General features: G+C 37.6%; 3 protein-coding genes and 2 long non-coding RNA genes across 10 annotated transcripts in view; 2 read left to right on the forward strand and 3 right to left on the reverse strand.

Annotated features, from left to right (window-relative positions):
* LOC148693182 (uncharacterized) overlaps positions 1–178 on the forward strand; it is a 6,779-nt gene extending 6,601 nt beyond the window's left edge. Inside the window, exon 7 of the long non-coding RNA XR_015953438.1 lies at positions 1–178. This exon is cut by the window's left edge and continues 232 nt beyond it. This is a non-coding gene — a long non-coding RNA (uncharacterized LOC148693182).
* A 3,810-nt stretch (positions 179–3,988) lies between these two features.
* Positions 3,989–8,026, reverse strand: LOC137741694 (G-type lectin S-receptor-like serine/threonine-protein kinase At4g27290). 4 transcript variants are annotated; one of them, XM_068481401.2, is made up of 7 exons: positions 6,449–8,026; positions 6,213–6,329; positions 5,620–5,768; positions 5,316–5,526; positions 4,975–5,215; positions 4,727–4,877; positions 3,989–4,652 (listed from the first exon to the last, which is right to left on the reverse strand). In XM_068481401.2, the coding sequence occupies exons 1-7, from the start codon at positions 7,728–7,730 to the stop codon at positions 4,362–4,364; spliced, it is 2,442 nt and encodes an 813-aa protein (XP_068337502.2). In that variant the 5' UTR covers positions 7,731–8,026; the 3' UTR covers positions 3,989–4,361. The 4 variants fall into 4 exon arrangements, with proteins under 4 accessions (XP_068337502.2, XP_088535281.1, XP_068337503.2 ...); XM_088679155.1 differs by having other exon boundaries at positions 5,620–5,804; positions 6,449–7,986; XM_068481402.2 differs by having other exon boundaries at positions 6,213–6,326; positions 6,449–7,977.
* Positions 8,027–14,736: 6,710 nt separating this feature from the next.
* LOC137735760 (uncharacterized) lies at positions 14,737–16,600 on the reverse strand. The gene is made up of 2 exons (XM_068475204.2): positions 15,353–16,600; positions 14,737–15,041 (listed from the first exon to the last, which is right to left on the reverse strand). Exons 1-2 carry the CDS (start codon positions 16,413–16,415, stop codon positions 15,004–15,006), a joined length of 1,101 nt encoding a protein of 366 aa, XP_068331305.2. The 5' UTR covers positions 16,416–16,600; the 3' UTR covers positions 14,737–15,003.
* A 1,688-nt stretch (positions 16,601–18,288) lies between these two features.
* Positions 18,289–19,505, forward strand: LOC148693183 (uncharacterized). 2 transcript variants are annotated; one of them, XR_015953046.1, is made up of 3 exons: positions 18,289–18,513; positions 18,672–18,784; positions 19,077–19,505. It is a non-coding gene; the product is annotated as an uncharacterized LOC148693183 (long non-coding RNA). The 2 variants fall into 2 exon arrangements; XR_015953045.1 differs by having other exon boundaries at positions 18,682–18,784.
* Positions 19,506–20,382: 877 nt separating this feature from the next.
* On the reverse strand, positions 20,383–25,801 carry LOC137741695 (G-type lectin S-receptor-like serine/threonine-protein kinase At4g27290). Of its 2 annotated transcripts, none has more exons than XM_088679153.1 (7): positions 24,283–25,801; positions 24,054–24,170; positions 23,758–23,906; positions 21,715–21,925; positions 21,359–21,629; positions 21,124–21,271; positions 20,383–21,043 (listed from the first exon to the last, which is right to left on the reverse strand). In XM_088679153.1, exons 1-7 carry the CDS (start codon positions 25,577–25,579, stop codon positions 20,759–20,761), a joined length of 2,478 nt encoding a protein of 825 aa, XP_088535279.1. In that variant the 5' UTR covers positions 25,580–25,801; the 3' UTR covers positions 20,383–20,758. The 2 variants fall into 2 exon arrangements, with proteins under 2 accessions (XP_088535279.1, XP_088535280.1); XM_088679154.1 differs by having other exon boundaries at positions 21,359–21,602; positions 24,283–25,794.
* Positions 25,802–72,089: the final 46,288 nt, after the last annotated feature.

Raw genomic sequence — 72,089 nt, forward strand, 5'->3', positions numbered from 1 at the left:
ATGCCTATAGTTGGGATATTATGTCCAATGAGCTTATAATTCGAAAGTTCCCAATATTTGGTGTCTGGATAATTGAATCTGGAAGCATTATACATGTTTGTATTTGAATAAAATTGTAGCAATTGTGAGTGACATAATTCATGTCCTTGGAAGAGATCTTATTATAGATTTTACAAAACTTTGGGACAGATTCACTTTTTCATATCATGTGGGGTATTTGGAAAACCTGTACTTGGAAGTGACCATTTTATGGTTTTTCACAAAGATTTGGGACATTAATATCACTTTCTCATATGGTTCTTTACTAATAAGAATCTGTAGTGTAGGGTATTTGATAAGCATCACAATGGATTCATTTGACATCTAATCTCTCATCTTTTGTTTCTTATTGAACATAAATATGTAAATAAATTTTGATATGGATGTAAATAGATTTTAATATATTTCACACATTTAACATAATTTTAAAACCTGCGGCATTGCGCGTGCTCAATTGCTAGTGTGCTCTAAACCCAATAATATGATGATACTTTACAAACATTTCACATGTATTTTTAAGCAAACGATATTATCTACACTGAGGGGTAGGGGTGGGCTTAGTCTCATAATGAGCTAGCAATAATGTGGTTGAAATTTGTTTTTGGTGAGTATCGAACCTATACCTCTCATTTACAACTGAAGAGGAATAGTACTAAACCGTAACATCCGCGTCTCGTCAACTAGACTCCCACACCCCCCAATCTTCCTCGATAGCCCTTACCTTCCTTCTCCATCGATCTAAGGAATATGTAATTAGGAGAATGTGATCTATAGAAGTTAGATTCATGAGACCATTCATGATCATAAGATTGCCAATTGGGCATTAACTATCCATTAAGATCAGTATATGCTATGTCTTCTCTCTAGAAGAGTGACTGGTCTTGAGTCATTGGTGTAATTGACATCAATACAAATATATAGGTGCTTAATAGAGAATGAGCCTATTGAATGCAATCAACAAGAAGTTCTCATACTCATGTCACATGAGAACACATGGTTGGGATAATGCAAAGTAGTCATTTCACTTGACGCATCATAGTTAGGGGTGGGCACGGGCCGTGCTGAGCCCAATTTTGAAGGAACCAAACCTTACCCATTTTAAATTGTAACGAGGCGAGCCAGGCTAGGTACAAAGATTTTTAGTTTTGGAACCAGACCTTACTTAACATGTTTCAAACGCGCCGGTTTACGGGTCCAACTCTATTTTTTTTTTCCAATTTTTTTAATTATTTTAAAATGGGGCAGCAGCTGCTACACTGCAGTGCATAACAGCAGCATCACATATTACACATTAGGAGTAATGAAACACAGATTGTGCACATCAACATATAAATATAATCCCAAATCATTGAAATTAGAGTTCTCAAAGATACCATGATCCCATTTTAACTTTGGTTAAATTCCTAAACTGATACCAGCTGATGCTTAATCCTAATTTCGACCCCATCCACGCAAATCATTTGAATAAAAGATTTGAAATTGGAACATAACAGAGGTCAAGATTCCCAACCCAACAAAATCCCTAAATCTAGAAAACCCTAATTTAATTTTCAATCCTAAATCCCAAAAACATAATACCTTAAAAAACTATGAATCTGAGTCATATAGAGGGGATGGATAATTAGTTCTTCGACTTCATTGTTCGTCCCTTCGAGTTCGAAAGAGGGATTGATTTCGAGAGAGTGAGTGAGAGAGAGACATAGTAGAGGTTTAGGGTTACATTATAAATCAAGGAGTACCAGATCATCCATCACAATTGCATTTCCCATATGAATTCCTTGCATGTATTCAAAAATTAAACCTACAAAAAAGGAAAAAATTCGCCATAAATTGACAGAAAAAAGAGGAGAGCGGCTTTCAATTACCTTGGATCGAGGTCTGATGATGATGGCGGCAAACGGAACTGGGATGGTGAGAGCAATTCAAGAGGAGAGATCAAAGTGTGAAGTAATGGAAGAAAGGAAAACCAAGTAACTTTGTCTGAGACTGTGTATTTGAGAAGATTAGGATGAGGATAAAACTCTAATCCAATTAATTGTATGCTAGAAATGTGTCGGGTCGGGGTCCGTTCCCTTCTATTTTTAGAACCACCTCGCCCTACTAATTTCGTATACCGCCCCGCCCCAATCCGTTTTTTGTTTTGTGTTTAGAATCGCGGGTACGAGGCCTGACCTGTAGGTCTAGAACCCGTTTTCCCACCCCTAATCATAGTTATCTTGTGATTAGGTCCTTGATCTTTGACTGTGTCAAAGACACTCTATCAGAGGGTGTGCACGACATAGATGGGGTTAAGCTACTTAACCGTGGAGGCAGGTGAATGCGCAATAAGGGATCTCTAATGTTCAAACCATTGAGAGAGAATACTCTATGATACAATTAAGAATCTTCGGCCAAGTATGAATGAGATTTAGGAAGTCGTTCCAAATCACATTTAAGGTAATCATATAAGTAAGAGAATCATATTGGATAGTAGACATGAATAAACTATCAAACCAAACAATTGTTCAAGAGTATTGTATTAGAGAAAGACAATATTGCATTTGTAATCCCAAACTGAATAGGTTCTCCAGCATCTTCTGATTAGCTTGGGTAGCCATGACATATTGCTAGGTGTCACTCATGGCTTGTAGAAACCCTAAAGGTGTATAATCACTAAAGGGAGGATTGAAAGTAAGTTTCAATTCACAATCAATTAGAAAACGTTTTGATCGCTTACTGCCTCGCTAAAAGGAGCCTAATGGATCACACACCGTGTAACGTAAAGGTTGTTGGATTTAATGAAAATGAGTAAGAATAAGTAAATAGTTCAATTATTTGTGGTTAGAATTAAGTTAATTAATTAAACGAATAAGTTCGTTTTAGACCTTGGGTTAGTTTTGAGCCTTGCTAAAAGGAGCCTCATGCCCATAATCTTAAGTTGTATGACAACTTAAACACAAAAGGGCACAAGCCCCTCTAACATAGTGAGGCTGGCCATAGAGAGGGTTGCCTTTATTTTCAAGTTTACCACTCAATTGTTGGATGGTATATAAGTGAAGTTATAAGGCTTAACCTCATTAGGGTTTTCCAAGATGGAAAGAGAGAAAAACACAAAGCGCTCTTCTTCCTCTAGGAGGCTAGCTACCATGGGAGTTTTATTAGTACTCTTTACTCCCATGGTTTCTCATCTTCTTCCTTCACCATCTTTGGTGTCGGAACTCAGAGGTCTCCAACTTTAGGGACTTCTGGAAAATCATTCAAGCATCCAAATTGAAGAATCCAAGGAGGCTACAAGATGAAGATGAAGGCCATGAAGTCCTAACTCAAGGAGAGGAATGAAGACCCTCTCATTGGTGATTAGCCTTTGCTCATGCAAAGAGGAACTCTAAAGGTATAAAGAAATCTCAACTCTATCTCTTTGATTTGAGTTGAGTCTTGGTTCATCACAACTACTAGGTTTTGAATTTCATAGTTAAAGTTTTATTTCAAAGTGCATACAAACATACTTCTGCCATTTAATTGTTAAATGCATGCAATAAGTAGCTTAATGAACTTAGTTTTTTACGAATTTTCCTTCAATGGTTAAACTTGGAGAAGGAAGAAAAGTGGGGGAATACATATATTTAAACGTGCATACTGTGGTTCTTCCGCTTCTTAACAAACTAGTTTGAATCTCCCCGATATTCTTTTTTTTCTTCATATTAATCATTAACTCCAACAAGAAGTTCGTAAAAAGTATCAAGCAGTTTTGACCCCAAAACAATTCTGTATGAGTTGAAGTGTCTGACCACCACCACACTTAGCTTATTTTTAGGTGTTTTCTGCTTATAGTTTGTACAAGCCCCTAAAATCTTAGGGCCGCCTTGATGCTAACCTTGAGCAACATACAATTTAACATCTGACCATAAAGTCGCAAATATGCACTGTCCCCTAGGTTAAAATTCACTACCAATCTGGAATTTATCAGCAATTGAGAAAACCTCCAAATTTATTGACTGAATAATATGAAAATTTCAACCCAAAGGTCAAGTCCGACAGTAAAATGCTAAGCGCTTCTATTGGGCCTGTTGGAAAGAACATACGAATCACTCGTAGCCTCATTCAAAAATTGTTCAACAAGGCACTGTGCATATACAAAGACTTTGGTAAAGAAAGATGTATATCAATGTAGTATAGAAGAATAACCAAATTTTCTTTTATCATTTTCGCCTGCTTCGAACCATCTATAAAGAGCCCCATCTATTGGTCAATAACAGACAGACCACCTGGATCTGTATATCAAACTGCTTGTTTCCTGACCACGCACGCGTTAGGTGTTTAACCTATACACAACTAAACGACCCTTATCGAGGCACCAAAAGCGTAATTGATATTTCATTGGTTGAAGACGATTGGTTACCTGCTTCGTGTGATTCCATTTTTGTAAAGAAACCAGGTTGTTTGGGGTGAGCCAATGGAATCTCACTTCCTAACATTATAACCACAGACGCCATGTTTGGCCTGTCCTCAGGATGATGTTGCACACATAGGAGACTAACGTGGATGCAACGTAACGCTTCTGATAGCATACATGAGCTTGCTAAACATGTATCAATCAGTTCTAAAGGCCGGCCTTCGTTCCATAATTTCCATGCCTGAAACATGTCAAAAAACTCCGTCAATTGTTATCCATTGGTCTCTATGTATGAAGTTTAGTCTTGCTACTTACATGTCCAACAAGGTTTTGGCTGTGGTTTGGATGGTAGAATCCCTTGTTTTTTATTCCACTTATGACCTCCAAGACCAAAATACCAAAGCTAAAGACATCTGATTTGACAGAAAATAGCCCATCAAGAGCATATTCCGGTGCCATGTAACCGCTGTAAAACACAGAAACATCATAGAGCAGTGAGAACATAATAATCCACCGATGAGAATGAAAAGTAGATCGTGGCAATAATTTCAAGAGAAACGTACTATGTTCCAACCACTCTGTTTGTATTTCCGCCAGTCTGATCACCTCCAACTAATATTCTAGCCAAACCAAAGTCTGAAATTTTCGGATTCATTTCATTATCAAGTAAAACATTACTTGCTTTCAGATCTCTATGAATAATTCTTAGCCTGGAATCTTGATGCAGATAGAGGAGACCCCGAGCAATTCCACAAATAATGTCGAAACGTTTAGGCCAATCCAACAGCAATTCTCCTGTTTGATCTGGCAAGTTCAATCGAAATCCAACTTCAGTTCTGTATACAAACCTATATATGAAATTATTTTAAAGCAACCATATTTTATAAGGTACAATGTTTCAAACCGAAAAGAAAGGAATCCAGGCTTTTGTTGGGCAGGTATTCATAAATCAGCATTTTCTCCTCTCCTTGAACACAACATCCAAGAAGCTTTACGAGATTTCGGTGCTGAAGCTTGGCAATCATTATAACTTCATTCATGAACTCATTAAATCCTTGGCCAGAACTTCTTGAAAGCCTCTTCACAGCAATTTCTTGTCCATCTACTAGCGTCCCCTGAAAATTTACAGTATTTCAATATAACGAAACACAGGATGAAGTGACTGTTTGTTAGTTTGGCCTGTATTATGAAGCAGATTACAACTTTACCTTGTAAACAGATCCAAAACCACCTTCTCCGAGCTTGTTATCGCTTGAAAAGTTATCTGTAGCAGTAGCTATTGTGGTCACGTCAAAGAGAGGAAGCTCCAGGTCCTCCTTTGGTTCCGCTTCATTGTTCTGATTTGTTTCTCTTACTTCTGTTTTCTCATGTATTCGAATGGACTTCACGTTAGCTATGTAAGATTAAGCAAATTAAAATTTGTATACGCAGATGGAATATGTACTAGGTTAACCATATCTCTCAACCAAATTATATTCGATAAAATCTTAAATACTTTTCTTTCAAATACTCATCCATCTCATCCAAATAAAATAAAAAACATCCGGGACCAGAATATTTAGCTATAGCCTTCAAGTAAGAGTAAGCCAACTAAAACCTATATATGCAGATGGAACATGTGCTAGTTTAAGCCAACTAAAACCTATATATGCAGATGGAACATGTGCTAGTTTAAGCATATCTCTTCTAACCAAATTAAACACAACAGAACTTCAAATCCTTTCTCTCAAATATCTATTCAAATACAATCAAAGAACATCCACGGATAATGTGCAAAGATGGCTCATTCCACTTCATCTACCTTTTAATTTTGTCCTCCTTCGGTGAATGTAATATCCAGCTAACAGAAGACCAGAAATTATTGCTGCTACGGTAATTGCAACTATCATTGCTGTCTTCAATCGACGATCATTGTCTTCTTCATGATTGTAGACAAAATAAAATTGCAACGAAAACAGAGAACAGGGAAAAATTAAGGTCAATTAGTTAATTTTGATAGAAGCAGAATGGACTTTGTTTCAGAGCAAATTTCCATACCTAACTCAGAAGCTGACATTCGAATATATAGCTCCTGCCCACCAACCAGAAACTGCCTGATATCTATTAGGTCACCGAACCAGATGACACAACCAGTGCCTCCTCCTCTGATATCCGAGCTTGTATAAGCCATACATGAACAGTTGTTCAAGCATTTGATTCTGCATTCCTGGAGATTTATAGTTTTGTTCACCCAAGAATGTGTAGTATCTGGTAATTTCAATCCAGAAAATTTAATAAACCCATCTTTATCTCTTCCCTGGCAGCTCAGTGGTTTCTTCCGCACACATCCTAAAGACCAGTCGGTTAAATTCCATTTTTCTTGGGACATAGGCTTGAATCCTTTCAGGCATTGGCAGACTGGATTCTCACCTATGATACATTTTCCATTGGCTCCACAGAAGCCATAATGATCACACAAGTCCCTAGGTACCGATGAATAGGCCCTCCAAGTTTGATCCGCTTCAATCCATGTATATCGATCACGCGACCTGGTGGTTTGGTTCAAAACTATTCTTGAGATTACAGACTTATCTTCAAGGTTGTACATGTAGTACACTTCATCTTCATTATACACAAATTTGTAACTATAAAGTGGATTAGGCTTTAATTCTGGTGAACCACTGAATCTCAGGCCGTTCCATGGGCCAGTACGATAGAATTTTGCAGTACCTATACGCACATATGCCTCAGGATAAGTATGAAGTTGCATTTGGATCCCGTAAGTGAAATCTCCCGGACAAGGGTCTTCTGCATTTTTCCATGCTGATAAACTCCGTTTTAGACCAGTCCTCAAGTCCCATCCCATCTTCATTCCTGGTAACAACGTATCAGAAGGATAATCGAAGCTTTGCCACAAATAGGTTCCTGCGACGACATCTCTTAGGACTAAATTACCAGAATCCAAAAGCTCTACCCTTGCACTTTGGACATTTTTAACTGAGCTTGTCCACCAAACGACGCTCTTATTCTGACCCAACAGCACAAGATTACCTGTGCCGTTTATCACCAACATGCCGGAAGAATCATTGATGGGTTTGCATCGGTTTGCAACCCAAACAACAGTTCTAACTGGAATGTTCTTGTACCAAATCCCCAAGTAACGGTTCGTGGAACTACCTGAATTGAAGAAACCAAGCTCAAAGCTTCCATCTTTCGAAACCAAGGTCGTGCCATCAGGAACAGACTGGGAGGGACTAATGCTGTTAACTGCAAAGCAAATTGTGGATAACATGAAGAGCAAATTAGTACCGATCACCAACGAAAATAAAAGATGAACCATTGAACTTTTGGTTTTTATCTCCCTTCCTACTGGGTTTGATCCAAGTTAAGGATAGAACTAAAAAAGACCCCAGTGATCGTTAATTCAGAAGATAGGAGATGTATGTCGTGCAGGATTGGTCATTGACCGGCAACTACGTATAAGCAAAACTTGGACACGTGTGGGTAAGCAGGAGTGGCTGCCGAATTGTTCAGCGGCTAAGTTTTGTTCTTTCCGTAAAGCAGTCAAGAATATGCATTTTCTCGTTCAAGCATCAACAGTGGTGGAAAATGAATGGTTTTCAAGCAAAAAAAAATAAAAACAAAACTGAGAGTCTTTTATTACCTGCTGCCTCGACCCATCGCGTAACCGTATTTAGCTCGGGCCATTTGTGCTCATATTCACTACCGTCTTCACCAACGTTATTCTATTACACAAATTATAAAATTGAAACTCATTTAATAATAATAATTATAATGATGAACATGTTAATCAATATTTTAATAATAATTCAATTATCAATAAATATTTACAAATTTTAATTTAAAAAATTAATCTGACTAACATTACTCTAGCAAGATATTTCCGTACAATCGATTCATACCCTGGTAGGTCAAAAGAGTGCATCAATGATCGGGCCCCATCAATGAATGAAAGACCAACTCCTTGGAGTCCTTTCAAGTTTGTACAGGCTGGGTATATCTTGGTCGTTGTTTTCTGCCATGTGAATATGGCAACCTGTCAATGTCACTATCAGTCGCCGTGAAGGTTGAATATTAACAGAGGAGCAGGGGAGTAAGATTCTTCTCCATCTTCTTCATTTATATTTGAATGATCACATTTAAGTGATATTAACATTTCATAATATTTGTTGTAGAAAGTAAAAATAAAATGAAATGTGTGAGAGGATGAGAGAAAATGAAAGAGAAATAGGAAGGAAGAAAATCTTATTTTGAAGTTCAGAGTTCATGAGAAACTAAAAGGTCTAAAACAAGTTTTGGGTTTTTTTTTTTTTTTACAGATGACATAGCATATATAAGAAAGGAAGCTCGAACGTTATTCCTTGGCCACAAAACAACAAGCAAACCCCTAGAATTCTCTAGGAAGGAAGAAAGAATAAAGTCCAATTTGACTAATAATAGGAATAAGATTACAAACCTAAGGCCAGGATGACCTATTTATAATGTTCTTAACCTAGAAACCCTAGCAAAACCAAATAAGAAAGGAATTAAACAAATAATAAAATATTAAAAAATCTTAAAATATTAAAATCCCGTTTTTGGTAATTAAAAGGTAGAATTAGGCCAAATTTTGACTCCGGCCAATTGTGAATCAACAAATATACATTTTCGGAATATGATAGCAGCAAATAAACTTTTAACACGCGAATTACCAATTCTCCAATTACTTTTCTTGATTGCTCGCTGCTTCATTCTTTTACTTTCATTGCATGTGAAATAACCTTATTTCTATCCAACATCATCAGATTTTGAGGTCTGTCTTCAATGCTATGTAACACCAAGTACAAATGTTTTAGCTATTCCATGGTAGCAATATGTTCACAACAATGTATTTTCCATGATAGCGATGCTAGAGTGGAAGTGACATTGTTGTTTTAATTTTTTTTTTTAAATAATGCTAGGAAGATTAAATTTTTACACCAAATTTTGTAAACCAAATGATGTAGTTGTTGATAGTTGATTATTATTTAAATATTGATTAACGTGCTTATTTCATATTAATGATATATTACTTAATTTGCAAATTTAATTTAAAATTTTAATCTATCTAGCACTACTCTTAAAAAATATGTTACATGTCAATGAACAAAATTTAATCTACCTAGCAGTACTTTTAAAAAATATGTTACATGTCAATGAAGAAAAATTGCAGATTTTTTAGACGAATTTAAAATTTCGAAAGAGGATTGAAAGCAGAAAATTGGGTATTGGGTACTCGAGTGATGGTTGGCAGTCGCACGCCAGCAAAGAGGATGATACAGCAGGGCTGCAGATGTGGCTTTTCTTCTTCTGGCAGCGACAACGAAAGTGATCTCACTCTGATTTGTTACCTCTCTTTGCGTTTTTATTGTTGGTTTATTTTGTTATTGAAGTTTTGTGTAAAATAAACAAGAAAATGATTTGGCTGCTGAAAGATTCAACAACATCTTCTGTTGTCAATCAATCACGGTTGGACACGTGTCCAAGTTTGATTAAAAAATTTACAACTTGGACACGTGTCTAGCCATGATTGGTTGGCAGCAGGAGGTGCTGCTGAATATTCAGCAGTCAAGTCTTGTTCAATAAACAATGTGGTCCCGATTTTGTTTGGTAAAAAGGGAAAAGGATCCTCGTCAGATCCTTTTTCCATGATCGTGGTCGTTCATTGTACATCATACGGTCGGTTTTCGTTAGATACTATTTATATTTAATTTAAATTTTAAATTTTGAAATAATTTCTGACCTCACGATGTATGATGAACGGTCACGATCACGGGATTTCCAGGAAAAGAATCCGGCAATGATCCTTTTCCGGTAAAAGGGATTCTCACACATCCTTTGTCTATTTTATTTATGTCTAACATGGATGTGCACATGTAGAAAAAGACTAACAAGGGTGCATGCGTGTTGCTGTGAGATTGAAAATTGTATAACACATGTAGAAGTTCTAAATTATATATATATATATATATGTATATATATATATATATGTATATATATATATATGTATATATATATATGTATATACATTTGACAATACTATTCTCATGCATGTGCAAATTTATATACAACTCTATCAACAATAAGGAACAAAATAGGTGTCCATGGGCAAAATGAAGTTTATGGTTATAAATTGTCAAATTCCATACATGTCATACTTCATTTAGGAAGCTGGAATCGTAAAGAATAAAGTGATAAACATTCAAAGACAATTCACAATATGAAACCGTTGCTTCACTAAATAAGCAGTACCAACAAAATCATGCTTGTTTTGCTGCAAAAGAACAAAGTAGAAAAAGGGAAACAAATATTTATTTCTTTTTTTATATTCTGTGGAAAAAACTTGGAAGAAGAAGCAATAGTGAAAAGATCATATTTATTTCAATTTTTTAGGCAGAGAAAAATAGTACATAAACCAACAATGAAGGCACATTCTGAGAAAGAACTGATGAAAACACATAGTACACATACTTGCTTAAACATTTCCTCCTTTTGCTCAGCCTGTCTTTGGAGTAGATTAGACTTAGGCATAAATTCAAATTCAGTCAAGGATGAAACCCAAAAGTAAATTGCAGTTTCTTATTAAGACGAACAAAATTGTTTCTTAAAATAACAATATGTATATAAGCAGGATTGTGCTTAATTTTCTCTAAGTAAAGAAATGGTTTGCACAAATTAGAACCTGATATAACAAAAGCATAACAAAAAAAATTTCCAGAACTTGAAGTGCCTTTTGAAATCTCGGTCTTACTTCGAAAATCCACAAGGGGAAAAATTGTAAACCCAAATTAAAGCTTCGTCTCTCGCTCAAAAGAAAAATGGAAACTTTATATGAAAAAAAAATTGAAATTCTGAATAATCAAAAGTGGATCAAAACTCTAAATAAATTATCTTAACGCGTAGGAGTTCGTTGTTAGAATTTGAAAACAATTGAAACTTCATTTTAAACACACACTTAATCAATTGATTTATATTTAAATGGAAAAAAAAGTAATGGTCAGTTTTACCTATCTTTTGTTTAGCGTTGCTTCATTTCTAATTTGTATTAAAAGCTTGAATTTTTACTTTCCTTCCATTCCCGTGTTGTTGTGCATAACGATATAGTAGCTCTCATTTACCTACAACAAATTGAAAACCATTTGGGGTAAATAACTAAGCCTTTGGTTATTAGATTCTTGGTAGCTAGGCAAAGCAAGAAATTTACACACAACAAAACTATTAAAACTTTAAAACCCACTTCCCAAATTAAGTTCTCTGACTGGCTAATGATCATATTGGATACAAATTATCATCATGAACACTGCAATGCTTGATCTTTTTTTTTTCTTCAGGACATTCTAATTATCATTATTTATCCCCAATACAATTCTGTCAAATACCAGATAGCAACACCATTTAAAAAGTCATATTGGGTGTCCACTATTGAAATTTGATGTATATTACTTGATGTAAACAATTACAAGATGAAACATATATATAGGGAAGAAAAAGAACATAAGCCTAATTTTGCCTAACTTACCTAACTTGCTTGACTAACCTAACTTGCCTAACTTTGAACAAGAAAATTGACTAGCCTACCATTATTCCAACATGTTTATTTCAAGCATTTTAACACTCCCCCTCAAGTTGGAGTGTGAATGTTGATGACACCCAACTTGCTAATTAAGACCTCAAATTGTGCCAAGCTTAGTGGTTTGGTGAACAAGTCTGCAGGTTGATTCGAGGTCCGTATGTAAGCTGTTTGCACCATTCCCATTTGAATCTTCTCACGTATTAAGTGACAGTCTATCTCTATATGCTTCGTTCGTTCATGAAACACTGGGTTCGAAGCAATGTGCATGGCAGCTTGATTATCACAAAACATTGTGACTGGTTGTGCATGATTTACTTGCAAGTCCTTCAAAATGTTTCTTAGCCATATAACTTCACAACAAGTAGTAGCCATAGAACGGTATTCTGCCTCTGCACTGGAACGAGATATTGTGTTTTGTTTCTTCGTTTTCCAGATATCGGTGCTTGTCCAAGGAAGATACAATAACCGGTTATTGACCTTCTAGTGTCTTTACATCGAGCCCAATCAGCATCACAAAAGGCTTGTAGTTGTAGTGAACCTGTAGAAGGCAAAAGAATTCCCTGTCCAGGAGATTGTTTGATGTACCTGAGAACCTTATGCACCGCTTCAAGGTGTGGTTGTCGTGGCTTGTCCATGAATTGGCTCAACATATTAACCACATAAGTCAGGTCAGGTCGCGTGATGGTTAAGTAAATCAGCCTCCCTACGAGTCGCCTGTATGAGGGAAGGATCATGTAGGAGCGTCCCATCAGTTTGTGTAAGGGACAGGTTTGGTTCCATTGGTAATCGTAAGGGCTTCGCACCAAGGAACCCAGCATCTTCTAGTATTTCCAACGCATATTTGCGTTGGCACAAGGCAATCCCTTGTTTAGATCTTGCAACTTCTATCCCCAAAAACTATTTGAGTTTTCCCAAATCCTTTAGTTCAAAATGTTGGGAAAGGAAGAGTTTAGTCTCTTCAATTTCTCTCAAATTGTTACCTGCAAGTATCACGTCATCAACATACACAAGTAATGCCATGAAACTGCCTTGACGGTTTCGGACGAACAATGAGTAATCTGACCATGATTGATGAAAACCAGCAGTCTTGAGAGCACTAGACAGCTTGATAAACCATTGTCTCGAGGCCTGTTTTAAACCATAAATGGATTTGTGTAATTTGCATACTCGTGTCTCCCCCTTTCGTCCGAACCCAGGAGGCAGGGACATATAAACCTCCTCGTATAAGTCACCATGCAAGAATGCGTTGTTCACATCAAGTTGATGAAGATGCCAGCCTCGTATGGAGGCAATACTCAGGAGGACGCGGACGGTGGTGAGCTTGGCAACTGGAGCAAAAGTTTCCCGATAATCAAGCCCCTCAATTTGACTGTAGCCTTTAGCAACGAGACGAGCTTTGTAGCGTTCAACACTGCCGTCAGGTTTAAGCTTCACCTTATAGATCCATTTGCAACCGATGGGATGTTTGTGAGGTGGGAAGGGCACAAGAGTCCAAGTGCGATTGTCATGAAGGGCAACAATCTCTTTTTGCATGGCGTCACGCCATTTTGGATCCTGAACAGCCTGCGAAAAACTGGTGGGTTCTTTGATAATGGTGAGGGTGGTGAGAAAGGTTTTGTGAGTGGGGGATACATGGTCATAAGATAAATAATGAGATATGGGGTGAGATGTACCTGATGACTGGACCATGCTTGTGGAAGATGTGGGAGCAACACGGGAAGGGAGGGCCACCTCAACATGAAAGTCCTGCAAAAATGTGGAAGTTTTGGTCGGTCGAGTGCTACGACGGAGTGGAGGTGGTTGGTCTGGTGATGGAGTGGTTGGAGGTGGTGAAGAGTGTAGAGTATGTGTAGGGTATGTGGAGGTGGGGAAGAGTGGTGAAGGTGTTGATAAGGTATCTGGTGGTGGAGTTGTAGTAGGTAAAGGAGATGAGGGTGGTGTGATGTCGGTAAGTGTGGGAGAGGTGGTGTTTATGTCTTCGGGTGCAAGGCTTGAGTGCGACTCAATGGGAGAGGTCAAGTCAAACGTGATGGATGAGGGTGTAATGTTTGATGGAGACGGGGCAGCGGAAGTGGTATGATTTTGGAATGGAAAATGATTTAAAAAAAAAACAACATCCCTATTAACAAAAGTCTTATTGTGTTTTATATCAAACAATTTATAACCCTTTTGACCATAAGGATACCCAAGAAAAATGCATTGGATTGCACGGGGGTCGAATTTAGAGGGCCTTTGGGCGTGTGTAGAAGCAAAACATAAACTACCAAAAACCTTTAAATGTGAATAGTTAGGTGCTTTGTGAAACAGTTTTTCGTAAGGTGTTTTACCTTGGAGAAGTGGAGTGGGTGTTCTATTGATGAGGTAAGCTGAGGTTAAGATTGCATCCCCCCAAAAACGTTTTGGCAAACAAGCTTGAAAGAGCAAAGCCCGAGCAACATTGAGCAAATGTCGGTGTTTACGTTCGGCAACACCATTTTGTTATGGTGTGTTGACACAACTAGATTGATGTATGATGCCTTTGAGAGCATAAAATTGCTCAAGCTTAAACTCAGGGCCATTGTCACTTCGTATGATTTGAACTCTGGTATTGAATTGAGTCTCAATCATTTGAATGAATCCCACTAAAATGTCTTTTGTGTCAGATTTATGTTTCATCAAATAAACCCAAGTGCTTCTAGTGTAGTCATCTACGATGGTAAGGAAATACTTGGCACCTGAAATAGAAGCAACTTGATAACCACCCCAAATATCAATATGCAATAATTCAAAACATGATTTGGTAGAAATAGAGCTCAAAGGAAAGGGTGATCTTGTTTGTTTGGCCAATGGGCAAATTAAACATTTTTCCAAATCACAAGCCTTATTGTTAAATAAAGGTAATAACGAAGTGGCTTTATGAGATGGGTGTCCTAGGCGTTGGTGCCAAAGCTTTGGTGAGACGGTTTGAATATTGTTGCATGTTCCTTTCTTTGATGGGTCGAGGTAGTAAAGTCCATCCCTTTCAGTTCCTGTCCCAATCATCTTCCCCGAGCGAAGGTCCTGAATGACACAAAATTGGGTGAAGAAAATGGTGACATATAAGGAATCATAGGCTAGTTTACTGATAGATATTAAATTCAACCTAAAGAACGGCACACATAGGACATTTTCAAGGATAAGATTATGAGAGAAAACAACTTGTCCAATGTGAGTGACTTTGGCAACGGAACCATCTGGCAGTTCAACTGTATGATTTTCAACAGTTCGTGAGTGTGTAAGGAGACTAGGACTGCAAACTATGTGATCCGTGGCACCACTGTCCAGGATCCAAATACTTTTGGTTCCTTTACATGGAAAAGAGAAGGCTTTACCTGAAAGTTCTTCATGACTAGGAAAATTACTGACTTGATTGGCAAATGATGATTTGTTCTTGTTCAACATCTGAAGGATTTGCTTGCAGTCCTCCTGAGAGAACGAGAAATTAGGCACTGTCTCTTGCTTGTTACTTTGTGAAACTTGATTGCCCTTTGAAGAAAAGAGACGATTGGATTCGGTCTCTGTGGCTGCTTTCCGTTTTCGACAGAAATCGAAGGTGTAGCCTTTCCATCCGCAAAAAGTGCACTTGAGATGTGCACGACAATTTTTGGTGATGTGATTGGTTTTATTGCACTTTCCACATCGCATCTCCTTGTCTTCAGGTGTAGGTTCTCGCGATAGATTCTTCACTGCAAAGACAGCAGTTTCTAGTTGTGTGCTTTTTCCATTGGAAACCTCTGCCTGGCGTTCATGTCGAAGGACCAATGCATATGCCTTGTTCACCGTAGGCAGTGGTTCGAGAAGAAGAGTATTGCTTCGAACCGTAGCATACGATTCGTTCAGTCCCATAAGGAACTTCATGGTTTTCTGAGTTTCAACATATGAGTTCATCTCATTCTTTGTTCCACAACTGCATGCTAGAATGGAACACAAAGAATCACGTTCATCCCATAAACTTTTAAGTTTAGTGAAGTAAGAACTTACACTCATATTGCTTTGGACGTAATCATGAATCTCGTTCTCAACATGGAACAGCTGAACTATATTCACATGTGAGAACCTCTCCTGCAGATCGGTCCACATTTGTCGAGCATCCTTGTAGTTGATGACACTCCCTGAAATCTCCTTTGACATGGAGCCTAGTAGCCATGTCTTGACCAAGTTGTTGCAGCGATTCCATTGCTGCAGCTCCTCAAAATTATCCTCACTTGGTTTGTTGATCGTCCCATCAACAAAACCAAGTTTGTTCTTAACCGTTAAGGCCATACTCATGGATTGAACCCATGTGTTGTAGTTGTCTTCCACCAATGGTTGTGGTACGAGGATTGCATCAGGTTGATCCGAGTGGTGGAGATAGAGCGGGTGGTTGGGACTTTCCCATTTTGAATGAGAGGCCATGCCTAGAATGGTTGACCTCGTGGAAGATTGCACCAGCAATAATCTCAAGAAATCTTTTCTGATGTGGAAGATCAGTCAAAACTGCAACCACAGAGCATACTCGAAATTTCAAGAGACTTTACAACCAATGCTCTACCAAGAACGATCCCTGACCGACTTGGCTCTGATACCATATTGAAATTTGATGTATATTACTTGATGTAAACAATTACAAGATGAAACATATATATAGGGAAGAAAAAGAACATAAGCCTAATTTTGCCTAACTTACCTAACTTGCTTGACTAACCTAACTTGCCTAACTTTGAACAAGAAAATTGACTAGCCTACCATTATTCCAACATGTTTATTTCAAGCATTTTAACATCCACACCCACACTTATACTTCACAAATAAATTTGAACTTTGAATCACATGGGCTTAAAAAATATTTGCAAATAAATTCGAAAAAAGATGAATAAATTAAAGAAAAATCATATCTACTAGCAATTTAGACTCACCCAAAGTTGCTATCGAGCTGTGCCGAAGACAACCCTGCATTGTTGACAAAGTCTAGAACAACTGGAAATTTAAAGAGGTCAAATTTAAAGTCAAATACGCAATCATTTACTGAAAATCTTTCACAAAAAAAGTGCTAGTTTCACAAATAAATGAAACCCAGATTAAATTTATTGATAAAAACTAAGAACTTCAAAGCTTAAGAAAAAACCCATGAATCCAACCATAAAAAAGATGCAAACTTTCATACAAACAAAATATCAAACACGGTTCATTTTCTCTTTTTGCATTTTAAATCACACAGTGTTGCCTAATATTTTATCGTCTTAACATTTCATATACTCTTGCATTAGATAAAAAATGATATCTATGTTAAAATTACATGGACTGCTTTATCATGGTTTAAGCAAGCAACCACAAATCATAGTATCTACATGCTCCTCAAATTATCTAAAACACTAAAACAAAACACTCACTTCCCACTACATGTTTAAGATACGTGAACCCACTCTTCACCATTCACCAATACCCTTGGTGCTATAAATCCCACAAGAAAAAAAAAAAAAATAATCAATAAATAAAATGGCTACTAACCAAAGCATCCTTTGAACACGAAATTGTTATTGGCACTCCAAAAATCTCATTCTACACTCCAAACTTTCTATATTTGAAAAGAAAAATACACTTGTGAGGAGTGTAGAATGAGATTTTTAGAGTGCCAATAACACTTTCCATTAAGAAATTCAAACAAAATCAAACACCCAGAAAAGAAAAAAAAAAACTCACGCACACGCGCACACACACATAAAAGATCTACTTGAATTGTCAAGGAAATCAATATACTACTAAATATAAAGGTATGTTTGAATTGTTAATCAAATAAAAAAAAGGCTTTTTAGCTAAAATGATCCCTGAGATTTGCATAATACATCACTTTGGTTCCTAAGATTGTAAATCAATAGAAATGGTTCCTGTGATTGTCCACCATCCATTATTTTGGTCATTCCGTTAAAAACTCCGTTAAGTGTCCCGGAGCTCTTGACTGAAAGTTTGGGCAATTTTCAAAACTTCGTAACTCAATCGTTTCTTAGCCAAATTCGACCCATAATATATCCAAATGAACATAGGAAGTGTAGAACAAGATTATACCTATTGTAAGCCCAATGGTTGCCAGACATGATCGAAAAATAGCTTGAAAGTTGACTGGTCTGCGGTAAAACTTGAAAACTTGCCGGAATAAGGGTAAACTTTAAATGTTCATAACTTCTTCAATACTCAATGAAATCGAGTGATTCAAAAAAGAAAATCATACTTCTTGACGAGGCGAAGAGAATGAGCTTAATTTCAGCTTCCATGGAACTATTGGTTATGTTAATCCAATTTTTCCATTGCTCTATTTTCATAAATTCGATGGCCGAGAAAGCCAATGGGGTGGTGGAGCAGAAGCCGAGCAGCAACCGGTGGTGAGGCCCTATCCTTTCCACGAAATGGAGTTCAAATGGTAGCATCATTGAGTGGAAATCAGACTTTTTCGAACCCCATATGAAATTGATACCTCGAAGCCCAAATACTATCTTCTTGATATGTTCCCTTATCCCAGGTAAACTCTATCCTTTTTTATTTATTTATTTTAAATCGCAAATGCAAGTGATTGTTTACGTAGAAAATATATGAAGACCCAATTTTATTAAAAAAGTGATTGTTTGAGCAATTGGTTTAACTGAGAAACTTAAACTTTATTAATTCATATGCCTTAAGGAAATTCCAGGGCGAGGGTTCTATGTGTCGTTCGGGTGGATGAGGATGCTTTCTGAAAATTCCAGTGCGAGGTTTCTATGTGCTGTTCCCGCGGATGGGTAGGCGATGCAAAGGTATGATTTAATTTTGATGATGGAGGTCGTTTCTTTTTTATGTTTAACTCATTTGTGTTTGACTGGATTTTAATAATTTGATGGTTTTTCTTTTGGTTCAATGTGTATGCTTCGCCTCCATGACTTAGGTTTGGGGAATTTTTGTCTTTTAAATTACTCTTCTGATCTGCACTAATTGGTAGAGAAGAATATAGCTCTTCGAGGCTTCAATCACCATCTAAATTTTTTGAGGTCCATTTTTGAATTGGTGAGTACTTCAATCGCCATCCTCATTTTCTTCTTTCTTTTGCAGAATTACGAACAATGATGGCGCCTCTACAGAGTAACTGCAGGCTCTGCAAAAGTTTGAATCACTTTGTTGGTGATTCCATTAGGTGCACACACTCTTATTCCAACAAACACTGCCAAGGACAAAAGAAACAGAAAAATCATTTGACTATTTATGAAATTTTTACACTCTGGAGTTTGTTCCATGTTTATAAGTGTTAACCGAAAAGGTTTTTGCAGCCATGATGATGGCATATGACATGTAATGTACTTTGTTGGTCAGATGAGAAAGGTTTCATTTGATGCCAACATTATAGTTCCTTTACCCTAACATCTTTCCAAATGTTATTGATCCTGAAGTTCTAGAAGTCACTTTTAATTACATCCCCTTAACCATTGTTCGCTTTCTTTGTTTGATGATTTTATTTTGTCCTGATATCCATTAACTACCTCATGTAAAGGGAGCCATGGAAGGACGGAAGGAAAGTTCACGTCAGCTGCAGGACAGGCTGGCTCCCGATGATAACAGACTGGCACCTGGTATATCTACAGAAATGGATCACAAGCGAGCATGTGATGGTAGTGATGAGGACCCCGATGTGCCTCCTGGTTTTGGTTGATGAGTTTCCATGCATTTCAGTTTTCACGGTTACTATTTAACCATCAAATTTCAGAGACAACGCAGTCCAGGATCAATCTGTGGTAACCACTTAATGAATTTTATATTGACTTGTTACAATGGGAAAGTTCTCTATAATTCTTTGGGCTATGTTGACATATGTTGCGTGTGAGAATTTGGCCTTGGGTATTTAGTGTATTCAAAATTATTAGCTTCATTAAAACTCTGTATGCCGCGCGTAGCGCGCCTTTATGTAAAAAAAATCTTTCGCATGCATAAAGCGCGTGCAGAAAGGCTAGTATGTATAATATGTGCAGAAATAACTTTTCTCAAGTAAAATATATACTTTAAGTTTAAATGAGTATCAAGATTCAATACAGTACAAGCGGTTTGGTTGAATTCGATTTGGGCTATTAACTGCGCCAAACCTGAATATCAGATATGTTGTCGAACTCGATTTTAACAATTAAAGGGTTATGTAGGTAGCTTAGTTACAAAAGTTATTAAGATTATTTTTCTTTGTACTACTTGAGGTCTTATATTTGATTTCAATTCCATTGTTGTATTGAAGAATAAGAATAAAAATAAAAATAAAAGACTTAGTTTCTTATGTTTCCATAAAAATAGAGAAAATAATTTGACAAGATTAGCTATTTATCAATGGTCGCATGTGAGACACCTATAATTTGGTAAAATAAGCACGGGCCACAAATTCTAACCAATCAACAACCAGATTATCTTCTCAATAAATATTGTCGCAAATATAAAACTCCAATGATTCAGCTTTTGTATAAGTGGTGAAGAACCAGTGTGGAATCGGTTCCAATCCAAAACCCAATCCCTTATATCAGGGGTTTACTGATGCATGGAATCAAAGACAATCATTTAAATTAGGGGTCCCTTCTGATTCATAAGAGGAGCAACAAGGCTGCATTTGATGAAGTGCAACAGAAGCTCGCTGCTTAATTGGAGAAGACTGACTCAACTGAGGCCTACTGAGATATTATAGCCAAATGGTCCCTATCTTGCCTCAATGCTTGAACCAAGTAAAGACGGCTATTTACTTTTCAATCATGGATAGTCGATCCTCATCGAGGATCCAAAACCGTAATGGATAATTCGTTGCCTGAACAAGGACCTTTTTCATGTGATTCTCTTTCCATAAAGAAACCGGGTTGTTTGGGCGGTGCCAATGCAATCTCAGTTCCCAACATTATAACCACAGACGCCATGCTTGGTCTGTCCTCAGGATGATGTTGCACACACAAGAGACTAACGTGTATGCAATGTAACACTTCTGATAGCACGCATGAGCTTCCTAAACATGTATCCATAAGTTCTGAATGCCTGCCTTCATTCCATAATCTCCATGCCTGAAACATTCCAAAATTTCTTCATCAATTATAGGCCTAGCTACTATGGAAGAAGAAGAAATATTACACTTGATACTTGCATGTCCAATAAGATTAGGGCTGGTTGGATGGTAGAATTCCTTATTTTTTCTTCCACTAATGAGCTCCAGTACCAAAACACCGAAGCTAAAGACATCAGACCTCACAGAAAATAGCCCATCTATAATATATTCAGGTGCCATGTAACCACTGTACAAAGTACAAACATTATAGATCAGAAAACAAACCATTCATGACAAAAGTGGATCAATAGAAGGTACTGCAACACAGACTTACTATGTTCCAACTACTCTCTCTGTATTTCCACCAGTTTGATCTCCTCCAGTCAATGTTCTAGCCAAGCCAAAATCTGAAATTTTCGGGTTCATTTCATTGTCAAGTAAAACATTACTTGCTTTCAGATCTCTATGAATAATCCTCAGCCTCGAATCTTGGTGAAGATAGAGGAGACCACGAGCAATTCCGCAAATAATGTTGAAACGTTTAGGCCAATCTAACGGAAGTTCTCCACTCGGTTGATCTGGCACAGGTAAATCCGAATGCAAAACTGCTTAGAACCGATACACAAAATTATTTTAGAGATATTAACAAATTAGTTCTGCAAAACTTTATAAGATTCCAAGGGTCCAAACCGAAAATGAAGGAGTCCAAGCTTCCGTTGGGCAAGTATTCATAGATCAGCATTTTCTCCTCTCCTTCAACGCAACAACCAAGAAGCTTTACCAGATTTCGGTGCTGAAGTTTCGCAATTACTATAACTTCATTCATGAACTCGTTCAATCCTTGGCCTGAACTTCTTGATAGCCTCTTCACAGCAATTTCTTGTCCATCTGCTAGTGTCCCCTGGAAATTCACTCTATCTCAAATACCGCTAACTTGAAAAGCTTCGGAATGTATTACTTTGCTTGACAATAAATGCTATGAGGGTAATATAGCAACTAAGTTTGATGTTGCTAAAGCTTTTGACACTCTTTATTGGGCTTTCCTAACTTGAGTGCTTCGGGCTTCTGATTTTCATTCTTCTTTTGTTCAGTAGGTTGGTTCTATTTTTCATTCAGCACACTTACCAATTCTCTTTAATGGCTCTCTGGTGGACTTTTTCAGTTGCAGTCGTGGTGTTCGACAAGGTGATCCACTTTCGCCTCTTTTTTTTTTTTTATTGCAGTCATGGAAAAGGTGTTGTTCTCCATTAAATGAGGGTGGTCTTGGCATTCGGAATTTCACTTCTTTGAATCAGGCTTTTCTTCTGGAAAAGTTTTGGGACATCTTGGTCACCTCTCTTTCGGCTTCTTCACTTTTTCGTGGTCGTTTTTTCAATAATCATAGTTTGCCCTCCTCCTTGTACAAGAGTTCTTCTATGTGGCCTGGTCTTCGTCCTCTTTTTTTGAATTACAACAGAAGTCATGTTGGATTATTTGTTCATGTCAAAAAAATTCTCTTTTGCATGCCAATTTGTTGGATAAATCCTTAATTGAAGTTTTAAATATTCCGAAGGCTTTGGGAAAAACTTTGCATGCACGGGTCTCCAATTTTATTGTGGATGGGAATTAGATTTGTTCTGCCTCTCTCCATGATAGTTTACATCCTATTTGGATCAAATTTGGTCCATTGTTTGCCTAAGACTGCTGAAATTGATGAGACTTTGGTTTGGGCTGATTATTTTGATGGTCATCTCACGCTTTCTCTTGCCTAAGATATTAAATAGAGCAAGCGACCTTCGGTGGTTTGGAACTGTTAGGTTTGGAATTCTTAGTTTCATCCTTGAAATTCTCTTTTTCTATGGAAATTTGTTACAGATTTTTTATTACAGGATAGAGGCTTTTCTCTTCCATCCGTGTCTTCCCTTTTTGGATGTAATCCTTCTTATTTGTTATTTATATAAGGCTTGTTTTACTAACAACTCATATATTATTGAATACACCCCCTCCCCACATTTACTTTTTCAATTAAAATTTATCTTAATACACCCTACATACTTACTCGTAATACCCTCATCCCACACTCTCAACATACACCCTATATTTTTTACACCCACATTTTCTATAGACACCTCATACTCTTCACATCTTAGGTGCAAATACATATTTTGTGTTTTTAATTTTTTTTTTAATTTTTTAATCCCACACACTCTTCACATCTTCGGATTTTTGTGATTACATATGGCTAGAGTTTATTAGTGTGTGATTGTCATCATCAACCATACTTTTTTAGGAATATCATTCATAACGCAGATATGGGCATGCCGATAGGAATATCATTCCTAACGCAGCTATAAGCATGCCGATGTCGTTGAACTCACTAAAACAATAATAAATATGAAGTTATACCTCATGTGAAGCTTCTGAAACGTAGATTTCATGTTACATTTGTCAAAAATAAATTTTTTTTAACTAATGTGTCTGTAGTTCATTGGTTAGGGTTTTGTTCTATATGTTATCTTGAGAGTGAGAGTAGTTTAAAGAGTTATGAAGATAAATAATCTTGAAATATACACGTTAAAAGTGATTTGGGTGCATTTAGAATTCGCTTTTTTTTATTTTTATTTTTTAAACCTTTTAAGATCAAAATTGTCATTGCATATTCATGTATACAAATAATTTAATATTAAATTTGAATATGGGGTGTAATAAAAAAACCTTTATATAAAAATTTACTTTGAAAAAAAAAAAAAATACCTTGTAAACAGGTCCAAATCCACCTTCCCCAATCTTGTTATTGCTTGAGAAGTTATCTGTTGCACTAACTAATGTAGTCAGTTCAAAGAGCGGGAGCTCAAGTTCCCCATTTCGTGCCCCTTCATTGTCCTGATCTCTTTGTCCTATTTCTGTTTTCTCACATGTAGTTGAAATGGTGGTTAGCTATAGCCTTTAGAAAGAATAAAGCAAACCAAAGATTCTATATACATATACCATATATCTTTAAACAAATTTAAACTCGATATTGGAAAGATGGTGAGGGTAAGTTAATTTACCTTCTAATTTTTTCCTGCTTCGACGAATGTAACACCCAACAAACAGCAATCCAGAAAGCACTACTACTACCACAGCTGCAACTATCACTGCTGTCTTCACTTTTCCATCATTTTTTTCTTCAGCAATAAAAAGAAGGGTCAGTTCTTTTACTTTGATAGAAGCAAAAGGGAGTTATAACGTAAAAAGTATTTAACAAGCAACTCATGAATCATGATACAAAATACATACCTAACTCTGAAGCTGGCATTCGAATAAATATTTCCTGCCCACCAGCCGAAACCTGTGCGATATCTATTAGATCGCCAAACCAAATGGTGCAACCAGTGCGTCCTCCAGTATCCGAGCTTCTATAAGCCGTACAGGAACAGTTTTTCAAGCATTTGGCGCTGCATTCCTTGAGATTTATGGTTTTGTCCACCCAAGAATGTGTAGTATCTGGCAGTTTCAAACCAACGAATTTGACAAACCCATCATTGTCTCTTCCCTGGCAGCTTAAAGGTTCATTGCGCAAGCATCCTAGAGACCAGTCCGTCAAATTCCATTTTTCTTGAGACTTAGGCTTGAATCCTTTTAGACATTGGCAGACTGGACTCTGACCAATGATACAGTTCGAATTCGCTCCGCAGAAGCTATAGCGATCACACAAATCTCTAGGTCTTGATGAATGTACCGTCCAATCTTGACTTTCTTTCTTCCAATGAAAGCGAGCGCACGAACTGGTAGTTTGGTTCAAAACTATTCTTGAGGTAATAGACTTAATGGTTGGGTTGTACATGTAGTACACTTCACTATTGTTGTAGACAAAGTTGAAACTATAACGCGTACTATGTTTTTCTGATGAACCACAGAATGTAAGGCCATTCAATGGGATGGCACGATAGATTTTTGAAGTGCTGTTCCGAACGAATGCTTGAGGGTATGCTTGAAGATCCATTTCAATCCCATAAGTGAAGTTACCAGGACATGGGTCTTCTGCATTTTTCCATGCTGATATACGTCGATTTAGACCTGTCCTCAAGTCCCATCCCAACTTCATTCCTGGTAACAATGTATCAGAGGGATAGTCAAAGCTTTGCCACAAATAGGTTCCGGAATTTCCATCTTTCCCATCTGTTTGTACCAAATTTCCAGAATCTAACAGCTGTACCCTTGCACTTTCGGCGTGTCTAACTGAGCCGGCTGACCAAAAAACAGTCTTATTTTGACCCAACACCACAAGATAGCCTGTGTTGTTTATCATCAACACGCCAGACAAGTCACTGATCGGGTTGCATCTGTTTGCCACCCAAACAACTGTTTGAACGGGGATGTTCTTGTAGTTGTACCAAATTCCCAAGTAGCGATTCTTGGAGCTACCTGGACTGAAGAAACCAAGCTCAAAGCTTCCATCTTTTGAAACCAAGGTCGTTCCGTCAAGTATAGACTGCGAAGGACCAATGCTGTCAACTGCAAGGGAAATTTTGGATATGTACAGCAGAAAGAGCAAATTAGTACTGACGAAAAGCAAAAAACCAAAACCCCCCATTGAATTCTTTTTATTCTCCAGTTCCCTTCATCATGGTAATGGTATCATTCAAGCTAAATATATAATAAAAAAGAAAATATCCTTGCGGTTCGATCATTTTCCATCCCAATTCAGACGGCAAATAATTGTGCAAAATTCCGAAGAATGGTTAACCTCGGACAAGTCAAAAGTAGATTTTTTTCTTGCCTCCTGCTTTATCTATAACTTAGTGGATACGTCCGTTCGTGACATGAGTCCGTGAATGCTGAGGCCCTACAAGCCTGGAATTGAAGACAAAGCGTGTTTTGGAGTAAAGGAGAGGAATCCTCTTGGTTCCTTCCTCTCAAAAGTTTGTTGTCTATATAAATGCCAGTCCAGTCATTATCAGTTCTGATTACACGGAAACCAACCCAAGAGTTTGCATCACAACTTCCCAAGCTAAAAGAAACGTTACTTGGTTTATTTATTTATTTATTTTTTGAACTCACATTGATGAAAAAAAAAATATATATATTGCATGAACTTATAAGGATGAAAAAAGTAAATTAAAATTTCTTCAGTGTTACTTATTTTTATTCTTTATTTTCTATTTTTAATTTAATTTTAAGGATGAAAATTGAGTGGTAAATCCAGCTGTACAAAACTTTGAATACATGAAAAATATTGAGTGGAGGTTGTGGAGCCAAAAATAATCACAAGGCGATAGGTGAATTTTTGGATAGAAGAGGATAAAAATAATCTTGAGGCATACCGGGATTGTTACACGCGAGCAGCGGACAATTATCCCTCAACCAAGTCAAAAGTGTCCAAAATAGATAACAAATTCAAAACTATTTCATCCACCCTCATCCTATATTCTCCACAAGGTAATTATTCCATAACCACCAAAACATTTCTTTCAAATTATGTTAATTAATCAATTAATGGATTTATTACCTAATTAATCTATTAATGGCTAATCAACTACAAATTACACCAAAAAAAAACCACAAATGGCCGGTCCCTATTCTCCTAATAGGGCCGACCATATCCCTAGAAATAGCTCTCCATTCTCTCCAAAAACGACTTCCAAGTCTCTTGCAAAACTCTACAAAATTCTCCAAACACTATTCCCTCAAAATTCTAACTTTGGCAACGGAGGTTCTTCGGCCAAAGGCCCCCCCCCCAACATTTATCGTGGGCGCGTGAGGCTTTTTAGCCTTGACCAAAGGTGTGATTTGTTTTGTAGGTGCAATTTTGTCCAAGAAGGAGAAGGCGGAAATTTGCGGCTATGTCTTTACCATTGGAGACACCGCTATATCTTGGAGGTCTACCAAGGAAACCCTAGTTGCGACTTGGTCTAACCATACTGAGATTCTTGCCCTGCATGAAGCATCGCGTGAGTGTTTTTGGCTGAGAGAAGTTATGGGACATATTCGAAGCACTAGTGGTCTTACATCAATTGTTGACATTCCTACGACGATCTTTGAAGACAATGCAGCATGTATCATCCACAAATTGGTGCTTTCATTGAGAGTTGAGTCCCACACTCGTAGAAGACTCTCACATCCAAGGTTTTCTATTTTTTTTGTCCATTTGTAGATTTCTTGTATGTTATTATTATTAGAATTTTTTATTTGCAAAAATTCTTTGATAAAACATAAAAGAGAAGTACAATGGTTAGAAATTTAGAAAATTCAACAAATGAAAATTTCAACACTTAAGAGATGGACCACGGCGATCCACGAGGCTAAATGTGACAATAGGTGGAGCGGCACCACCACCACGAGTTTCCCTCATGGGAACCACCGTGGTGGCTACCATGGTAGCCACCCGCGACGAAATCCATAGTGTCACCACCATGGCCCAAGCCGTGCCATCCAAGACGGATCACGGCCTAAGCTATGTCACTCCACGCTTAACGCGTTGCCAAGCAGAGCCCAAGCCTCGCACCCACGTGCATTATATGTTGAGCAGCCCACTCTCGTGGCCCAGCCTGCTCCTATGGCCTCGGCTACTTCCGCCGAGCAGCCCACTCTCGTGGCTCAGCTTGCTTTCGCTAAGCACCTCATTCTCATGGCCCAGCCTGCTCCCGCGGCATTCCAAGCAGCCCAAATTGGCCAAAGACTATCTCAACCATCCAGACAACAATTGAGTTGGGGGCATTTTCACCACGTTTCTCTGCAGATTTGACATTTCCCAATTCAAATCTTGTGCCCGGACACTTCCACTGCTCAAGGAGGCATATTCCTTCCAAGCTCTTCCAACCCAAATAGCTAACAACACTTGTCTCGATAAGTCATAGAGTTGACGAACGCCCTTACACAATAGATAACCTTGGTGAATCAACTCTTGCAATGCACCGAGATCCAACGTGCCCATGAAGAGGTGTCCCAAAGAAGGACAAGGGCAGACGAACCTTTCCACTAGCACCCTGGCAAGCAGCCACTTGACCAGTCACGAACCGAGCATTCTAACGAAGTACACTCCCGACTGGACCCCCGAGATAGCGTATACTCCCATGTTAGTGCGTGGAGGAGCGTGCACTCTTAGTTAGGCCCATGGACAAACATACACTCACGATAAGGGCCACACATCGATAATCAACATGAGCAACCTTCCAAGCGAAGTGTTCATTCGCGGTAAGACTCGCAAGAAGCATCCTCCACCTTACATTGGAGTAGGCAGCATAGCGGACGGAGAGAAGCAGTCACTTAATCCTGCTCAAGTTCAACCAGCAGCTTGCGAGTTACCCGCTCGCCTGCTAGGAACGTACCACACCTACTGCAACTGTGGCATTGACGAGTCGAACACATGGAAGAGCAGCCTAGACCAGCAGGTCATGACCAGGGGTAGCCGAAAGCTTTGCCACCCCCAACAAAGGAAAATTCTGGAAGAAGTAGAAAGGCTCATGACTGAGTGATTGCGTAATTTCTCGTGCAACAAAGTTATTGACAAAGCATTCCGATGAGACATAACCAACATAAGCGAGTCATCTTTCAATGACAAGATCGAGCAGATGGGATTACCCCATATAGATTGCTGGATATAAAGACTACTTCTGCTCCGACAAATGTAGCAGCTCAGCCTAATGGCACACCGGGGGCAGACGAGTACCAGAATGACACACCAACCCAACTAGTAAGAACCAGGGGCAAGCTAAGGATTATTTCGGTTGTCCTAGTAGTCCAGCTTTCCTCAGTTGCATTCACGATAATGATTTCCATGCTTTCCAGTACGAGAGGATAAAATAATTGTTCTCAAGTGTGAGAGGGTAAACTAATTCCCTGACACCCAAAAGGGTCTGCTCTTCAGTGTGAAAGGATAAACTAATTGCTCTCTAATACAAGAGGGTAAACCAATTCCCCGACACCCAAAAGGGTTTGCTCTCCAATGCGAGATGATAAACTAATTGCTCTCCAATGCAAGAGGGTAAACCAATTCCTTGACACCCATATAGGTCTGCTCTCCAACGTGAGAAGATAAACTAATTGCTCTCCAGTGCGAGAGGATAAACCAATTCCCTGACACCCATATGGGTTTGCTTTCCAGTGCGAGAGGATAAACTAATTGCTCTCCAGTATAAGAGGGTAAACTAAATCCTCGACACCTATCTGGGTAAGCTCTCTAATGTGAGAAGGCCACATAGCTCAAAAGATCGAATGCTTGAAGATCAACCAGGCAACAAATGGTTAGGGGGCAGCATCCACTTTTACACTTAACAATTCGCTTATTTGACACTTCATCTTTAGCAACTCCGATCTTGGCAGCTCCATCCTTGACTATTCCATCTACAGTAGTTAAGAAATCAAACTCAAGCAGTTTCCTCATTTTTGGCAAGTAGCCCAGACGTGGCAGCCTAAACCGTTGCCAATGCCACACCACTTCCTCGGCCCATGCCGAGCCAATCATTGGCTTCAATCAAGCCGAGCAGCACAAGTAATGGCCCCTGCCAAACCACCTCCTTGGCCCATGCCAAGCTGACTCCTGGCCCCTGCCAGTTGATGTGTCGCACCACCCTGACGGTTGCCCCGCGACATCACTATCCACGAAGAGGACAAGAAAAATGAAATTTTTCTTACATCAGTGAAGTACAGAAAAAACGAAGAAAGCAATGAAATACGGTCCTTTGCACGGGCAAGATGTAGAAGATTGCTAGAGGAGGGGGAACACATATCCTTTAAGCTTTCTCTCTCTCTTGTAGGGTAGAATAAATCGCTCTTCAAAATTGATTTAATAACCCACTTAAGGTGGACTTAAATAGGCTTTGAGAGAAATTTATTTCTCTTTCCTAGAAGGATCTAATTTCCTATTAATGAGGGAATCTACATCAAAATAGGAAGCAGTCCAAAGTTTCCTAAAGCAAGAAAATCTTTACACCTGTTGCCCTTTTCTACGAGCATCCCAACATGCGTGGGGGTATTTGTGGAGCCAAAAATAATCACAAGGTAACACAAAGATTTTTGGATAGAAGAGGACAAAATAACCCTTGAGGCATATCAGGATTCCTACGCGCAAGCAGCGGGCAATCATCCTTCAACCAAGTCAAAAGTGTCCAAAATAGGTAACAAATTCAAAACTATTTCATCCACCATCATCCTATATTCTCCACAAGGTAATTATTCCGTAACCCCCAAAACATTTCTTTTAAATTATGTTAATTAGTCAATTAATGAATTTATTACCTAATTAATCTTTAAGTACAAATTACATCCAAAAAATACCACAAATGGCAAGTCCCTATTCTCCTAATAGGGCCGACCATATCCCTAGAAATAGCTCTCCATTCTCTCCAAAAATGACTTCCAAGTCTCTTGCAAAACTCTACAAAATTCTCCAAACACTCTTCCCTCAAAATTCTAACTTTGGCAACGGAGGTTCTTCGGCCAAAGTCCCCCTCCATTCATCGTGGGCGTGTGAGGCTTTTTGGCCTTGACCAAAGGTGTGATTTGTTTTGTAGGTGCAATTTTGTCCAAGAAGGAGAAGGTGAAAATTTGCATCCACAGAGGTTGTATGTTGTAGGGAAATTTTATTTGAACCTATGTAACCTTTTTCTACACCCAACTTACCCTCTTCACTCATATTGTTTTTTTATTAAAGAATTAATATCCCTTAAAACCCAAATTTATTACCTAAATTACCCTCTCAAACCCAATTCACAATGTAAGGTTATATTTACACTCATCCCCTTTATAAAATAACATCTCTAATTGAATGTTTTTTTTTTTTTTTTGTCTTCAAAAAGGCGTCCTAGCATTTCCATGGCTGCTTTGCTTTTTGTTTTATTTGTTTTTATGCTGATGCGCATAAGCAACAAATCAAACAATTGATCCCCTTCTCTTTATCAAGTAAGCAAGTTTATAATCTAAGAACATTGGTAAAAAGTTTCTCCTTGGAATTTTTCCAATTACGAGGCTTGCAGAAGTGTTTTTGGCACTTTCGAGTCAACGGATGCTGACCAAATAAATATTGGATTTCGCAATCTATCCACCTATCCCATTGCTAATACTCCGAGACGACACATTCATTTGCTTGAAGTGTAGAAGAAGTCTGTCAATCATCGCATATACTTTGTCGAAATTAGAGTGTAATTTGTCAAAAACGGTAATTTCATAGACCTCGTTGTCCACCTCAATGGAACTAGCCCTGGGAGGTTTCTGGACACTGGTGCTCCTCATTTGCAGCCTCACACATGCAACATTTGCCCAATCACCAGTTGCAACATGGATATTTGATAACATGGAAAACACTGAGATTTTAAAAAACCAAAAAAAACCTTGTAATTAAAAGAAACCAATTATCAACTTTTCCAACAGCAAGTAGTTGTAATTTGCTTATCTTGATTCGAAGAATTACATGAAGATTGTTGTAACTAGTTCACTTTTTCACATTACCAACATTTCCATCGTGAGTTCTAGACTTAAAACATGACAGAAAATAAACTAAAAAAAAAAGGAAATTTCAACATATCTATCAAAACATTTTTAATCATCTTCAAGAGCCACAACATCATTAGTGGCTACATTTTCTAGCCCTCGACGTTGCTTAAATTGATCAACATGCTCCTAGTATTGGCTACATTCAATAGAAAAGCTTGTTTTTCTCTATCAGAGCTATAAGGGTTTTAGCAGGAATGAACGTAGAATAAACAAAGGGTGATGCTAGGGTTTAATTATAGTGTGTGGGTTTATTGATAAATTTGAGTTTTATTATTGATTTTATTTTGTACTTAATAGTAATTATGCATTAGGGTAAAATAGACAATTAACATTTAAAATTTAAATTAGGTGTAGAAAGAGATTAATTGGGTTTAAATAAAATTTGCGTATTACACAATAATTTTTAAAAATTTGGGAACCCAAATTTAGTTAAAATAAAGAGTGTCTATTTTATAAATAATACAAGATTGAACACTGCTACATCATTTAAAAAGAAATAACACTTGCTCTACGTATTTACATTTGGTCCAACGTGGACAAAAACTAAGTAAAGCGTCGAACTATAACCATATTTGGTTTGCGTCACCGACATATTTTGTTTTATATAATAATTGAAAACAGAAATCGATCGGTAAAAATTAGGAATGTTGCTATTTACACACTTATTTTTATCTTTTACACATCAATCTCAATTTTCTGTCTTCGGATCGAATGAATTAAAAATGATCAATGAACAAAAATTAATAAGAATGTGTTAGAAATAAAAATGAATGTGTGAATAGCAGTACCCTAAATTAATAGAATTAACACTGCACAAGAAAACGTGGGCAAGCGAAATTTCTTTTTTGTTGTGCTATGCTTTCATATCCATCATCTCAAGCATTGTTAATTCAAGGGACGTTCTCCAAATTGACGTTTATCATCAACACGCGGAATGAGACTTTTCGTGAAGAAAGAAATTTCAAAAGTGACGAAAATGTAAAAAATTTCAAAAGAAATTAATTTCAATGGCGTCTTTTTGGGGGAAGGTTTAATGGGTGAAAAAAAAAAAAATTAGTGTAAGAGAACACGATTGAGTATATAAAGTGTCATGACATAATTAGTTGTAATTTTTTTTTAATTTTTAATCAATTGTATAATCACATTTGGCGTTCAGGTACACTAAAAAATCTCTTTGGTGTGTGATTCAAAGTCTAAAACGTAGAATTCCAAGTGGCGAGCACCAAGTTCGCTTTCGCCAACATGTTAGTTATTCTTTTCTTTGGCATCTTTGAAAACACGGATGAACTGAGAAAAACAAATTCAGCAGACAAGTTCGACTAATTAAAATTGTTCAGACGGAGGAATTGAAGTACAGTTTCAATCCTACGACCCAGTAGAAAATAAATTAATAAAATAAAGAGACGAGAATATTAAAGACTTTTACAAGAGAAACCTTCAAAAAATGAAGGAAAAACAACCTTGGCCCGACCAACATCAGTTTTGGTATGCCACTGTTACTGGGTTTGTGCATGCTATGTGAAGTGTAGATAAGCATGGTAAAATAAAATTAACTGGTTTTTTGCTTGGTTAACACGTTATTTGTTTCAAAATTCTATGACTGTTCAAAGAAAATAAATTTTTTCTTTTAAGAAATCACTAGGCCCGGTAATTTCATATATGAGTATAAAAGTATATTTTTTTTAAAAATAAAATTGATGGGGTATTTAAAGACGAAATTTAAGCGTACAAAGAAGAGAAATAAGCATGTATATACACCAAATTCAAAAGACAATATTGTAGTTTCATAATTGAGAAGAATCAACTGACTGGTAACGCATGACTGCATTTTTAAGAAGAAAGCTGGAGTGATCTTTACAGACATTGGTATAGTTTTAGATTATTTAGTTTTTTAAACAAAGATATTTTGCTATAAATAGAGGGAATATTCTATATTAAGTGAAAGGAAAGGGTAATGCTCGAGAGATTATATTTATAGATAAAATCTTGTAAATTAAATGATATAAAAGTTGATGATTAGATTATTACCTAAGTGTTGATTAACATGCTTATTTCTATTGGTAACACATCATTTTGTTTGCATATTTAATCTACAAATTTAATCTAACTAGAATTACCCTTTCCGTAATGCATGGATTTCCATAAAATTCCTTTCATTAGTTCTAATTAGTGTAGGGGGAGAGAGACATAAAAGAACGAGTTTGAAATTAATTTATTGATTTATTATGAAGAATATGTTGCAGTCTTAATTAAGTTAGGAATGTAATTGTGTAAATTTTACGAAATTGTTTTGGGATTCTACCATATCTTTTAGATAGCATCTTGTTTAAGTTGTAATACCTATTGGGGTAAGGAATTTACCTTTCTACTACTATAAATAGCTACACAATGGAATAAGATATACACACCTCATAAGGGAAAACTTGATATAAGTCCAATTTTTTTAGCCAATAGTAGGAATAGTCCAATTTATTAAAATAAGTCCAATTCCTTAAATTTAATTATTTTATTATCAATAATTATCTGTTCAATGATAAGATTTATTATAAAAATCAAATTTCTTCCTAATTATCTCTTCGATTATTTCTTTTTATTTTTATTTTTTATTATTTCTTGTTCTTCCTCTTGCTTTAAACCTCATTTATAGATTTTATTTTTTATTTTTATAATCAACCTATATCACAGGTTAATTATTTTTATGTATCTATATGACAGATTCTTTTTTATAATCAACGTGTCACAAATTAATGTGTCTTGCTTGTAGGTATATTATGTTTTTTCCTACTTTTTAGTTAGGTTTCTGTTTGAACCCGATTTTACACTATCGGCCTGAGCAATCGAGACCGTAGAATGAGTAAAATTCTGAGCCATTGGATTGGAAGAAGGTTGAGATAATTGATTAATAATTTGTCTAGATAATATTATGATTTTAATAATCACAATGTTATCTGGCGAATTATTAAGAAAATTATTTCTAAAAATGAGGAGATAATGATGACATCTAAAAGATAGGTTGTTGCTTATCTTGAGAAGTCTTTGGCCTAGACTCTAGCTGGTGAGTTTGAATTAAAATCAAATTCTACACAAGTGAACCCGCACCACACATCTGCTTCTATAAATACAAGGCTGCGAACACCATTCAAAGGACCTTCAAATCAGCATACAATTGCCCTGCGCAAAACCTCTCAACATCTTGAGATTTTTTCCTTTTCTTTTCCTGCCGACACACCTTCAGTTTGGATAAACAGCACTGTGGAAGCGCCCGGCGAGCACCTTCAGTTTGGATAAATAGCACTGCTGCCGCAGAATCAGCCGATCGAGAAGCATCTTCAGTTTGGATAAACAGCACTGCGTCGAGGTCGACCGATTATCTATCTAAGTCTCGGTCGAGAAAGGTTTTCGAACCTTTGTTGGCAGAGGTCACCTTGCTAAGCTTTCTCGGCATAGTTAGGTGTTACGAATTACATTGCTCGGCGTACTGGCCGCCGAGTGGTTTTATGATTGGATACTCGCAAGTGAGTTTCAGGGTTCGGCATTCCGACGGCCGAACTACGTTTACCATCAAGACATATATCACGTTCGAGTACCTGTGCCCATACACCTTGGTCTCGATTCGACGTGCTTATACTCTCACGAATATAATCACAGTGACCGAATCGGGCTCGGACGATTTGTGAACTCCGCAGAATTAGCAGCCTTGTCTTCAGGCTGTAGAACCCAGAGACCGAGAGTGTTCATTCCTCGGTCGCAATCGCAAGTTAAAGAAGTCAGCAACGCGCTCAAAGCTACATCAACAAATTTTACTCCTCGGCCAGGCTCGGCCGACGAGTTGGCACGCCCCGCATTCGACCGAAGGACGTAGTTAGCTTATTAGTTACTCGGCCTGCGCGCCACGTAGGTTTTGTAATTTTTAGGGTCAACAGTTTCATATGTCGCTTACATGTATAATATATATTCATATATTTGTTACTTGAGTTAAGTTAGAATGTTTTGTAGATAATTTATGTTAGTATATTAGTTTTTGTTGTTGAAAGATATTAATTAGATTTTTTGGAGTTTGAAAAATGCATAATATTAGAAGATTTTTAATTGATTTTTAATATTTAAAAAAAATATAAACTGAGCATGAAAGAAATAAAAACATGTAATTAGATAATTGGACTCACTCCTAAAAACCATCTATATTTTTAGACTTAGATCTAAAAGCCCCCACCTCATAATTCACCAAATTCTCTTTCTTGCTTGCCGCACCTCTCCTTCCGCTCAATAATTTCAACTAAATAGACCTACAATAAAATATAAAATGTTTGTATAAAAAAGTGCACGATTGTCTTTTCATTTCCAAAAAATAGGCCATTATAAATGACAGGGATTAGGATTCTTTTTGTGTGGTTATTATATTTTCTATCGTATTTACACTAGGATTCTCTGTTGTAATTTTTATTTAGGGAAATGTTATTGGCATTCAAAAAATCTCATTCTACACTCTTCACAAATGTATTTTTCTTTCTAAATATAGAATGTTTGGAATGTAGAATGAGAATTTTTGCCAATAACAATTCCCTGATATATATATATCCAATGAGTCATAAGTCAACCCTCACATTTCCTTTATTAATCCTCTTCAAGTTTAATGGTTTCATTGACCTAAAAAAAGTTCAAATGGTCATGTTTGACACGCCCTGATCCCGATGTCCGAGGGACATCGGGATGGCCACGTGCTGGCCGACACCTGAGGGTGACGCAAGCTATTTAATGAATGCATATGTTGAGAACATGTAAAACATGTGTATAAATTTCGATCGAACTACAAAATTGATATACTAATATTCAACTGCCAATAATGATAAAGATAATGATAATGTATGACATGTTCAGAGCATACAACTAGTTCAGAGTACAAGCAGAAGATAAAATAGAAAGGTGCTATTACAATAGAAGTTAAAGCAGAGAGGATGACGCGGTATCACTGGTAGGGGAAAGCCTTGTATCTCGAATCGTATTCTTCGTTCCTATGACCTGAGGGGGCACAAAAAAACATGAGTGGACTAATTTGATATATATATATATATATATATATATATATATATATATATATAATACTGAAACAGTTATCAACATACTAACCCCCAAAGTTTAATGAAAACTCATAGCGTGATATGTAATAGGTTTCCAAAAACCCTAGCATGCCATAAAACCTTCATAAAACATATCTCATATAGTGTGCTAACTAGTGGCATCAGTATTGCTCGAAGGCATATAGAACTCTTCCTGCAGAACACTTCCTTCATGAGTATCAATCGCCCGTAGGCTCCTACAACACGCAACCTGTGGGCCAATATAAGCATCATCACCTGAAGGCTCCTACAGCACCCAACCCCAAGGTCATCACCCGGAGGCTCTTACAACACCCAACCGGAGGGTTAATATAAGACCACTAGATACGCACAAAACCATTGAATATACTTTTTCCAAACATAAGTACATATATCTCAAAGACATATTCATAGTATATTGTCGTCCATCATATATACTATAAAGAAGAGTAAAAACATGTTCATAAGCAGTATATAGTCATCCATCATATATACTACAAAGAACATAAGTTTGATAAAATATGGTATTCCAAAATATTTGTAGTAAGCATGATAATCATAAGTGTAAATCTAATTTACTCATAAAATATTTCATTAAATCATGCTTTTCATGTATGCATTTATACTATTAAAACATGCATTTTAGAAGGGGTCTACTCACAGATACTCCATCGTCGGAGAGTTGTGTAAAATAGGAATTATGAAATCGTCGCTAATAATTGCACCTAAGATTCACTGTGAAGCTGCCGGAGATGGTCGGGATCTTGCTCGAAAGGCATGGGGCTCGCTGAAGAGTTTTGGGTGTCCTCTGGGTGTCTCGGGGCTTCGCAGAGACAAAGGAGAGGGAGGGGAGGTCCATGAGGGTGGTGCTGTTGCTGCGTCGTTGTCGAGGTGCCTCTAAGGGCATGCATGGATGTGCGGGTCGATCGGGGAGAGAGAGAGAGAGAGTTCTCTGAGAGAGATGAGAGTGAAAGCTGAAAGAGAAAGAGAGGGATAGGGTGAGTTAGTGGGTTGCCATGTGGCAAGTAGGGAGTGGAAAGAATCTAGAAAATGGATCCAGATAAGGTAATAGGTGGGCGATTAAAATGTAAATTTCATAAATCTTTAGGGAAATTTTGAAATTTACAATAATTTGGGGGTAGGGTATAACAATTTTACCCCCTTAAAAGAAATTTTGTCCTCGAAATTACAAACTCAACTAAAAAGATATCAATACTAGCTCCTCATCAAATCCTTTGTTTCCCATGTCGCTTCCTCAACTGAATGGTTTCTCCACATCACTTTTACTAACGGGATGACTTTGTTTCTCAGAGTATTCTCTTGCCGGTCAATAATCGCCACTAGCGCCTCCACATAACTTGTATCCTAATTCACTTCCATCGGTTCTGGTTGAATAACATGATAGGGATCCGACATATATTTCTGAAGCATGGAAACATGAAAACGTTGTGAATCTATGCTAACTCTGGTGGTGGCTCCAATCTATAAGAAACTGTACCAATCATCTCTGTAATCTGGTAGGGACCAACAAATCAAAGACTCAACTTTCCTCGTTTACTAAACCGAACCACACCCTTCCAAAGACACAACTTTCCTCGTTTATCTTATTGGTCCTTTGCCTTTAGTCTAATCTAAAATTTAATAAAAGAAAGAAAATGATTTTGAACCTCCGTAACTTTTTCGTTATAATCTTGCCTATGTGCTCGTGGTTTCAAAATCTATTCGAAAACATTAATTGTGACCTCGAAAAGTCAACGAATTTTAAAGATTAATTACGAAAATTCAAACCCGATAACTATTCGATTTAATTCCTAAAATTTACGGAATTAAAAAAAAGTTAACTAAAAAAATGTAATCCAAAATACGAAATTTAATATAAAAAATACGTAGTAAATAGTGAAATTCTGAGGACGGGATTTCACATGATCATTTATGGAAATTGCAATGCTCAGTGGAGTCCAATAGCTTGTAGATTTTAAGTATAACAACCAAGAGAATGCATATTGATGATACCTACATGTTGTGGCATAAAAGATTAGCAAATATTTCCAAACAAAGAATTTTGCAGCTGTCGAAATTAAAGTTCATACCTGACATTGATTTCAAAAACACGTTTGATTAGATTGACTGCATGAAGGGAAAGACAACCAATGTAAGAAAGTTAGATGCTAAAAGGAGTCATGCCTTGCTTGAAATTATACATACAGATGTTTGTGGACCTTTCTCTGTTAAAACCATTTGTGGTAATTCATATTTTGTGAGCTTTATAGATGATTTTTCTAGATATAGTTATATCTTTCTTATAAAAGATAAGTTTGTAGTCGTTGAGTGTTTCAAAGTCTTTAAAAGTGCAGTAGAAAAATAGTTAAACTTATTGATTAAAATTGTTAGATCAGATAGATGAGGGGAATACTTTGGCAGGTATACGGAAGGTGGGCAACAAAAGGGTTCTTTTGCCTACTTTCTTCAACAACAAGGCATTGTGGTTCAGTACATAACTCCTAGGACAGCTCAGCAGAATGGAGTTGCAGAGAGGAGGAACATAACTCTGGGGATGGTCAGAAGCCTAGTTTCAAGGTCCAAGTTACTTGGATTTCTCTGGGGTGAAGCATTAAGAACTGCAAATTATATTCTCAATATAGTACTTTCAAAGTTAGTTCCAAAGACACATTTCGAGTTATGGACCAGAAGAACACCAACATTCCATCACTTCCATGTATGGGGATACAAGGCAGAAGCAAGGTTCTACAACCCTAATGAAAAGGAACTTGATCCAAGGACTAGTTCATTCTATTTTGTTGGATATCCTGAGAAATCGAAGGGGTTCAAATTTTATTGTCCTTAAGTACATACCAGAATTCAAGAGACACATAATACAATTTTCCTAGAATATGAAGATGTGTCAGACTTGATTCAATATAGCTTTGAATTTGAAGAATTAGACCAACAAGATGATAGTTCATCACTTATGGACTATAATCAGGTCTCTGTGTTACCAAGATCTTCTGCACAAGCTATTGATCTAGATGAGGAATTGATTGGATTTGAGATTGCATAAATTGCTGCAGAAGATCATCTTATGAATGAAACTGTTAATGCCTCACCAATTTTAAAAGAGCTACAACCTATTCCGAGTCTAGATCAAGTCAATGTTCAACAGCCTTTGAGGAAATCTAACAGAAATAGAAAATCAGTTTTTTCTGCAGATTATGTTTATCTTCAAGAAGCTGAATTTGACATAGGGGATATAGATGATCCAATTACCTATCATCAAGCTATTCAAAGTCCTCAAGTAGCATTGTGACATAAGGCTATGGAAGAAGTGTTGGAATCAATGTATAAGAACAAAGTGTGGACACTATTTAACTCTTCATCTCAAATCAAGCCTATTGGTTGCAAATGGGTCTTTAAGACTAAAAGAGATGCAGCTGGGAAAATTGAAAGATATAAAGCACAATTGGTAGTAAAGGGTTTTAATCAAAATGAGGGTATTGACTACAATGACACATTCTCACCGGTTTCTTCTAAAGATTCATTGAGGGTTATTATGGCTTTGACATCTCATTTTAATATAGAATTACACCAGATGGATGTTAAAACTGCCTTCTTAAATGGTGACTTACAAGAAGACATTCATAGGATTCAGCCTATTGGATTTGTTGAAAGGAGGAACGATAAGATGGTCTGCAAGCTTAATAAGTCAATTTATGGACTTAAGCAGGCCTCAAGACAATGGTTTCTCAAATTTGATCAAGTAATTACAACTCATGACTTTGTAGAGAATAAGATGGATGACTACATTTATCTTAAGTTCAAAGGTTCGAATTTCATCTTCCTAGTTTTGTATGTTGATGATATCTTGCTTGCCAGTTCGAATTTACAATTGCTTATGGAAAACCAAGACCGTTTTGAGTACAAACTTTGAAATAAAGGATTTAGGGGAGGCTCATTATGTACTTGGAATTGAAATAGTAAGAGATAGACAAAGGAAACTTCTTGGTTTGTCTCATAAGGGATATATTGAAAGAGTACTTAACAGATTCAATATGGAAAATTGTAATAAGACTGATGTTCCAGTAAACAAGGGTGATAAGTTCTCTCGAGATCAATGTCTTAAGAGTGAAGTTGAGGCTAAATTTATGAAGATGAAACCTTATGCTTCATTAGTTGGTAGTCTCATGTATGCTAATATTTGTACTAGGTCTGGCTTAGCATTTATTGTTGGCTTGCTGGGAAAATTTCAATCAAATCCAGGTGAATCTCACTAGATAGCTGCAAGTTTTAAGGTATTTACAGAGAACAAAAGAGTTCATGTTGGTGCATGGCAGAGAAGATTGTTTGGAAATTATTGGCTATACTGATTCAGATTTTGTTGGGGATGTGGATGAAAGGAAGTCAACTGAAGGCTATATTTTTATGATGAAATGAGGTGTTGTTCCTTGGAAAAGTGCCAAGCAAACAATTTTGTCAACTTCTATAATGGAAGCTGAATTTGTGGCATGTTTTGAGGGAATGAAGTAGGCTGTTTAGTTCAAAAATTTTATTGCTGAAATGAAGATTGTGGATTCAGTGAAGCAGCCTTTAAGAATGTTCTGTGATAATTCTGTAGCAGGGTTTTTCTCCAAGAATAACAATAAAACTTCGGCTTCATGATTGATGGATGTGAAGTTTCTTAAAGTAAGAGAAATGGTTAAGAAAGGGGAGATTGAAATTCAGTTCTTATCAACTGGCTTGATGATTACAGATCCTTTAACAAAGGCATTTCCCAATAATGTGTTCAAACGACATGTAGCTTGAATGGGTGTGTTAGAATCTTTTGACAAGTGGGAGTGATCTATTCTAGTATCAGGACTATGTTGGTGCTTCACTGTGATATTTTGGTATTGAAGCAGCCGTCCTCAAAGCTAAATCAGTTTATGTTTTGTTTTGAATTGAGTTTTATTTTCTCAAATAGTTTTTAGTCATTATTTTGGTTTTCACTAAGGGTTTAATTTTTCCAAACTTTGTGATCAATTGTACTAGAGAATATGATAGTTTAGTTTGCTAGAAAGTCATTTTGTGACTTTGTTGCAGAATACCTTTATTGAAATATTGAATGGGTTATTCTGATATATAGAATGGTTTGTGGTTAATAAGTTTTGGTTATTAACTGCTGTCTTGACAATTGTTGTGTTAAGATTATATTGGAAAAGTAGGAGTAATGATTTTGACATTACTGTAAACATATGTTCACATGAATACAGAGAGCAATTTGGGCATGTTGTGATTCTTAAGTTGATTTTGTGATGGACAAAAGAGACTTGTGAGTTCCATGCTTTGAAATGCTTAGGTAAAGTTGAATGTGGAGATAAGCTTTCTGCTAATTTGGACTTGGTGATCACTTCCATGATTTATAAGGCTGTTGGTCATATATCATACTCAAGTGGGAGAATGTAAGAGTGAGTATGAATTGAACATTAAGAGTCGAGTAGTATAAATCTTTTGAATGGAAAAGTCTTGTTAGTCAGCTTAGTGGAATCCTTTTTCTTGTAGGATTATAAGTACAAGTCCTTGTAATTGTGGGATTATATATATACTTTATCTCTTGAGGGTTACTTGTATTATAATAAGGATTACTTGTTCAAGCACTATAAAAATTCTAATACGGGAATGATTGGAACGACCCTATATGTGTGTGTGTGTGTGTGTGTGTGTGTGTATGTGATCTTAATCACTGCTCTTGCACTGCCTGCTCCTTGTGTTCCAAATACCTTCTTTCTTTCTTTTTTGTGGGAAGACGTGAAATATGCATAACTAGGGAAAAAGCCAACATTACAAGGAAAGTCCATAGAAGGGACAAGCAAAGCAAAACAGAATAAAGGGCAGTGTGAGGGACAACAACTGAGAGATGCTGCCACAAAGGCTAAGCGTTGTCCCAGCACACCACCACAATACAAAAACACTTACGGAGGGCAAGGAAGCCCATCTCGGTTGAGAATGTGAATCCATGAAGATAGAGGTTGTCTGACCCAAGTTTTACCGCACATCTCCATGTTCGTCGTCGATGCCAAAAAGTCTGCCGTCTGGTTGGTCGGTCTTGGAACCCAAGACTAGTGACAACCCTAAAAACAGGTCCCCACACTCAAAATATTTTGAAATATAGGGAACACTTCTCAGCTGCCATTAGAAATATCCCCATTCAAAGAAGAAACTACCTCTCATGAATCCGACTCCGCTACTACCCAACCAATACTGAGGTCAGCTGCCAACTCGCATCCCCTAAGCATCGCCATCACCTCAGCGAACCACCGACCAAGCCACAATAGAGAGCTTCTGAGCCTCCACAAATTGGCCTTGATGGTCTCTCAACACCACAGCCAAACAAGCCCCACCATCCACTGGGGACCAACTTGCATCCACGTTAAGTTTGATGTAAGGGTCGGTAGGGGGACACCAACGAAGAATAGGCCTGGTAGGAGCATAGATAGATTGAGCAATAAAGGAGCTAGGAGCCTTTGTCTCCCAAAAAGAAGCAACGGAGAAAGAAATAGCATGCATTACCTAGGAAGGGACAACAGCCATAACATTAAAGACATAATTACACCTAGCCTTCCAGATGTGCCAGCAAGAAAAAGCAATAACTGAGAGGATCCTTAATCTATCCTGCTAGTGGAGGCCCACATTCATCATACCACGGATCCAATTGAGAAAGGAAGAAGCGCCATCCCCAATAATCTGAAGACTAAGTTGACCACCAAACCAAATTGGCGTCGCCCAGGGACAAAGAAAAAGCATATGCATAACCGATTCATCCTGATTCTTATAGATTGGGTACATTGGAGAGGAGACCAACCGTCGTAAGAATAAACCCTTCATCTTGGACAACGGCTCATTAACAGCTCTCCAGATAAAGTTGAGAATTCTTGGAGGTGCTTTAATGTTCCAAACACCATTCTAGAGCAAATTATCTATATAGATAGATGCCCCCACCCTTATCCTTGCAGAGTGAATCCAATGGTAACTCGACCTAATTGAGTACTTGCCATGTTTCTCCGCTGTCCAAATCAACTGATCTTGGTTGGAAAGTTTCACCAGAAGGGTGGCACGAATAGCATTGACCTCCTTCTCCGAAATGAACAGACGTAAGAAGTCGATGTCCCAAGTTTTAGTACTCTGGCAAATAAGGGAGGAAACCTTCGTATTCATAGTAATATGATTATAACTTCAGGGAACAAGATGACCAAGAGGAAGCGAAGGCAGCCACCTATCGATCCAAAGTCTTGTATCTTTGCCATTAAGAATTTGCCAATAGGCACCATCTTTAAGGATATCCCGCCCCACCAGAAGGCTAGCCCAAGCCCACGAGGCTCGATTCCTAAGTTTAGCATCAAAGAATAAAGAATAAGGAAAATATCGAGCCTTAAGAGTCCGAGCCCACAGGGAGTTGGGATTATGAATAAGTCTCTAACATTGTTTAACAAGCAAAGCATCATTAAAGTCCTGAAAGTTCCGAAATCCTAAACACCCAGCACACTTGGGCCGTCCCAACTTTTCCCAGCTTACCCAATGTATCCTCATTTGCCCTTTAGTATATCCCCACCAAAATCGAGCAGAAAGAGAATCCAGGTCTTTACACACTGCAACGGGGAATTTAAAAAGATTCATAGGGTAAGCCAAAATAGCCTGAATCACAGCTTTAATAAAAATCTTCCTAAGAACTATCCCCTTCACATAAGCAAGGCTTTGTCGTTTAGATCTCCCCCAAATAGTCGGTAGTCCAAGATAATCCTTCGGATCGGAAACCAAAGCCATTTCCAGGATGGAGCTAAGTTGAGCTCGCAGCTGAGAATGAACATTACTGCTAAAATACACACTGGACTTGTGGAGACTAACCTGTTATCCTGAGGCAAGTGAATACTTGTATAGAATATGCATGATATTTTCACAATTCTAACGATTAGCTTGGAGGAAAATTAATGTATCGTCAGCAAATAACAAATGCGATATAGTAAGACTCGTAGGATTCATTCGAACACCATTAATCGGCCCATAATCAACACCATGTTGGATAAGCTGGGAGAAAACATCACTAACCAAGAGAAACAAATAAGGAGATGAAGGGTCTCCTTGGTGAATTCCACGAGAAGGGGTGAATTGATTCCTAGGCTGACCATCAAGCAACGTCGCAAACTCCACTGTACACACACAGTTCATGATCAAATTTGTCCAACCCCTACAAAAACCCAACTTCAGCAAAACCGTTTCTAAGAAATCCCATTCAACTCGGTCATATGCCTTGTGCATATCAAGTTTAATACCCATTTCATACTTCCACTTAGTTTTTCTGATCTTCAGAAAGTGGAACAATTCGTGAGCAATCCTAATATTATCCTGGATTTGCCTATCCATAACAAAGGCATTCTGCATTGGTGAGATTAAACCGGGCAACATCGTTTCAAACGATTCGCCAAAATCTTCGAAATGATCTTAAAAGAAAAATTCCATAAGCTGATAGGATGATATTAAGACACCGATTTCGGATTTGCAACTTTAGGAATCAACACAATGTGAGTAGAATTAATCCTCTTAGAGATGCCCACCCCCATCATAAAATCCCCCACCAAACCCTTCACCTCCTCCAAAATGATGTCCCAGTAGGAATGGTAAAATATACCTTGAAAACCATACGGCCCCGGGGCCTTCAATCCACCCATTTGATGAACCGCATCCTTGATCTCCTTATCAGCCACAGGTTTAGAAAGCTCAGCATTCATCGAATCCGAAACCAGAGGCTCAATGCAATCAAGCGTATCTCCCCAATCCCTGTTACCCACCGAGGTAAACAAGGCTTTAAAGTGTTCCTCCACCAACCCCGAGACTTACTGATTATCTTTCACCTAAAGCCCGTCATCTCCCTTAATTTTGGTGATCTTATTAATCCTCCTCATATGGAGAGTTGTGCGATGGAAGAACGTCGTGTTTGCGTCACCCTCTCGAAGCCATTTCACCCTAGATCGATGCAGCCAATACATCTCATCTTGTTCCCTCAGTTGATCAACACTAGTTGTTATAGACTTTATTTCCTCCAAATTTTCCACCTAATTAAGTTGCAGACCATCTAGATGATTCATCAACCTTTCGATCTCCACCCCTCTTTTCTTAAACTTGGTTTTATTCTAATTAATTAGATGAGACTTACAAGTTGAAAGTTTATGGTGCCACATATCCATCCAATTCTCCCTGTTAAGCAAACTCCAGCTCTTTTGCACTATATCCCTACAATCCTCCTCCTTAGCCCAAAACGCCTCAAAATAAAAAGGTTTTTTCCTTTTCTTAATCGAAGGTTGAGATTGAACCACCACCAGACAGTGATTCGAACCAACAGTCATCTCATGAATGACCACAGCATTGGGCCAGAGGTCTTGCCACAGACCGTTAGCAGTTGCCCGATCTAACCTTTCTTCAATAAGTTGCCTCGCCCTTATCCCACGCCAAGTAAATTTAGGCTTAATGAATCCTAGGTCCATCAAGTCCACGGTTTCCAAAAAATTACTGAGGTAGCCAGGTTGATTGTACAAGACACTAGCTTCTCCTGATTTTTCATAATCCCACACAAACGCATTGAAATCCCCTCCTCAAAGTCACAAGATGTTCTTCGAACCAAAAGAGTTTTGCATCCAATTCCAGAAATCCACCTTTTCAGCGCAGTGCGATGTTCCATCAACAAAAGTACTCCGTACCTAAGAACTAGTCTCATCCAGGTAATAAAAAACATCAATGACATGCTTCGAGGTGAAAAATGACATTAACTTTAAGCATTTCCTGCCACCATAGACTCAACCCACCTGCCCTTCCAACTAGAGAAACATGAAAACCATGAGAGTAACCCAAGCGCCTACTAATACCATCAATCTTATGATCTTTTATTTTGGTCTTAGACAAAAAGATCATAGTAGGTATATGCTTCCGAATCAGCCCACGGAGGGCCCGAACTACTATGTCTGACCTAAGACCACGGTAGTTCCAAATGAGGTAAATCATGGATGCCTTACGGCTGTTGAAGGCCAGCTGCCACTGCCTTGGGATGAACCTCCCTCTTTCCGTGCCTGCATAATTCTCTTCATCTGTTCCCCAATTTCCTCCAAATGTTTCCCTTAACTTCATATCCTTGTTGACTGCAGATACCAACTTTGACCTTAACAATTATCAGAATCTAGCGTAGTGTGAAATATTAAAAAGAGAAATCAAGCGAAACAGAGCGTGCGCACGTTAAGCATTTAACCTATATAACCAATCGACCCCTATCGACGCTCCAAAGGCGTAATTGATATTTCGTTGGTTGAAGACGACTGATCATCTGCTTCATGTGGTTCCATTCTATAAAGAAACCAGGTGTTTTGGGTGAGCCAATGCAATCTCACATCCCAACATTATAACCACAGATGCCATGTTTGGCCTATCCTCAGGATGTCCACACAATGCTTCTGATAGCGTACATGAGCTTGCTAAATATGTATCAATCAGCTCTAAAGGTCAACCTTCATTCCATAACTTCCATGCCTGCAACGTGTCAAAACTCCGTCAATTGCCATTCATCGATCTATATGTATGAAGAAGTTTATTCTTGCTCCTTACATGTCCGATAAGGTTTTGGCTGTGGTTTGCATGGTAGAATCCCTTGTTTTTCATTCCACTTATGATCTCCGATACCAAAATACTGAAGCTAAAGACATCGAATTTTACAGAGAATAACGCATAAATAGCATATTCTAGTGTCATATAATAGTTGTAGAAAGCATAAACATCATAGAGAAGTGAGATCACAAAAAACCCATTTATGACGATAAAGAGTAGATTGTGCCAAATATTATAAGTAAAACTAGGAAGTCTTTAAGGAAAGGATCCCCATTTTTTTTTTTTATAAAAATGAGGATTAGTTGTGGGATCCACACCACATCGAACTTTAACGATCCAAACCGTCTATTTTTAAAGTTGTACCTCATAGATCACCCTTGCAAAATATTAGTTAAATCGAAAGTATTTAATACATCTAATTGGGTTCAAAAAAATGAACGGATATTTTGTTATATAAAAAACAATGAAATTTGATCTTGATAATTAAATAGGAAAATTGTTTCGAAATGAATTGAATTTTTTCAAGAATGATTTATGAATCGAGACTTACAAAATAAATTGTTTGAATCGTTGAAATTTGATGTGGAGTGGATCTCACACATAATCCTCATTTTTTTTTTCAAAAAATGAGAATCCCTTTGCGGGCCTGAGTAAAATTATGTACCAACCAACCACTCTGTTTGTATCGACACCAATCTGATCTCCTCCGACTATTGTAATGGCCAAACCAAAGTCTGAAAAGATCTTTATTTAAAACAAGTAGGAATTTGGAAGAAAACGTCATGTTTTGACTAAAGTGGCGTGGTGTCCAATATAATAGAAACAAGAAGGAGCAAATAGGAAAGGGTAATTCCGTTGGATATTTGGGGATAGCAAACGTGCATAATTAATTACAAATTTGCCATCTAAACTTCTAGTCATAGTTCCCTTTGGTCCCCAATTGTCATCTTTACTTAGCTTATTTATGTCGATGTTCCCTAAAACTCAAGTTCATTCTCACCTTATCCCTGAAATTTAAGTTGTGTTACTTAATCCTTAAAATTCAAATTGTGTTTCACTTTGCCCCATGTCATCAAGTTCGTTATCAAATTTGTTAAAATTGTTGACCTGGCATGAATGGGACCCCCTTCTACTGACATGTATGCCATGTGACCCAAAAATAAAATAAAGATATTAATGTTATAAATAGGTCAACATTAGAGAGATAACCTTTACTAGTGACAGGAGCAAAGTAGGTGTAAAATATTACAGTGTAACTATAGCACAAGAGAATGACAAATAAAGGAGGTAGGAATAGATATTGATGTTATTGATCTTTCCTTTCTTTTCTTTCTGTGTATCTTGATAGTAGTCGGAGTGCTCTATCTATAGAGCAACTCCAGACAAACATTTTGAAATTTACAGTACACATCTTTGAAAGTACAATCCTCCTTCATCTCCCAAGCCAATATCACTTTGTGTGGGCATTGAAAATCTGTGTGGGCATTCATAACACTAGCAATGTTTTCAATATTGTATTCAACATTGTCAATGTTTTCAACACTCCCCCTTAGATACCCACATATCAACATCAGTTGCCTGGTTAAAACCTTGCTTGGAAAAACCCAGTGGGAAAAAACCATATTGAAGGAAAAAGAGTACAACTTTACCTTGATTGTTGATATAGTATTAAGTATGCTTATGTTGCCTCGTTAAAACCTTGACAGGAAAAACTCAGTGAAAAAAATCCTAATCGAAAGAAATAGAGTACAACATGCATGTATCATGGATGCTCCCCCTGATATATATCCCCCTGATTCCGCATTCTCCAAATTTATTTGATGGGGAAGTCGACGTAATCCTATACTTTGCACTATCTTCTGAAATGTGCATTTTGGTAGAGATTTGGTGAACAAGCCTGCCAAATTTTCATTGGAACGGATTTGTCTGACTTCAATAACTTTAACCTTCTGAAGCTCATGTGCACTGAAAAACTTTGGAGATATATGTTTAGTCTTATCGCCCTTGATGAATCTTTCTTTCATTTAGGCAACACAGGCTGCATTATCTTCATGGATGACAGTTGGAGTGTCTGTCAGGGTAGACCACATGAATTCCGAATATGATGGATCATTGATCTTAACCAAGAACATTCACGGCTTGCTTCATGTAAAGTAAGTATTTCTGAATGATTTGAAGATGTAGCAACTAATGTTTGCTTTGTTGAGCGCTAAGAGATTGTTGTATCTCCATTCTTGAATACATATCCAGTTTGTGAGCGGACTTTATGCAAATCAGAGAGAAAACCAGCATCTACATATCCAACAATGACCTGATCATTTGTGGATTTCTTTGAGTAGAAGAGACCCATGTCTGTTGTCCTACGAAGGTATCGCAATACATCTTTAACTCCTTTCTAATGACGAATTGTTGGAGCAGAGCTATACCTTCCTAACAAGTTGACTGAAAAAGCTATATCTGGTCTAGTACATTGTGCTAAATACAATAAAGCACCTATTGCACTTAGATATGGTACTTCTGGACCAAGGACCATTTCATCATCTTTTTTTTGGATAGAATGGATCTTTCTTAATGTCTAGAGAACGAACGACCATTGTTGTGCTAAGTGGATAAACCTTGTCCATGCTAAATCGCTTCAGGATTTTTTTCAAAGTAAGCTGATTGGTGGACCAAAATTCCACTAGCACAATGCTCGATCTGCAGGCCGAGACAAAACTTTGGTTTTCCAAGATCTTTCATTTCAAATTCGCTTTTCAGATATTCAACAGTTTTATTGAGCTCTTCAGGGGTTCTAACTAGGTTCATATCATCGACATATACTGCCACTATAGCAAATCCAGAGTTGGATTTCTTAATGAACACACAAGGGAAAATGATATTGTTGGTATACCCTTCTTTGATGAAATACTCACTGAGACGATTATACCACATTCGTCCAGATTGTTTTAGCCCATACAATGATCGACTTAATTTGATTGAGAGCATATCTCGTGGTTTGTTAGTTGTTTCAGACAACTTAAGTCCTTGTGGGACTTTCATATATATGTCAGCATCTAATTCTCCATATAGGTACGTGATGATGACATCCATAAATCGCATGTCAAGTTTTTTCTGAAACCACTAAATTTACAAAGTAACATAACGTAATTGCGTTCATTACAGGAGAGTATGTCTCCTCATAATCAATTCCAGGTCTTTGCGAAAAGCCTTATGCAATGAGTTGTGCTTTATATCTTGCAATCTCGTTGTTCTCATTGCGTTTCCTTATGAATAGCCATTTATAACCCATAGGGTTTACACCAGGAGGGTTTTGGACTACTGGTCTAAAAACATTTCGCCTTTGCCTGGATTACATCTTTCCATTTAGACCAATCTTGTCTCAGTTTGCATTTGTCAATAGAGTGGGGCTTAAGATCATCACTTAATATGATTTCAGTGGTTACCGTGAATGCGAACATGTCGTCGATGATTATTTCATTTTGATCCCACAATTCATTAGTACAAGCATAATTTATGGAGATTTCTTTGCTTTCATGTACCTCTGTTTGTTCAGGTATATGTGTCTTATCAAAGACATTTTCTTTTTCTGAAAGTACATAATCATAAATTGTGGATGTGTCATTCATTTTTTCTTCTTGAATGATTTCATTTGGATTCAGTTGTGCCCTCGACTTTCGATTTCGAATGGCTGAATCTTTTGAACCTGGGGGTCTACCACGCTTCAGGCGTGCACCAGATGAATCATTCGCTGCCACTCTATTTTTACCAACAGGAACATCAATTCTTGCAATTGCATTTGCAGCTGGTATATGTGATTTTGTCACTTTAATAGCATCATTAAATGCATATGGCATTTGATTAGCAATACTATGAAGATGAACGATTTTTTTCACTTCATTTTCACATTGAGTGCTACGTGGATCAAAATGAGATAAGGTGGGAACAACCTATGTCAGCTCTTTCCGTTGTTCTGGAACGGTCTTTTCTCCCCCTAACGACGGGAAGACTATCTCATCAAAGTGACAGTCAGCAAAACGAGCTATAAATATATCACCTGTCAAGGGTTCTAAATATCTAATTATAGATGGTGAATCAAAACCCATGTAAATTCCCAGTCTGTGTTGAGGTCCCATTTTAGTTCATTGTGGTGATGTAATAGGTACATAAATAGCACAACCAAAAACTCATAAATGTGAAATGTTTGGCTAATGCCCATACATGAGTTGTACTAATGAGTATTGGTGGTTGGCTATAGGTCTTAATTGAACCAATGATGCATCATGTAAGATGGCATGTCCTCATGCAGAAACTGGCAATTTTGTTTCCATGAGTAGAGTGTTAGCTATTAACTGAAGCTGCTTGATCAATGCTTCTGCTAAACCATTTTGAGTATGGACATGTGGAACATGGTGTTCAACATCAATGCCTAATGTCATGCAATAATTATCCAAGGTTTGAGACGTAAATTCACCAGCGTTATCAAGTCAGATTGACTTAATGGGGTAATCTGGGAACTGTGCTCGCAACTTAATTATCTAAGCAAGAAGTCTCGCAAAAGCTACATTCCGAGTAGATAAGAGACAAACATGTGACCATCGAGTAGATGCATCAACCAAAACCATAAAATATCGAACTGGTCCACAAGATGGTTGAATAGGTCCACAAATATCCCCTTGAATTCTTTGTAGAAATGATGGGATTCAGCATCAACCTTTAGTTGTGATGGTCTAATTACCAACTTCCCTTGAGAACAAGCCTTGCAAAGGTTATCATTTGAGATAGCAATGTGTTTGCTTAATAATGGATGTCCATTAGAGTTGGTAATGATCATACACATCATGGTAGATCCTGTGTAACCCAAACGGTCATGCCAAAGCATGTAAACTTTTGAATCAATGAACTTATGGTTCATGACAGTATGTGATTCAACTGTCTTTATGTATGTATAATATAATCCACTCGCCAAACTACGCAACTTCTCCAATATACGCTTCTGGGTATCATTGGAGGTAATGCATAAATACTCCATATTTTTTGCACTTTTCGTTTCAATGTGGTATCCATTTAAACGTATGTCTTTAAAACTTAACAAATTTCGAGTAAATCGAATAACGTACAATGCACTCTATATGGACAATATTGTTTCATTTGGTAACATAATTTGGGCTTTCCCTGAGCCTTCAATCACATCCGATTGCCCTGATATTGTTGTTACACTTACTTTTATAAGCATCAATCTTGAGAAATACTTTCAATCTCGAAGTATTGTATGCGTGATTGCGCTGCCTGCAAGACAAATATCTTCGCTATTTCTCATGTTTTGAGAATGACCATAGTTTTTTTTATCCATGCTCTTTGAGTAAGGGAATCACAATTAAAAGCAAGTTATAACAGGAAATTTAAATGTCACTTTTATTGAATCTGAAATGCTAGTTTTAAACTACAAGTTCATTACATCAAATATAAACGATTAAGTCGAACCGGTAAACTTCATTCCCCCTTTCCACGATGAAGTCCAAGACATCTAGGTAGGTTGTGTTCAACTGCCCTGATAAGTCACATACTGGATTAGGTATATCCATTGGTTTAGCCTAGTCTAGAAAATTGATCTTGACACCCTTATCCTTAAGGGAGGCTTGATATAGTTTTACCAGATGTTTTGGGGTACGACAAGTATGCGCCCAGTGCCCATTTCCACCATACCTATAGCAGGCTCTTTCAGAGTTTTTGAGAGCATTGTTCATATAAGCTCTGCCTTTGTGGCGATTTACATTTTTGAAGTTTGGGCCTGAATTATGCCTTCGAACCTAGTTGTGAAACTGGACACCATGATTCTTGCCTTTCCCATTCCACCATCCTCGCCTGTGGCCACGTCCTTGTTTATGATTATTGCCACCAAAAGATGTGGCGTTCATTTTCGAGGAAAACAGCATTCACTTCTGGGAATGGTGCAAATCCAGTAGGTCGGGAATGATGATTTTTTAGTAGGAGCTCATTGTTTTGTTCAGCAACCAGGAGCACAAAGATCAGTTGGTTATATTCAGTTAAACCTTGCGATCTATACTGCTACTGCAATAGCACATTGGAAACATGAAAGGTGCTGAAAGTCTTTCTAGCATATCTTTCTCAGTGATGGTTTCCCCACAGAGTTTCATCTGGGAACTAATTCAAAACATCGCAGAATTGTACTCAGCCACTGACTTAAAATCCTGGATCCTTAGGTGAGTCCACTCATAAAGAGCTTGTGGAATAATTACCATTTTCTGGTGATTGTATCTGTTTCTTAGTGCCTTCCAAAGAGCTAACTGATCTTCAACTGTTAGGTACTCGTTTTTTAGTCCTTCATCAAGGTGACAACGGATAAAGGTCATGGCCTTCGCTCGATCTTGAGAAGATGCACTGTTCTCATCCTTGATTATTTCTACAAGATTCCCTGCCTCCAGATGGATCTTGACATCCACTACCTAGGTGAGGTAGATTTTTCTAGTAATGTCTAAGGCAACAAAATCAAGTTTTGCCAAGTTCGCCATTTTTTTTTTGAAAGAAAACTGGGATATGTAAGAACTTGCAATAATATGTAATCTGGGGGATATAGTGTTAGAACTTCTGGTTCTTACAAATTCTTCATTTTGATCTTTAGGCCAAAATGATAAGCACTCGAAATTTCAAGCTCGAGATTTACACGATAAATGAGGATGGCGATTATACCGCACCATTCTCATTGAAATAACATAAGATGGCGATTATTCCGCACCACTCAAGTAGCAGGAAATTTTAAATACACAGAGCAGGGTGGGTGATTATATCGCTCCACCTAAAATTGCAATAAAATTAAACAGCATGCAAATTTAAATATGCAAGGTAGGGTGGGTGATTATACCTCTCCATCTACAACTTGCAGTAAAATTAGATATGCAGTCCCAGATAGGCGATGATACCGCACCATCTTGGATTGCAGTAAGATTTGCAGTTCAAGATGGGCGATTGTACCGCAACATCTTGGATTGCAATAAAATTAACATAAATAAATACTGGGTTAGTAATCAAGATCTACACCAAACAAGAAATCAAAGATATAAGTAACTGTTAGGTTGATAACTAAAAGCAAGCATGGTGCAAACAGTTCTTCGCAAAGGTATATCCAGCAGTTGAGGCAAAGCAAGAAGATGAACAGTAAAATCCTTAGAGGAAACGGCGAAAAAGAATGATTTCTTTCAGTGAAGAGAAATGAGAAATGGTTATATTTAGAGAGTCGTGCTAATAACTGATAGGAGCATATTCATGCGACTTAAATGGCTTGTTCTCGTGCATTTACGTTATGTTTCTTTAGTTATTTTAGTCCTTTAAGCTATTTTCGTGTGTTTGTAGGTCCAAAGGGCTAAAGGAGCAAAAAGATGCATTTTGGAGACTTTTGGAGCACTTTTGGGCTAAGGATGGATAACTTATGCTTGGCGCCAAAATGTTGGACGAAATTGAAGACCAAAGTGTTGGAACTTTGTTCCCTTTAGTTTTAGGACATTTAAACCTTTCCAATTCCCTTATGCCGTGCATCTCCACCTTTCTCCCAAAACCATACACATGCATTCATTATTCATTCCCTCACATGCTCCCATTACTTATCATATCATTCACCACTTATCATTCATCAAACACATGCATTCACATGTTTTCACAATCTGCCATCATTCCAACCAAAATCGTTCACATGCTATCACCATGCATTCACATGCACTTGTTCCTCCATCATTCCATCCTTTAAAACATTGCACATGCACTTTAATCATTCAACACATGCATTCACTTCATCATTGCAGCCACACATTCACCCACATGCTATCCCATTTCAGATTGCATTTCATACACTTTCACATGCATCTTGGCAGATTTCACATGCACACACAAGCATTAGCACATGCAACCTAGCTGTCATGTTCCCCCCATTTCACCTATAAATACTCATTCATTCATTCTCATTCATTCACATTCATTTCACAACAGAAATTGGTCCCTTAGGGCCGTGCCCTTCACAAAGTCCATCCATTCCATTCATAAACTCATCCATTGCAGAAATGTAGACCATCAAACCATCTTTGTGCCGTGCTCTCCCTTACAATCCAAACACCATCCTTCCATTTCCACCACTCCCCAAACCATTCACACCATCAAACTATCCCTAGACCTTGTGCTACAACGAAGAGGAAGAGAAGAGTGCCTAAACGTTCATACAATTCAAGTTTGAGTTGTTGGAATGTTTAGGTGTTTCTTTGATTTCAACGTTTAATTTCAATACTCTTTGTTTTGTACGAATGAGGAATGGAAGATAAGAGGGCCTAAACGTTCATACAATTCAAGTTTGAGTTGTTGGAATGTTTAGGTGTTTCTTTGATTCTCTTTGTTTTGTACCATGAGGAACTAAACCCCCCTTGGTTAGGGGGTGATTCGAATATATGTTTATGCTTGCATTTTGATTTGAATACTTCTAATTGCGTTTTATAAGTTGTGGATTCAATTTGTTTAACCGTTTGATTGATAACTTATTTATGTATGTTTATTGAGAGTGCACGCTTAATTTTCATGCATGAATATGACGCTAGAATATAAGTGAGTTTCACCTAATAGTTATGAACTTATATTCACAAGTAGTGGAGGTTGCTTATAAACAATCGCGTTAAATGAATTCCATAAGTTTCATGCAATCCATAGTAACGAATGCCTCGTCAACACTTATAATTTTCATAGAGCGTAATGATTCTTGCTTGTATCTCTTCTATGCATTCATGTTGAGGACTTGTGGGGAATGTTTTGAATTGTTGTATGCGCTAACCCATCCAATTCAATAACGTTAGGAATATTTGAAGGTTAATTAGTGCATCACGGTTAACCCGGGGTGTTGAGTTTCATGGTTTATTGAAATGCAATTGGAAATCATTTTATTATGCAAGTGTAACATATGTGAAGATGAACCCCTTAGCTAGCATTCATTCATTTCAATTCCATTCAATTCTATCACACATTCACATTTACATTTTTCTTTAATTTACAATCTGTGCAATTTAATTTAATTTCGTATAAACCTCAATCCCCCTTTACTTTATTGTCCAATTTAGTTAGAAAGTGTCTTAGTTTATGTTTCTAAGTGTTTTGATTCAATTTATTTCCCAATTTCGTCCAAATTCACCAAAGTGCTCAAAACTGCCCAGAAAGTGATTTTAAGGCAGTTTTGAGTGTTTTGGGTGATGTTTGAGTCTTTTGGTTTGTTTTAATGTTTTAAGTGTTTAGTTTTACATTCTTTGAGTTAGTTTAGTGTTTTATATTGTATTTTTACGTTCTTGAGTCAAGTTATTACATAAATTCGTCCAAATTTGTGTTTGTGCTCAAATCTGCCCAGAAAGTGGTTTTTAGGCAGATTTGAGTGTGTTTGTGTTGTTTTGAGTCTTTTGGTTTGTCTTAGTGTTTTAAAGCTTAGTTTTGCATTCTTTGAGTCTAAGTTAGTATTTCATATTGTTATTTTACGTTTTTGAGTCAAATCCAAGTGGTTAACAATCCCTCCTAATCTCCGGTCTAGAACGATCCCTACTTATACATATACTACAATTTGACGAAAAGAGGGTTTAATTTGTGTGCGTATAAATCTCGCATCAAATTTTGGCGCCGTTGCAGGGGATTAGAAAATTTGCTAATCCCTTGGATTGTTTTATTTTCGTTTGTTTTTATTTTTCCAGATTCTTAATTTTGTTTTGTTTCTTGTTTTAGGTACTAGTTCATGACTCGGAGTTCTCATCCGATTCGTGAACATATCCTGGAGTGATTGGGTTCTTCGTCCGGCTGCAAGACGTAAAAGTAAGCGCTACTTGGGAGGCAACCCAATGCACTGAATAAACAAAGCATGTTCAAAAAAAAAAAAAAAAAAAAAAAAAAAAAAAAAAAAAAAAGAAAAGAAAAAAGATACTAAACATGGAGAAAGGTGGAGCTTCACAAAGGTTGTTTACGTGAAGCCCCACTACGAGGCGCAGAAGCGGAAGGCATAGAAGCAGAAGGCATAGAAGCGGGAGGCATCGGAGCGGAAGCCATCGGAGCGGGAGGCATCGGAGCTAGAGCATTCCAGGCCTCAATACTTGGCCAAGCGCTGGATGACCCAGGAAAAAGGTGCCTCTGGAGATAAGACGCAAGCCTTTGACGGTCACTGTAAATTCGACCCTCAGATTCTTGCAGCTCATCAAGCTTCCTCTTCATCCCCGACGAATAGTTATTTGCAAGCACATGCAAACTTCTATTCTCGTACTTAAGCTGCTGGATCTCTTGCTTAAGTCTTTCCACCTCTGCCATCAATGATTCCACCTGACGGGACCGAGCAAGCAGGCGTTGGCCCATGTTGGACACAGAACTCGCACACTGAACACTAAGTGCGAGGGACTCTTGAACGGCCAACTCATCGGACCGTCCTGACAGCAGCCTACTATCTTTTGGAGTGAGGAGGTTCCTAGCTACTATTGTAGCTGTTGTGGCGTCCTGCATCACGGAGTCTTCACCTGTAAGAAGACCGTTAGAAGATAAGAAAGAAGGGCGCCATACGTTACCTTGACGCGGCGCGCCCGTATCACTGCTAAGGCTCAATTCCAAGCTAAGGTTCGATGAGTTTGCCATTTTTCGAAGGTGTTCAAAGATAAGGGTTGATGGAGTAAATTTTCAAAGGGTCAGAGTCGATTTTCAAGAATGGGAATTCTTCAGAGTGTGTTTGTTGTGGTGATCGATAGCTCTATAAGAAGCCAAGGCGACGCGTCCACCAATTCAAAAAACCGGAATTTCCAGCGTAATTTAGGTGACGCGTTCTCGACTTTTCAGAAAACGCGTTCAACTTTGTCAAAAGATTTCTGACAAAGCTGAAAACACGTGGAGGCCATCATCGCAACTACACGTCTTTAGCCGACAATCGCAAAGTTCGGCGACGCTTTCTCTGCTTTTCAGAAAACGCGTGCAGCTTTGTCAAAAGGAGCCGCATCTGCACTACCACGTGTCGTTCAGAAAGAGAAGGGGCGTCGTTCAGAAATCGAAGGGGCGCCTGCTCAGAAATCGAAGAGGCGTCGTTCTGATATCGAAGAGACATTTGTCGACAAGGGTAAAAGAACAGTACCACCACTTGATATTATCTCTATATATGTTGACCTTCGTCTTTTATGGCAAGGCAAACCTGAAGAAAAATGCCCAACTCTCCCTCACCTCTGAGGGCGCACTCCCAGCAAAGCCTTTCGAAAGACTCAATTCTTTCTTCTTCCCCAAAGATGATACCAGATGCCTGGAGTACATATGACCCAGGAGGAAGCAGCACAACAAATACATGTGCTGATTCATTCATCGCTTCTTCAAAAGCAAAGGTATCTCATATCATCAAGGTCAAAAGCAAAAGTATCTCATATCATGCTCTTTCCCTGTCTTTTTCTTTGTCCTTGTTCTTACTCGCATGGCAAAGTAAAAGAAGCAATCAGCCGGCACTCGGAGTCAGTCTTCCGATCTGGAGCCAACTGCTTGGAATCTATTCCTGATTGCTTACCTAGCGTTGCTCTCGAGTAGTCATCTTCAACGGTTGATACACTTCCGGAGAAGGGACCACTTCTGCAAAGGGGAGCGAGTAAGGCAAGTGAAAATGATACATTGAAGCATGTGGAGACAAACATAGGCTGAGTTATCCTCCAACCCTTTTCAATACGAATTGGAAAGATTGAACAAAGAAACAGACCAAAGGGGTAAGCTCAGACCTTCGGGGAAGACCAAAAGAATCCTCCAGCCCAGTAGCACAAAGGAAAATCAACAAGTGGAGGAGACCAAAAGAATCATGCAGCCCAGTTCAAGAGTATGCCTGTGGAATCACCAAGATCAAAGCCTCAATGCAATTACCAAGGAGAAGAGGGAATTTACACTCCATAACCAGATTTGCGTCCCTAAACTCTTCTCTTTGTTAATTACATTCTGCCATGTTTAGTATGTTTAAATTGTTTTTTTTTTTTTGTATGTTTACTTATGTTTTGTGTGAATCTATGCTTAAAACATTGAGGACAATGTTTGATTTAAGTGTGGGGGGGTAACTAAGTATATTTAATGCAAATTCGTGGGATTTTATCACCCATTACTTCAAATGTTGTTCCTTGCTGTTTTAAGGTGTTTTTAAGTTGTTTTAGAGTGTTTTTAGTGTGTTTTGTGTTAATGCAAATTCGTGGGATTTTATCACCCATTACTTCAAATGTTGTTCCTTGCTGTTTTAAGGTGTTTTTAAGTTGTTTTAGAGTGTTTTTAGTGTGTTTTGTTTTATAACTCCGAAAATCACATTTGAAAAACATGTTTTAAAAAGCCTAAAAAGAGTGTTTTGAGTCGTTTTTGTGTGTTTGTGTCTTAGGGTACCTTCCAACACAATGATAAGGATTTGGTTTGTAATTGCATGACGGTTAAAAAGAGTTATAAACATAGAGAAAAGTTTGATTTACTCTTGGTATATGCTTGGATATGGTTATAATGTATGACTTCACATGCAATCATAAAAGAAAAATTCGTTTTTGTAACATGCTTGAAGGAAGGAACTCAAACAAACGCTACATCCCTGTGAGACTCGAGCCATTACTTTCTTTGGAGAGTTATTTTCTGTGATTCTTTGTTTTCTAAAGTTGTTGCATGATCTCATTATTCCTTGCTTGGTTGCTACTTAGAATGCAATTGTATCATGATAGAACTAAATGCTAGAACTTATATCTGTTTCATTCAAAGCATGACATTGAATTGCATAATATATATCAAGATGAAGTTGTGTTGTTGCCACCATAGCCAAATAGCCTTACTTGCCATATTTCGTATATATTAGTTTTAACCTCGTTGAGCCTCGTTTTGCCTATTTTCTTTGCTAACCACATCACCCCTTACCTAGCCTAGAGTAGGACTTTCCTATACCCTTGTTCTTGAAGTATAGTGAGCATGACTTAAATGAATTCCTTTTGATTAATATGTTGTAGAAAATAAGTGTGGGGGAAGGGATTTTTGTGTGTATGTATGTGCCTAAGTCTTAAAGGAGGCACGGGAAAAAGAAAAAAAAAATGTGAGAAAAAGAAGAAGAAAAGAAAGAAAAAGAGTGAAAATAAGTGAGAATGGACTCACAAGTGTGATTGTTGAAGAAAGGGCCAAAAAAGTTTGAATATGGCCCTAAGTTTTGTGTGACTTCCCCTTGGGTGTTCAAAAGTGACTTCTGCGTTCTAAAGGGAATTCTAAGTGCCTAATTCAATACTTTGCTCACTATTGCTTAAAGAACGTTTGTTTTCCCTATCCTTTCTTTGTTAGCCAAACACCTTTAGCCCCGTTTCAACCCTTATGCTTCTATCTTGATCGTTATGTGTTCAATATGTGGAGTTTGGAATTGATATGAGCTTATGGAATCACTGGTTCTCATTCTAAGTAGTAGCATTCCATTCATGAGATCATATTCATGTCATTATCGTAAATCCAGAAAATGCTTTCTTTGTTATAACATATGTGAGATACTAGTCTTTCATGTTTACATCAATCTCTCACATATAACTAGTGTAGGGTGTGTAGTCAGAAAATCTATGTGAAAATAGAGTGCATTTTAGTAAGGAATTGAGGAAATTCTCTAAGGCATGTTACTACATTCGAAATGGTTTTAAATGCTTAAATGTGAACTAGTATGTGGTGACTATGATTAAGAATGTACTTAAGTGTAAAGATGGCTAAAATCTGTGGGAATAATGATTTTTAACTTGTCATGAGTATTGGAAATCCGTGAGACGATTGTTGGAAGGTGTAGGTTGTGTTTTGTTCGTTTTGTCTAGTTTCGTGTTCTTTTGTTGTTTTGTTTTGCTCGAGGACTAGCAAAAGATAAGTGTGGGGGTATTTGATAGGAGCATATTCATGCGACTTAAATGGCTTGTTCTCGTGCATTTACGTTATGTTTCTTTAGTTATTTTAGTCCTTTAAGCTATTTTCGTGTGTTTGTAGGTCCAAAGGGCTAAAGGAGCAAAAAGATGCATTTTGGAGACTTTTGGAGCACTTTTGGGCTAAGGATGGATAGCTTATGCTTGGCGCCAAAATGTTGGACGAAATTGAAGACCAAAGTGTTGGAACTTTGTTCCCTTTAGTTTTAGGACATTTAAACCTTTCCAATTCCCTTATGCCGTGCATCTCCACCTTTCTCCCAAAACCATACACATGCATTCATTATTCATTCCCTCACATGCTCCCATTACTTATCATATCATTCACCACTTATCATTCATCAAACACATGCATTCACATGTTTTCACAATCTGCCATCATTCCAACCAAAATCGTGCACATGCTATCACCATGCATTCACATGCACTTGTTCCTCCATCATTCCATCCTTTAAAACATTGCACATGCACTTTAATCATTCAACACATGCATTCACTTCATCATTGCAGCCACACATTCACCCACATGCTATCCCATTTCAGATTGCATTTCATACACTTTCACATGCATCTTGGCAGATTTCACATGCACACACAAGCATTAGCACATGCAACCTAGCTGTCATGTTCCCCCCATTTCACTTATAAATACTCATTCATTCATTCTCATTCATTCACATTCATTTCACAACAGAAATTGGTCCCTTAGGGCCGTGCCCTTCACAAAGTCCATCCATTCCATTCATAAACTCATCCATTGCAGAAATGTAGACCATCAAACCATCTTTGTGCCGTGCTCTCCCTTACAATCCAAACACCATCCTTCCATTTCCACCACTCCCCAAACCATTCACACCATCAAACTATCCCTAGACCTTGTGCTACAACGAAGAGGAAGAGAAGAGTGCCTAAACGTTCATACAATTCAAGTTTGAGTTGTTGGAATGTTTAGGTGTTTCTTTGATTTCAACGTTTAATTTCAATACTCTTTGTTTTGTACGAATGAGGAATGGAAGATAAGAGGGCCTAAACGTTCATACAATTCAAGTTTGAGTTGTTGGAATGTTTAGGTGTTTCTTTGATTCTCTTTGTTTTGTACCATGAGGAACTAAACCCCCCTTGGTTAGGGGGTGATTCGAATATATGTTTATGCTTGCATTTTGATTTGAATACTTCTAATTGCGTTTTATAAGTTGTGGATTCAATTTGTTTAACCGTTTGATTGATAACTTATTTATGTATGTTTATTGAGAGTGCACGCTTAATTTTCATGCATGAATATGACGCTAGAATATAAGTGAGTTTCACCTAATAGTTATGAACTTATATTCACAAGTAGTGGAGGTTGCTTATAAACAATCGCGTTAAATGAATTCTTGGCATAAGTTTCATGCAATCCATAGTAACGAATGCCTCGTCAACACTTATAATTTTCATAGAGCGTAATGATTCTTGCTTGTATCTCTTCTATGCATTCATGTTGAGGACTTGTGGGGAATGTTTTGAATTGTTGTATGCGCTAACCCATCCAATTCAATAACGTTAGGAATATTTGAAGGTTAATTAGTGCATCACGGTTAACCCGGGGTGTTGAGTTTCATGGTTTATTGAAATGCAATTGGAAATCATTTTATTATGCAAGTGTAACATATGTGAAGATGAACCCCTTAGCTAGCATTCATTCATTTCAATTCCATTCAATTCTATCACACATTCACATTTACATTTTGCTTTAATTTACAATCTGTGCAATTTAATTTAATTTCGTATAAACCTCAATCCCCCTTTACTTTATTGTCCAATTTAGTTAGAAAGTGTCTTAGTTTATGTTTCTAAGTGTTTTGATTCAATTTATTTCCCAATTTCGTCCAAATTCACCAAAGTGCTCAAAACTGCCCAGAAAGTGATTTTAAGGCAGTTTTGAGTGTTTTGGGTGATGTTTGAGTGTTTTGGTTTGTTTTAATGTTTTAAGTGTTTAGTTTTACATTCTTTGAGTTAGTTTAGTGTTTTATATTGTATTTTTACGTTCTTGAGTCAAGTTATTACATAAATTCGTCCAAATTTGTGTTTGTGCTCAAATCTGCCCAGAAAGTGGTTTTTAGGCAGATTTGAGTGTGTTTGTGTTGTTTTGAGTCTTTTGGTTTGTCTTAGTGTTTTAAAGCTTAGTTTTGCATTCTTTGAGTCTAAGTTAGTATTTCATATTGTTATTTTACGTTTTTGAGTCAAATCCAAGTGGTTAACAATCCCTCCTAATCCCCGGTCTAGAACGATCCCTACTTATACATATACTACAATTTGACGAAAAGAGGGTTTAATTTGTGTGCGTATAAATCTCGCATCAATAACGTGTTATAAATAGGTCAAGGTTAAAGAGACAACCTTTACTAATGACAGGAGCGGAGCAGGTGTAAAATATTACAGTGTAACTATAGCACAAGAGGGTGACAAATAAAAGAGGTAGGAATAGATATTGATGTTATTGATCTTTCCTTTCTTTTTTTTTTCTGTGTATCTTGATAGTAGTTGGAGTGCTCTATTTATAGAGCAACTCCAGACAAACATTTTGAAATTTACAGTACACATCTTTAAAAGTACGATCCTCCTTTATCTCCCAAGCCAATATCACTTTGTGTGGGCATTGAAAATCTATGTGGGCATTCATAACACTGCCAATATTTTCAATATTGCATTCAACATTGCCAATGTTTTCAACAATTAAAGTTTATAACAAGGTTAAACATTAGATAAATCACTTTTAAAATGAAAAAAAAAAAAAACAAGAGAATTGTTGGCAATCCAAAAATCTAATTGTGCACTCCAAACTTTATATATTTAGAAAGAAAATATTCGCATGAGAAATGTAGAATTAGATTTTTGAAGTGCTAATAATAACTTCCTGAATAACTAATTTTAATCAAATGTCTAACCCTTTTGCCTCTTCATTCCACCCTCCAAACTATTCTCAGTTTACCAAAATCAAATGCTCTAATCTCTACTTGATCCTATATGTGCTTTGTAGTATATATAGTTGTGTTTTATGTTTGTCAGGATACATATTCAATGATGATGAAAAATTTTAAATCTCGTTAATCTGATGGAACAATATTTCAAAACACCCAAAATTTTCCATTCAGATAATTACTCCGGCCACCCTTAGCACCCACCTCCATCATCGATTGGCGGTGACACACACCATTAGATCGACACAATAAACATTGGACATCACACCTTTTTTTCATCATCTCTCTTACTCTAAGACATTTCTCGATGCATAGCCGCAACCTTTGCAATCTTAGATCGATGGGGAAGGAAGGTAGGGGTTGTCGAGGAAGACTGAGAGGTGTGGAAGTCTGGTTGACAGGAAGAGAGAGCCCAATTCTCTCGTTTAATTTCCAAATACCAATTTTTTCTCAGATCACTAGACTCAGTACAAAAATGTGTGTTCAAAAATTGTTTACTTTTGCTTTTTCATATTTACATACTAACCCAAAAGAAAAAACAAAGAAAAGGAAGGCAAAAAAATTGGCGTTCAGATCTTTACTCTTTGCCTGCCTATTGTTGCGCTGCTCCTCATGCTGTGTTGCTTTCTTCTGTTCCTTCTCAAGGATGTTGTTTTCCTAATCTTCAGCTAAATTTACGAAGTCTACGTCAAGGTACTTGTCGCCTTATCATCCTTTGGAGCTGCAACCGCAACATCAGACGGCATTGATTGTGGCATTTGTAACTTTATATATCCATGCTTGTCTGCTATTGGGGGGTGGCTGGCCATGTTTGTTGGAAATGTGCTCTAAACCTAATCATATGATGATACTTTACGAACATTTCACATGTTTTTTTTTAAGCAAACGATATTATCTACACTGAAGGGTAGGGGTGGGCTTAGCCTCATAATGAGCCAGCAATAATGTGATTCAAAATTACCTTTGGCGAGAATCGAACCTAGACCTCTCACTTATAAGTGAAGAGGAATACCACTAGACCGTAATCATCTTCCTGTCAACCAAACTCCTACACCTCACAATCTTCCTTGACAGCCCCTACCTTCCTTCCTTATTGATCTAATGAATATGTAATTAGGAGAATGTGATCCATAGAAGTTAGATTCATGATACCATTCTCTTTTGTACACATATCCTAAATGTTCATGATCATAAGATTGCCAATTGGGCATTGATGATCCATTAAGATCAGTACATGCTATGTCTTCTCTCCGGGAGAGTGACTGGTCTCGAGTCATTGGTGTTATTGACATCAATACAAATATATAGGTGCTCAATAGAGAATGAGTCCACTGAACGCGATCAACAAGGAGTTCTCATACTCATGTGACATGAGAACAAATGGTTGGGATAATACAAAGTAGTCATTTGACTTAACGCATCATAGTTAGGGGTGGGCACAGGCTGAGCTGAGCCCAATTTTGAAGGAACCGGACCCTACCCATTTTAAATTGTAACAGGGCAGACCAGGCCGGGTACAAAAAATTTTAGTTTTGGAACTGGACCTTACCTAGCTTGTTTCAAACGGGCAGGTCCACGGGTCTAACTCTATTTTTTTCCTATTTTATTTTTTATTTTTTTAAAATGGGGCAGAAGCCGCTATACTGCAGTGCACAGCATCATCACATATTACACATTAGGAGTAATGAAACATAGATTGTGCACAACAACATATAAATATAATCCCAGATCACTGAAATTAAAGTTCTCAAAGATTCCATGATCCCATTTTAACATTGGTTAAATTTCCAAATGGATACCAACTGATGCTTAATCCTAATATCGACCCCATCCACCCAAATCATTTGAACAAAAGATTTGAAATTGGAACAAAATAGAGGTCATGATTCCCAACCCAACAAAATCCCTAAATCTAGAAAAACCTAATTTAATTTTCAATCCTAAATCCCGAAAACATATTACTATGAATATGAGTCAAGCGAATGGGATGGATGATTAGTTATTCGACTTCATCGTTCGTCCCTTCAAGTTCGACAGAGGGACTGACTTCGAGAGAGTGAGTGAGAGAGAGACACATAGAGTAGAGGTCTAGGGTTACATTAGAAATAAAGGAGCACCAAATCATCACCACGATTGCATTTCTCATCTGAATTCCTTGCATGCATTCAAAAATTAAACCTACAAAAAGGAAGAAATTCGCTTTGACAGAAAAAAAGAAAAAAAAAGAAAATGGATAATGGATTTCAATTACCTTGGATCGAGGTATGATGTTGATGGTGGCAAACGGAATTGGGATGGTGAGAGCAAGTCAAAATGAGAGATCGAAGTGTGAACTAATGGAAGAAAGGGAAACCAAATGACTCTATGTTCGAGTCTGTGTATTTGAGAAGATTGGGATGAGGGTAACTTCAATCCAATTAATTCTATGCTAGAAACGGGTTGGGCCAGGGGTCTGTTCCCTTCTAATTTCGTATGCCAGCCCCATCCCGATCTATTTTGCATTTTGTGTTTAGAATAACAGGTACACGCCCCGACCTGCAGGCCTAGGACCCGTTTGCCTACCCCTAATCATAGTTGTCTAGTGGTTAGATCCTCTATCAGAGGGTGTCCATCATAGGTGGGGTTAAGCTACTTAACCGTGAAGGCAGGTGAATGTGCAACAAGGGATCTCTAACCTTCAAGCCGTTGAGGGAGAATATTCTATGATACAATTAAGAATCTCTGGCCAAGCATGAATGAGATTTATGAAGTCATTCCAAATCACATTCAAGATAATCATAAGAAAATCATATTGGATCGTAGAGATGAATAAACTTTCAAACTAAACAATTGTTCAAAAGTATTGTACTAAAGAAAGACAATATAGCCTTTGTAATCCCAAACTGAATAGGTTGCTCAACCTCTTCTGATTAGCTTGGGTAGCCATGGCATACTGCTAGGTGTCACGCATGGCTTGTCGAATCCCTAAAGGTGTATAATCACTAAAGGGAGAATTGAAAGTAAGTTTCAATTCACAATCGATTACAAAATGTTTTGATCACTCACTGACTTGCTAAAAGAAGCCTACTGGATCACACATGGATCACACACCGTGTAAGGTAAAAGTTGATGGATTTAATGAAGATGAGTAAGAATAAGTAAATAGTTTAATTCTTTATGGTTAGAATTAAGCTAATTAATTAAACGAATAAGTTCGTTTTAGACCTCAGGTTAGTTTCGAGCCTCAGAGCCCAAGTCATGCCCATAATCTTAAGTTGTATGACAACTTAAATACAAAAAGGCTAACATAGTAAGGCCAGCCATATAGATGGGTTGCATTTACTTTCAAGTTTGCCACTCAATTGTTGGATACTATATAAGTGAAGTTATAAGGCTTAACCTCATTAGGGTTTTCCAAGATCCAAAGAGAGAAAAATACAAAGCTCTCTTCTTCCTTTAGGAGGCTAGCTACCATGGGAGTTTTACTAGTACTCTTTACTCCCATGGTCGCTCATCTTCTTCCTTCACCATCTTTGGTGTCGGAACTCAGAGGTCTCCAAATTTAGGGACTTTTGGAGAATCATTCAAGCATCTAAATACAAGAATCCAAGAAGACTACAAGATGAAGATGAGGGCCATGAAGTCCTAACTCAAGGAGAGGAATGAAGGCCCTCTCATTAGTGATTAGCCTTTACTCATGCAAAGAGGAACTCCAAAGGTATAAAGAAATTTCAACTCTTTCTCTTCGATTTGAGTTGAGTCTTGGTTCATCACAACTACTAAGCTTTGAATTTCATAGTTAAAGTTTTGTTTCAAAGTGCATACAAACATACTTCCGCCATTTAATTGTTAAATACATGCAATATGTTGCTTAATGAACTCAATTTTTTTCAAATTTTCCTTCAATGGTTGAACTTGGAGAAGGAAGAAAAGTGGGGGAATACATATATTTAAACGTGCACACTGTGGTTCTTCTGCTTCTTAACAAACTAGTTTGGATCTCCTCGATATTCCTTTTTTTTTTCTTCGTATTAATCATTAACTTCAAAAGGAAGTTCACAAAAAGTATCAAGCAGTTTCGAACCCAAAACAATTTTGTATGAGTTGAAGTGTCTACCACCACCACACTTAGCTTATTTTTAGGTGTTTTCTACTTAAAGTTTGTACAGGCCCTAAAAATCTTAGGGTCATCCTGATGCTAACCTTGAGCAACATACAATTTAATATCTGACCATAAAGTCGCAAATATGCACCGTCCCCTAAGTAAAAATTCACTACAATTTGGAATTTATTAGGAATTGAGAAAACCTCCAAATTTATTGACTGAATAATATGAAAGTTACAATGCAAAGGTCATGTTCGATAGTAAATGCTAAGCCCTTCTATTTGTCACAGAGAACCGTGGAAAAAGCAAGAGTAGAGGGCCTAGAGGTCATGGCAAAAGTCCTAGTTGATCCAAGTCAAGGTTCAGGGTACATGCCACCATTGTGGCAAAGAAGGCCATATGAAGAAAAATTGTTGAGTTTGGAAGAAAGAGCAAAGGGAAGGAAATAATCAGAAGAAAGATGATACTAGCAATACCACCGCTGTCATATGTGGTGATGTACCAGAAATATTATTTGTTGGTGAAGGTCTGCATATGGGTGATTCTGATAGAGACATTGAATGGATCTTTAACAATGAAGCTTCCTTCCATGCTACATCCAAACGGGAGTTCTTCAGTACATACAAAGAATGTGACTTTGGCATAATGAAGATAGGGAATGAAAGTTATTCCAATATTCTTGGAATTGGTGATATTTGCCTAAGAACTAATCTTGGCTGCCATGGTGGAGAGGAAAACTAGGAAACCTCTCAAGTGCCTTAGTAGCAACAACGGCGGCGAGTACACATCTCACCAATTTAGAGAGTATTGTGTGAAACATGGCATACATCATGAAAAGATAGTTCCTGGAACTCCACAACATAATGATGTTGCTGAAAGAATGAACCGAACCATCATGGAAAATGTCAGGTGTATGCTGAGGACTGCAAAGTTATCTAAGCAGTTCTAGGGTGAAGCTGTAAGGACAACCTGTTATTTAATCAACCGATCTTCATCAGTACCAATAAGTCTTAATGTTCTAGAGAGAGTATGGATTGGTAATGATGTGTCTTACTCTCATCTGAAGGTGTTTAGTTGCAAAGCTTTGTGCATATGCCCAAAAAGCAGAGATCGAAGTTAGACTAGAAAGCTACACCATGCATCTTTCTTGGTTATAGCGGTGAAGATTTTGGTTACAGATTATGGGACCTATACCAGAAGAAGTTTATTAGAAGTAGAGATGTAATCTTTTATGAAGATCAAACAATTAGGGATTCAAATAAAAAGGCACAACCAGATGGCACAGTTAGAGGATTTGATCCATTAGCTTCAGATGAAGAAAATCACGTTAACATCCCTGAAGCATTTGCCAATGAAGTGCCTGCATAACCGGATAATGCTAATCAGGGAAAGCCTAATCAAGATGAACCAGACCATGAAATTGTTGATCAGGGGGAGCCTGAAGAGCATATTCAAGGGGAACCCAATCAGGGGTAGCCTCCAGCCTCGCAAGAAAATGAAGACCAAGTCAGAAGATCCAACATAAGTCAAAGATCGTCTACCAAGTATTCTTCATCAGAGTATGTTATGTTGACTAATTATGGAGAGCTCGAAACTTATGAGGAGGCCAGAGCTCATAATGACAGTGATAGATGGATGAAAGCAATGGAGTCAGAGATGAATTCCTTATTAAAGAATGGTACCTATGAGCTGATGGAGCTTCCAAATGGCAGAAAATCATTGAAAAACAAGTGGGTGTTCAAATTGAAAAAAGATGACAACATGACAAGGTACAAGGCTCGTTTGGTTATCAAAGGTTTTGGTCAAAAGAAATGAGTTGACTTTGATGAGATTTTCTCACCGATGGTGAAGATGACTTCTATTCGAGTTATCCTTGGTATGGCAGTAAGCATGGATCTTGAGCTCGAGCAATTAGACGTTAAAACTGCATTTCTCCACGGCAATTTAGAAGAAGAGATATTCATGGAGCAACCCAAGGGCTTTGAAGTCAAAGGTAAAGAAAATTTGGTGTGCAAGCTGAAGACAACTTATATGGTCTTAAGCAGGCTCCGGGATAGTGGAATAAGAAGCTCAACTTATTCATGGTGAGCAATGGGTACAAGAGAACTCATGCTGACTCTTATGTCTATATCAAACAATTTTCTAGAGGTAAATTCATCATTTTATTACTTTAGGTTGATAACATGTTGATTGTTGGTCAAGATGCTTCTATGATTAAAAAGCTCAAAGAAGAGTTATCTAAGTCCTTTAACATAAAGGACTTAGGGCCAACCAAGCAGATTTTGGGCATGGAGATAATTTATGACAACAAATCCAAGAAGTTGTGGCTGTCACAAGAAAAGTATGTTGAACGGGTGCTCGAAAGGTTCAACATGAAAGCAGCTAAACGGTAAGCTTACCTTTAGCCAATCGTATCAAGTTGAGCAAAGAGTCATGTCCAAAAACATATGAAGAAAAGGAGAAAATGGCAGTTGTTCCTTACTCTTCAACGGTAGGAAGTATCATGTATGCCATGGTGTGCACACGGCCATATATTGCTCATGCAGTAGGTGCAGTGAGCATGTTTTTCTCTAATCCAGGGAAAGACCACTGGGAAGCTGTTAAGTGGATTCTCAAATATTTAAAGGGGACTTCTAAGATGTTCTTGTGCTTTGGCGGTTCCAAAACAATCTTGGAAGGATTTACAGATGCTGACATGAGAGGTGACCTAGATGGTAGAAAATCTACGTCTGGGTACTTGTTTACTTTTCAGGGGGAGCCGTTTCATGGCAATCCAAGCTGCAAAAATGTGTTGCTTTGTCTACAACTAAGGCTGAATATATGGCCGCTACAAAAGCATGCAAGGAGTTGTTGTGGCTAAAGCAGTTTCTCCAAGAGTTGGGTTTGAAGCAAAGTGATTATGGCATTTATTGTGATAGTCAAAGTGCTCTGGATTTGAGCAAGAACACTACATATCATTCACGCACCAAGCATATTGATATTCGTTATCACTGGATTAGAGATGCTATTAAGAATAAGTTGCTACAGGTGAAGAGGATTCATACCTATAATAATTCCTTAGACATGTTGACAAAGGTAGTCACAAAATCAAAGTTGGAATTCTGCATTAAGGCTGTTAGGATGAACTCCAAGTAACTTAGAGTCATGATCGGAATTCTTCCCTCATGGACTGGAAGGGGAGATTGTTGGTATACCATAGGTCCAGCCCATGATGAAGGATATTAAAGGTCCATCCCATTATGAAGGATGAATGCTACAAAATTCTAGAATGCAAAGTAGGATGGCTAGTCTAGAATTATCTAAGCTAGAGGTTTGTAGAATATACTAGAAACTAGTTCTAGTTTGTAGAAAGAACTAGAAACTAGTAGAATGCCAATTCCTCACCTATAAATATGGGTGTGATGTTGTAGTGATGTAACCAATCAAGAAAGAAGTGAGTAGAATTGAGTCCAAAGCTAGAGTTCCACTCCAAGAGTGAGAGTGAGAGTGTTCCACTACACATTGTGCGATGAAGTTTAGAGTGATAGAAAGTGTGTGTTATACTTTCTTGTATCCATCAAGCCTTGTCTTTGGCTTGGTAAGACTACTCTTCTTGTACTCATCATTTTCATATAGTGAAGACTGATCGTTGTTCCGTGGACATAGGCATAAATTGCTGAACCACGTAAATTCTTGGTGTCCATTTTCTGCTTTACTTTGTGCATTCTCTATCTTGTAGTACCAACATTCCTAACAATATTATACTGACGAAATTGGTATCTATTATATTATAATGCATCAATTGAATGAATATATTTTTGGTATTTATGAAGATGGATATAACCATTAACCGATGAGAAATTTGTTGCCCGGTGTGTATGGTTATGGATAATTCCCGATAGTTAATTTGCTGTTATGGATATGGTTAATTCTAGTGGTTATGGGGATGAAT

This window comes from Pyrus communis, chromosome 11, assembly GCF_041283825.1.
Source record: "Pyrus communis isolate YQ-2024b chromosome 11, ASM4128382v1, whole genome shotgun sequence".
NCBI classification, from domain to species: domain Eukaryota; kingdom Viridiplantae; phylum Streptophyta; class Magnoliopsida; order Rosales; family Rosaceae; genus Pyrus; species Pyrus communis.

Coding starts and splice junctions, on each gene's coding strand:
- LOC137741694 (XM_088679155.1), bottom strand. CDS start 7,730: ATGGTTCATCTTTTATTTTCGTTGGTGATCGGTACTAATTTGCTCTTC. Junction 5,527..5,619: donor GTTTTGGATCTGTTTACAAG/GTAAAGTTGTAA, acceptor GTAAATTTTCAG/GGGACGCTAGTAGATGGACA. Junction 4,653..4,726: donor GCCAAAACCTTGTTGGACAT/GTAAGTAGCAAG, acceptor GACATGTTTCAG/GCATGGAAATTATGGAACGA.
- LOC137735760 (XM_068475204.2), bottom strand. CDS start 16,415: ATGGCCTCTCATTCAAAATGGGAAAGTCCCAACCACCCGCTCTATCTC. Junction 15,042..15,352: donor TAGTCATGAAGAACTTTCAG/GTAAAGCCTTCT, acceptor TGTGTCATTCAG/GACCTTCGCTCGGGGAAGAT.
- LOC137741695 (XM_088679153.1), bottom strand. CDS start 25,579: ATGGGGGGTTTTGGTTTTTTGCTTTTCGTCAGTACTAATTTGCTCTTT. Junction 23,907..24,053: donor AAGCAGGAAAAAATTAGAAG/GTAAATTAACTT, acceptor GTGAGAAAACAG/AAATAGGACAAAGAGATCAG. Junction 21,044..21,123: donor GCCCTAATCTTATTGGACAT/GCAAGTATCAAG, acceptor GGAATGTTTCAG/GCATGGAGATTATGGAATGA.